Raw genomic sequence first — 70314 nt, forward strand, 5'->3', positions numbered from 1 at the left:
GGTTCATGTTCCACAAGGCAGAACCATGCAAGAAATCTTTTACACAGAAAGTAATCTAAAAAGTAACCACAATTAAAGAGTTGGCTACAGATAGAATTAGACACATTACTGGAATATAGACAAGCTTTTCACTCCCTGAAGCTCAAAGCATCTTCTGGATTGTTGAGATGTGTCTAAGTGATGAAAGAGGAAGGGCAGGGCAAATCTAGAGAGCAATCGCATGTGCTTCTGTTCAGATGTGCTGCTGGAAAGGTGACTCCAGACATGGTCTATTTTTTAGAGAGATGTGGAAATACGTGAAAGATGAGGGAGATTAAATGCACAGCCTGATCGAGAGAGTACTGACGATGCAAACAGAGTGGAAGGTCAATAGCTCTCCTCTTCCTATTAATGCACACCCTGAAAACCACTCATTTTGATCTCATCAGAAAACAATTACATGATATTTAAATTATTTCAGTTATTTTGTGTTAGTTGATGAGATTGTGCTCATACACGTGCCAAAATGTCTCAGTTCTTTAGGCAGAGCTCCGCAGTCTGACCATCAGTGCCCAGCGGTATCTCCAGAGGACGCAGTGTCTCTGAAGCACGTGCCGGGGACTGGCCGCTGTCACAGAGGACCTGCTGGAGAGCAGAGCCCCTCGGAAGCTGCAGCTGCAGCCTGGGCAGAGGGTCCCAGGGCACCCACATTGGCACCATGCGCCCGTGTCCCTCTAACTGCATCCCACCCCAATTTTATCATCTCTTGCCTTTGCAAACAAATGCATTACAAAAAAATCCCCCAGAGATCAGTATATTAAAACAAGAGAAATCCAAGCAAGGAGGATAACACCAACAAAATGTTAAGCTTCAAGTTGCAAGAGGACATCATCCCAAGCACAAACCAAGGCTGGGCAGAGAATGGCTCGAGAGCAGCCCAGAAAAGAACGGGTTGCCCACAGAAGTTTTGGAGGCTCCATCCCTGGAGGTGTTCAAGACCAGGTTGGATGGGGCTTTGAGCAGATGAAGAGTGACACCTACAAACGCCCATTTCTCATGGAGGGTGCTGCTGAGAGCACCACCGGTTATTATTTGATCATTGTCCGGCCAGAACTGAGCCATCTCCTTCCCGCTAACGCTACCAGGGGTGAAGGCGGTCAAGAAGAGAAGGGAGAGAATCTCAAAGTTCAAAAAGCTGCTGTGAAAACGAGGAATTTTTTACCCCTGGTATCCCAGGGGTGACTGTGGAAGAAAAGTGTTATAGAAACCTTTGTCCTGTGTCTCTGGGTTCATCTCCATGTCTCCCCAGGGGTTCCACCCCAGAACCATAGAATCATAGGATTGGAAGGGACCTCTGGAGATCGTCTAGTCCAACTCCCCTGCCAGAGCAGGGTCACCCAGAGCAGGGTCATCCAGAGCAGGGTCATCCAGAGCAGGTTGCACAGGAATGCGTCCAGGCAGGTTTGGAAGGTCTCCAGAAATGGAGACTCCACCACCTCTCTGGGCAGCGTGTCCCAGTGCTCTGCCACCCTCAAAGTCAAGAAGTTCCTCCTCGTGTTTAGGGGAACTTCCTATGCTCAATTTATGCCCATTACCTCTTGTCCTGCCGCTGGGCACCACTGAAAAGAGCCTGGCCCCATCCTCCTGACACCCACCAAGTATTTATAAGTGTTGATAAGGTCCCCCATCAGCCGTCTTTTTTCCAGACTGAAAAGACCAAAATCCTTCAGCCTTTCTTCATAAGAGAGGTGTTCCAGTCCCCTCAGCATCTTGGTAGCCCTTTGCTGCACCCTCTCCAGCAGTTCCCTGTCCTTCTTGAACCGGGGAGCCCAGAACTGGACACAGTGCTCCAGGTGCAGCCTCACCAAGGCAGAGTAGAGGGGGAGGATGACCTCCCGCCACCTTCTGGCCACACTCCTCTTGATGCACCCCAGGATGCTACTGGCCTTCTTGGCCACCAGGGCACATTGCTGGCTCATGGTCATCCTGTTGTTCCCCAGGACTCCCAGGTCTCTTTGCACCGAGCTGCTCTCCAGCAGGTCAGCCCCCAACCTGTCCTGGTGCATGGGGTTATTCCTCCCCAGGTGCAGCACCCTACACTTGCCCTGGTTGAATTTCATAAGGTTCCTCTTTGCCCAGATCTCCAGCCTGTCCAGGTCTCTTTGGATGGCGGCACAGCCTTCCAGTATGTCAGCCACCCCCACCAGCTTTGTGTCATCAGCAAACTCGCTGAGGGTGCACTCTATCCCCTCATCCAGGTCATTGATGAAGATATTGAAGAGGACTGGGCCCAGTACTGACCCCTGGGGAACACCACTCCTCACTGACCTCCAACTAGACCCTGTGCCCCTAATCACGACCCTCTGAGCTCTGTCTTTCAACCAGTTATCTATCCACCTTTCTGTCCATTCATCTAACCCACTCTTCTTAAGCTTCTCTATGAGGATGCTGTGGGAAACCATGTCGAATGCCTTGCAGAAGTCAAGGTAGACCACATCTGCCGCCCTCCCCTCATCTATCCATCCAGTCATGCCATCATAGAGGGCTATCAGATTAGCCAGATATGATCTCCCCTTGGTGAATCCATGTTGAGTACTTCTGATAGCTGTCCTGGAGGTTTGGCAGCTCCGCCTGAAAACGGCTGCCAATCTTGAGGCACCTGAAATTGTAAGGAAGAGGAGGTGAGGAAGGCAAGTTGGGAACAGATACAGCATGATCAGGAGACACCTAGGAAGAAGAGAAATGTGAGGAGCTGCACTAAATAAGTTACGTCTTTCCCAGCAAAGCATGACTAGCTCTCCTCTAACAACTGCCACAGTCCCTTCGAGCACCACCAGCATCACCGTGCTGCCCCAAGAGTTCTTTTGTGCCCCATTGGGCAAGAAAGTTTGTCCTTCTCTCAAAACCTGACCAAACTGGCGAGGTTCACTCCCAGAGCAGCAGCGAGCTGCAAGAGCTGCGCTACTAAGCAAAAAGTGCATCGGAATGTTGTGTAGAACATGGGAGGCCGGCAACGCTCTTTATGACATAAGCAGAGACAGTGCTTCGCTGGGCATTTTGTTGCGTTTCTGGCCAAAACGGGGGTATCCTCTGGCCAAAAGAAACCCACTGTTGACCTCAGCAGAATTGGCCAAGTGAGAGGGAGAAAGTCAATGCCAACTGCGAGGGGCCTGCACAGCCCAGTTGCTGCACCAGCCTCCCACTTACTCCCCATCTGTGGTTCCCTCATCCCCATTTTTCCCAGCATTTGCTCTTATTCTGACTGCTGGGCCACAACTCATGGCTGAATGCAGATTTTAGTGCTATCCTTCATCAGACAAAACCCAAAGTCCCCGGCCGTTCTGCCTGAAATATAGAAAAAAAAAATGCTCAAGATAACAATCATTCTGCTGACACTATCCTTTAGCCTTCCTTGCCATCCTCATTCTCGTACACTACTAACTACTCCCTTGGGATTTCCAGGCTCCCCAAAATCCCCTGGAGTTAGAGAATTTCTTCACGCACGAGAAATTCCCTATCCCAAGGGCTACCGGTCCCCTGGGCCCGACGCACGAGGCAGTAGCAACCCCTCAGGACAGGGCCCGACCTGTGGGAAAGCACAACATCAATGAACCCCAAACTTGGGAGATATTTAGTCCCCAAAGCAGCTGCAGCACATTGCTCAGTGAGGTGAGCTGCCATGACTGCCCTCAATGAAAATCTTTTGGGTGTGAGCTCCAGAGACCCATCTCTAACAGCGAGAAGTTCATTTGGGTGGACTCTTGGTCTCCCTTCCCTCCCACTGGCAACGGGACACCAATCATTTCCACTTGAGCGAGTGGTTCCCATTCTGCAGCTTTGGATTATTGCTGACCTGTGCACGAGCCCTGATATCCATCATCGAATTTAAAGTTAACCATGGCTCAGTAGGTAATCAAGCTTTACGTACTGTCTCTGTCACTAAGGATGGTTGTGGATAGTTGCTGAGTAGTTGTTAAGGAGAGAATCAAGGGGAATTGTTCAAAGGAACATCTGCAGCCTCATTATTTCTTATACCTGGCACACTAACAGCTTCAATGAACATCTAATCAAGATGTTTCTACAAACAATGCCAATTTGGCAGTGAAAAATAAAGTCCAGGTGTCCTTTGGGGATTCACAACCGCTGCAGAGCCGGAGGCGGATGGCCCTGCTGTCCCTGTCGCAGGACTCCAACTGACAGCAGTTACCAAGGCCCTTTGGGAAGACTGCACTGGGTGTCACCTTCTCTGAAGAGGACCTGCTGCTTCCCTCTGGCTGCCATTAGCAGCAGAGCCCTCTGGTTCTCCAGCCCACACTTTGCCCCCTTGGACACAGGAGGGACCGTTTTTCAGCTGCTGCCTTAACAGCTGCTTTTGCTGTGCTCCTTTTCTGTCTGTCTTCCTACCGCATCCGTCAGGATGGGCTTCTTCTCATTCCAGACGGAGCCCAAAGCCTCAGAGTACACTGCCACCCCTACTTACCCACCCTGGGATGTGTTGAAGAAATAACAATTAGCAAATAGGAACTCTACCCACAGTGCGTATCTGGCCAGCCTATAAAGCTGTAACAGCTCATCCTAAAGCTCCGAAGGCATAGACCAGCCATCACTTTGATCCCATATCTACCTCCTGTATGATCTGTCCTGAAGGTCAAATCATCATTACCTTTGGAAGAGGATGGGAGGTGAGGAGAAGTGGGCAGTAAACGATGAATGGTTGGGAAAAAGCAGCCAAGCAAGTGGCAAAGGCAGGAGCCGAGTTGTCCCAAGGCCAGCTCAGCCCAAGGAGCTTTGGCTGGCCCGCTCTTGAGGATGCCAAGCCCTGGCCAGGTGAGCTCACAAGCAGTGGCCAGGTGCCACATCACTGCCCCTTTGTGACAGGGGCCACCCCCAGACGCACAGGGACGCACTGTGGCCCCTCAGCCACCACAGCTGGAGCACCTCCTGCAGCCACCAGCCGGCAGCTGTTGGGCTGCCCCAGGCACTGCTGGCCAAGGGCTGCTCGTCTGCCCACAGAGCTCCCGCCTCTGCCTGGAGCCGCACCAGCCCCAGGCATAAAAACCTGCCCAGGGCTGTCAGCGAGCCCCTTCACAGCTTTGGCTGGCACAGTCGGGGGGCTGAGGACTTCTTTTCCACTCTTCCCAGGTACAGGACTGCATCCACGAGACTCCTGTAGCAAAGCACCTGGTGTCTGACAGGTTTGTTTCCAATGAATTTAATCTACCCCCAAGATACAGCCACAGGCTGACTCTGAACTAGTGCTACCAAAGAACCCCCTTGAGCAACTGCGCTGGGTGCACCTTGGGTGGCTGCCAGGCCCCCACCCAGCTGCTCTCCCACCCTCCAGATCCAAAAAACATTTGTGGGTGTCTTTTTAGCATCTGGTTTAACCCCACGACCTGCCTGGAGGGCAGTGAGTGTTGCCTCTGCCCCAAGAAGGCAGCTGGTTCTTATCCCTGCCCTCCTTGAGCTCACCAGTTGGGCCCCTGCACCTCCTGCGTCCTCCAGTTTTCCCCACTCTTGCTCGGGGCAGTGAGTTCCTCCTGCTCAGCTCAGGGCAGGGAGTTTTCCTCCTGCTCCACTTGGGGAGGCTTTCTTCTTTATATCCTTCCCTTGGGGCATCCAGTGTGGCCTCAGCCTTGCTTGGGTGGCTTCTTTTCATCGTGTCCCCCTCAGGACAGCTGGTTTTCCCCTCTCTTGCCTGGGGAGGCTCCTTTTGCCCCTGCCCTACACCAGGTGCCTGGATTTACTCCTGCCCTGCTCAAGGTGGCTCTTTGTGCCTCTGCTGAAATCGGGGTGACTCGCTTTGCTCCTGCCCCACTTGGGCCATTTAATTTTTTCCCTCTCCGGCTCAGGGCATCTCCTTCTGCCCCTGCCCCCGCCCCGCTCGCAGGGGCCATTAATGTCCCGGCCACAGCAGGACCACCGGGGCTCCAGCGCCATTCCCCTGGGACCAGCCCCTGGTCAAGTGCTGCCCTGAATTGTCACATCACAACCACGCTTTTGCTTCCCAGCCTCCTCTAGCACCGCTCCTCCAGCTGGCATCTGACACTGAAAAAAGAGCCTGAGCCCTGTGATCCCTCAGCTTTTATACTGAGCAAGATTCAGGTCGGATGGAGTACTCTGTTAGTCAGCTTTGGGTCACCTCTCCTGTGCGCTCATTCCCAAAGGTGCCATCCCTCTACGCTTCTCCCTTCCGACCCTCCGTGCCCTGCCATGTGTAACCCACCACAGTCATCCTTCCCAACTCTCCTGCTACCAACAGTGCTAACAGGGTGGGATTCCTCAAGGGCTCCCCCAGCTTGGCATCATCTACAAAGGAGGTGAAAGTGCATTGTCTGCCATCATACGGAGAGATAATAATGTTCCATAGTAGGTGTCAAGGGCTGGTCTTTGATGGATGCCACTAGTAAGTGGGTTCCAGAAGGACTTTGTACCACAGATGATGTCCCTCTGTCATTATTCAGGCAGCTTTCCACCAACCACATCGTCCACTTCTTCAGCCCGGCTGTCAAAAACCTGGCTATAAGGAGACTACAGAAGACCATGTTAAAGGCCTTGCTAAAGTCTGGGTACACAACAACCCCTTCTATTCCCTCCCACATGTCTTCTGCCATCCCTTTCTTGTCCTTCAAACGCCTGCAGATGGCTGCAGGAGGACTTGTCATATCCCTTCCCTGGTGAGGCTGACCAGTCTGTCATTGGCCCAATCCTCCTTCCTGCTTTTTTGAAAACTGGTTTCATTATTGCTTTTTCCAAGGCTCTCAGATGGCTCTGGCCTTTCCAAGGTGTTGGAGAGAGGTCTCACAATGGCACTGGCCAGCCTTCTCCATCTCCATGACACCAAAAGTCTTCTCACTATGACACGCTGCCAGAGGAGTGCCCAGGACACAATACTCGCTGTCCAGATCCTTGGGGGCCGCTTCAGAAGAAAACCAGAAGTGATTTCTTCCTACAAGCCCACGACTCCAACGGGATCTCTCGGCAGCCGACAGCTTTCCTAAGCTGTTTCTGTCAGTTCCTCCCAACCCCCATCCTTCCTCCTCCTCAGGCTGTAGATGAGAGGATCGAGCAGGGGTGAGGTGCGTGTTGAAACAGGGCTTTGTTAAACTCTCTCAGGAGGGCTGTTCTGGGCATCCCACTGACAGTGGTGGGGGTGCCGCAGAAAGGAGTGGCTCCAGGGAGGGCAGAGGAGCCGGTGGAGAAGGCCTTCTGCCTGCCCATGCTGGGCAGGAGAGCTGCCCCCAAGTGCAGCTCTGCTGCACACACAGGATTCCAGCATGAACAGGAAGGGGAAGAATGGGTCTAAAAAGAGGTTATGAAAACAAAGTCCATGATGAATGTAATGGTTTCACGTCAGGAGAGTTTCAGCATTGGTGCAAACAGCCCAGCCCACCTATTTCTGAAGACATTTGCTTCTCTGTCAGCTGCTTAAAAATATCGTGAAGGACGTTCAGAGAGGTGAAACATGGAGGGTGTGTGCCTCTCACTGCATTCCTACTCCCTAGACGTGCTCTGTGCTCTGTGAGAGGTGAGAAATGCCATCTTCTAGAGGGCAATGCCGCTCACGCCTGCAGAACCCTTTCGGACTGCACAGGGGAGATGCTCCACAGAGGTGCTTCTGTCACACCGTGTAATCAAAGGGCCAGGCCCTGAAGAGAGGGGAGGGTGAGGTAGCACACAGGTGTTCCTGGAGACACACACGGCACTGTCAGGGCTCTGGCAGGGCTGCTCAGAGACACGAGTCCTTCCCTGGCACGGGCAGAGGCCCTGCAGCAGACTCCATGGCCTCCTGTTGCCACTCCCAGAGGCCGGCAGCACCTCAGCCCCGCGCTGTGTCTCCCTGCTCGGCACCTCTCTGAGATGCCCCACGGCGTGAGGAATGGACACAGGGACCTGGGGTCAAGGAAGCCCATCCCAGTGCTGCATTCAGGGGGTTTCCCAGGGGACGTTACTCTCCAATGAAGGGACACGGCCTGTCCCACAGCACTTTCGGGCATTTCTAAGAACAGCTGCTGGTGTTTGTGCTCTCTCGGGTTCATGTCCCCACATGCACACGGTGTGCATGCCGAAATCTCCTCTGAACCATGCAAACAGGGACTTCTGACCTCGTTATTCGGTGTCTCTCCACAGGCAGACAAACATCCTCTCTGGGTTTGCGTAGGCGTCCAGTTCTGCAAATGGTGGTTTCAGGTGTCTGTTCTGTGACGATTGCCCTGGGACAGCTTCCCCGGGGTGTCCAGCAAACAAAGGCACAGACCAGACCCCGCTCTGCTGGTCCTTCAGTCCTGTCCCTGGAGGTGTGGCTGTGCAAGGACACTGTTGTGTGTGCCCTCACCCTGCACACGCACACTCTTTACCTCTTTACTGGGCATCCCTCACCAGGGCACGTTTGAAGGAACGCTCTTGACAGCAACTGTGGAAGAAGACCTAATCCTTCCTGCACTGCCCTGAGCAGATCCCCTTTCATGGTGGAAACTCTGTTATGCAGACGAGCTTTTTCTCAGAGGTGCCCATTGCTTCTCCGTGCCTGTGATCACAGAGCTGCTACACAGCAGCACCATGACCAAGCTGCCAGAGCACTCAGGCCTTAGATCAACACAAGGGCTCAGAAGGAGAGTGTGGAAGTGAAAATAGAGCAGCCCCGGAAAGAACAAGTGCTGGTGCTCTGCAAGTACTGGGATTCTTTCCCCTCCTCCTCGGCGCTCAGGCTCTACCCCTGCAGCTCTACCCGTGCAGAAAAGGCCTGAGAAGAAGGATTTTGGGCATGAGTCTGTGAGTCTCAGAAATTTGGATAGATAGGTAGTAAAAAAAAACATCTCAAATAATGACATTTATTTGAGGACAAAAGTATATAATTTAAAAAAAAAAAAAAGTAAGAAAAAGCCAAAACTCTCAACCAAACCTAACACACAGTTACCTAACCCCTAACCAAACCTACAGAAGACGGGCTTGGCGTATAATGAATTACATTATGAGTGATTTGCAGGAGACAGTTTATTGCTGCAGAAAATAACCTGGTCATTAATTTCCAGAGGGCATCCTTGAGCTCCTGGTTCCTCATGCTGTAGATGAGGGGGTTCACGGCTGGAGGCACCACCGAGTACAGCACAGCCACCACCACATCCAGGGATGGGGAGGAGATGGAGGGGGGCTTCAGGTAGGCAAACACGGCAGTGCTGACAAACAGGGAGACCACGGCCAGGTGAGGGAGGCACGTGGAAAAGGCTTTGTGCCGTCCCTGCTCAGAGGGGATCCTCAGCACGGCCCTGAAGATCTGCACGTAGGACAGCACGATGAAAACAAAGCACCCGAAGCCAAAACACACACTGACCACAAGAAGCCCAACTTCCCTGAGGTAGGAGTGTGAGCAGGAGAGCTTGAGGATCTGGGGGATTTCACAGAAGAACTGGTCCAGGGCATTGCCCTGGCAGAGGGGCAGGGAAAATGTATTGGCCGTGTGCAGGAGAGCATGGAGAAACCCACTGCCCCAGGCAGCTGCTGCCATGTGGACACAAGCTCTGCTGCCCAGGAGGGTCCCGTAGTGCAGGGGTTTGCAGATGGCCACGTAGCGGTCATAGGACATGACAGTGAGAAGATAAAACTCTGCTACAGTACAGAAAAAGAAAAAAAAGACCTGTGTAACACATCCTTTGTAGGAAATGGCCCTGGTACCCAAGAGGGAATTGGCCATGGATTTGGGAAGAGTAGCAGAGATGGAGCCCAGGTCGAGAACAGAGAGGTTGAGGAGGAAGAAGTACATGGGGGTGTGGAGGCGGTGGTCACAGGCGATGGCGGTGATGATGAGGCCGTTGCCCAGGAGGGCAGCCAGGTAGATGCCCAGGAAGAGCCCGAAGTGCAAGAGCTGCAGCTCCCGTGTGTCTGCGAATGCCAGGAGGAGGAACTGGGTGATGGAGCTGCTGTTGGACATTTGGTGCCTTTTGGTGTGGAGCACTGAACAAGGAGGAAAGCACAGTGACAAGTTAGGGGAGACTTCTGAGAAAAATCAACACCAGTTCTCATACCTCACACTCTGCACTGCTTTTCCATTTCTGTCAGATCTTCATTCAGCTCTGTGGCTGGAGCTCTGGTTGGTTCTGTCCAGGTGTGCCAGGAGGAGCGGGACCTCTGCCCGCCGGATGCCCAGGAGTCAGCCCTGCTCTGCAGCAGCAGATTCGTGGGAATGGGGTGGGCAGTCCTGGTGTCCCAATTTCTCAGATAAACCTCTCCTCGTGAAAAAAGGGCTTGTCAGTCTCTGCACTCCCATTGCCATGAAACCACAGTTGCAAGAGTGTTGGAGAGAGGTTCTTATACAGCTCTCTCCCGTCTCAGCAGGAGATTCTCTTGGATTTCAGAAACCCTCACCATTTCTGCTGCGTTCAGGGACAGCAAAGGGAGTCCTGCCAGGCCAGGGGATTGTCTGAGGGTTAGTGCAGAGCGAGGGGAGCTGGCCTGTCCCTCTGTCTTGTTCCCAGCTGCCCTCTGCTTGTGCCTTTCTGAGACAGAGGGGAATCACACTCACACGTAGACCTGAAAAGACACCAGGCGCTGCTGAGAGCAGAGAAACCCACTGCCGAGAGCTCAGCGTCTCACCTTTTCTCAAGGTCTCAGCACCCCACTTCTCGCCAAGGACACACATGGCTCGTTTCACAAACCCAGCAGCCTTTCCTTGGTCGTAGCGTCTCTGCGCTTCTCCACTGGGCATTCAGGTAACACCAGGATGCTCCAGGACAGACTGGCATCCTGGAGGGCAGCGCAGTGCTTGGAAGGACACCCCAAGGAGACACCCAAGTGTCCTAGTGATGGTATCTCAGAAGGGGAGAGTCAGCTCATTCCCCAGCCACATAGACTACTTTGCCCACAGCCCCACGGGTTAGAGGAGAGCTTGGACACTTCATTCCCATGGAGACACTTGCTCAGGGGAAGGGGTCTGCATTGGAGGGGATCATACAGAGTTTTCTGAATCCTTCCTCCCACAGCATTTCTGGTTTCTCTTTCCTCTCATTCCCTGATCATAGCTCTGCTGCCGGGAGATTTTCCTCCTGGGAGGTGTTTCCCTGTCCCATGTCTTTTCCCTGTCAGCTCTCACAGACCCCATCCCAACCCCTGTGCGCTCCCCTTGGCCCCACAGAAACCTGCCTGTTTGCCGGGCACTGGCCGGGTTCACGTTCCTGTTTGCAGGTGGAAAAGGGCAGGTCAGAACAACCCCGATGGGTCCAGCAGAGCTGATGCTGGTGCTGCCCATGGGCAGAGGAGTGGCTGAAGGCACTCCAGGAGGTTCCTGGCAGACCTACTGATCACTCAAAGCTACAGCTCAGGAGTCTCACTGACTTCTTCCCACTTGAGAGCTCCCTATACATGTATCCCTTGTTCTACCTCCCCACCCTCTCACTAGGAAAATAAAAACACAAACGCAGGAAAGCTCCTTATCTGTAACATAATTCCTGCCTTGAGCTTCCCCTCAAACAATCCCTTGGGAAATGTCCTGGGGGTGAACTGCAGCTGAGAGCAGCCCTGCCCCACGCAGCAGCCCCTTGACAGCAGGACACTCTCCTGCCAGGAGTTGCCTCTTCCCCCCACAGCTTCTCCCCACACTGCTGTTGGGAGCTCCTCAGGTAAACGGAGAGCTGATCCTGACAGGAGATAAGTCCCTGCCACGGCACAAAGCACCCTTGGGTGAAGGGACCCTGCTCTGAAGGACAGCCCTGGGCACCCCTGGCTGCACACCCACCTTCACACTGCAGCCATCCCCGGGTGAAGGCAGCTGATGTGCCCTGTCCCTTTGACAGAGCCACAGGGAAGCCCTGCTCCAAAGCAAGTCCTTTTCCTCTACGCTGGAGAAACTGTGAGAGACCTCCTGATAGATCCCAGAGGCTGTGGGATGTGCCAGCTTTGGGAGGTCATTCCAGGAACCGCAGCTGCATTGCCCTGCAGCCAGAGACTTACCCTGTTCAGGGCTGTGAAGATCTTTCTCCAAGCGAGCTCTCCTCTCTCCTCCCACCCCAGACTGCCTTTACACTCTCTGCCTCCCTCCTCTGCCCTCGCTGCCTGCAGGCAGTGCCCTCAGCCCTGCTGCGCTTGGCAGAGGAGCTGCTCCTGGGCAGAGCTGTCTCTCTGCAGCGCTGCCCGCTTGCCATCAGCTCCCTCCATGCCAGGAGCCCAGCCCAGCTCAGCAGCAGAGGACCAGCCCAAGGCAGCCCTTTCTCTGCCCCCTCGGGGCTCCCTCCAGGTGTCCCTGGGGCTCCAGGGGAACCTGCTGGGAAACAGGATGAAGTCACCACTGATGTTCCCTCCCTCAGCTGGGCAGAGACACTTCTTTCCAGAACTTTTAATTCTCCTCTCAAAGTTACATCGAAATATCACCTGTTTTGGTCTTATTATTAGATAACCGCAAGCTCTGCTGGAGCCGTTCATAGAGACAGGGCATCGTCTCAGGGATCATGAATGAGCCTGGTGGGAAAGCCCTTTGGCCAAGTGAAATGGCAGCATCCTCCAGATGCAGCAGTGGTGCATATCAAAACTGAACTGAAACTCAAATAGGAATTCCAGGGCACCGAGATGAGCTTTAGGTAATTCAGGAACAGTTAAACGAAGAAAAGGGAATAATGTAGGACCGCTGTCGAATTTAGTAGGAGTAGGACTAGACCTGAGATATTCAATGTCCTCTTTGCCTCAGTTACCAGCAGCGAGGTCTCCCAGGCCTTGGTGCTTTGAGGCAGGACTCTGATGGGGATCAAGCCAAGGGTTACTTGAGCAAACTACACCCTTATCAGTCCTTGGCTCTGAAGCAATCCCTTATGTTCCCTGCATCAGCTGGGCAGAGACACTTCTTTCCTACAGTTGCATTTCTCAATTAGACAGATATAGGTCCAAGAATACCTTTTTTCTTTCATTTTGTAATAGAACGCCCAGAGAATGCTAGGGAAGAATCTCATTTAACTGTTCTGAGAAAAGCGATTCATCTGAGTCAATGGAGGGTCCTCATCCTGGGCTTGTAGTCCTCGGGCGTAAAGGAGGAGTTAGCTCCATCCCATGCACACCACAGACCCCCAGGAGGTGGGATTCCTCTTTCCTCAGTTCAGAAGTGACCGAAATGGGCTCCTGCATGTCAGCTCCTTGCCTCAGCTCCCTTGCTAATGAATGGAGAGGGTGGGCTGGAGATGTTCCGGTATAGTCACGCGGTGATTTTGTGGTGATTTTGGTGCCCGAGGTGACCAAGATTCATACTGATAACTTCAAGCTCTAGCTCTAGTGGAGCAATTCATAGAGACAGAGCAGCGTGTGGGAGCATCTTCTTTGAGGGTAGTGAGGCTTTGGCCCACTCCAGGACAAGTGAACAAGGACATAAGGACTCTTCCTTATGACCAGGGCAGCCTAGAGAGGGATTCAGCTGACCAAATGGAGTCACGTGGCACAGGGAAAATGGAGTCCCTCTCTTTCTGATCTCCATCAGCTGTATTTTCTACATGTCTCACATACCCTTCATTGCCTAATCTAACTCGGGGCAGCTGAATCTTACTTTAATTGACCCATTCAGGCCTGTGGTGCTGTGGGAGGTGCCAGGGCTCTCCAGCACAACTGCACGCAGCTGACATGGACAGCACAGGTCCTGTACAGGAGCCCCGTCCCCATCCAGACTAGCTGTGGGACAGGCATCCCCCAGGGCATCTCAGAGAGAGACGCTGCCTTTGGGCCACTGACTGAATCCCACCACTGCAGTGACGCAAGGGCTGTCCCTTCTCTTTACGGTAGATGCCGGGCAGGGCATGAATACCAAGCACATCACACCAGGGTCTCCACACGTGTTCCTTCACTCTCACACTCTGCTGGTTCTTCTCTCCTCCAGAGTTTAACCATCCCCTTGATGATACAGTCATGGATCAGGCCAATGATTTTCACCGTGGACCTCAATCACAGGATTTCCACACTCAAGGACATTGTCAACATCATCTCTTCCTTCCTGAGATCAGCTTCCCCCCCAGCACAGGCCCTCAGGGCTGCAGAGACACAACAGAGAGCAAAGCCCTCTCCTGCTCAGACTGACTACTGAGCTCTGTTTCTCTCTGGCCCTTTGGAAAGCAGGGTTTGATCCCTTTGAGAGGACCTAATTTCTTCTTCACATGACTATCTGCCATCAACTCCAGCCTGGAAGCAAAGCCTTTGCGCACTTGAGGTCTTGGGGGCTTGGAAGCAGGTTTCCCTTTGGCAAATCTACTCTCACCCCAATTGTGCCACAGCTGAGGTGCCGCAGCCCAGACATGGAGAAACAGGAAAGTGATGGGGAAGCTCCATAGACAAAAGGAAACATGCAAGAGGTGGATGCAAGGATTAAAATAAAAAGGAGGAATTCAGAAATACAGTTGGAGTTAGAAAGGCAGAGCTCACGCAGAGCTAGAACACGTGCAAGGGAGTTCAAAGGCACAAGGATGAGCTGTTCCTCCTACAGGAACGGTTGAAGGAGAAACAAAGATATTGTGTCGCCACTGTTGAATTTGCTAAATGTAGATGGGGATAGGTGTGAGGTACTCTTGGCCTCAGTCTTCACCACCAAGGTGAAGAACACCATGTGAAATCCAGCAGTGATTGGTCAAAACTTGGTAGCCCATTGGACCTGACAGGATGAAGCCAAGGATGTTGAGAGACCAGGCTGATGTCAGAGCAGGGCTGCTCTGATCCGTTTTAGAAGGCCATCACGACTGGAGGAAGCCACAAGCACATCTTGCATACATCTCAAAAGAGACAAGGCCTGAAGGAGAAGTGATTTTCCTGCTCTGCTCAGCACCTTTTACAGCACACCCTGCCCAGTGACAGTGAGACAAGGGCAAACAGGAACCAGCTCACTGGAGGGACACTGAGGTGGTAACGCTTCCATTATCCCTCAAGGGTTTGTGTGAGTTCCCTAAGAATATCAGTTACTACTACAGCAACGGAAACATTCCTCTGCCGAAATATAAATGTCTGCACTGGAGCAGTCCACATCTGTGGTAGCCCCTCTAGCCAACGCCAATGACGTGAGTAATTGCAATATAGAGCATGGCACCCAAGTCCACAAGGACCTGAAGTGGTTCAAATGAAGGGTGGTCTTGCAAAGGTCATCCGTTGTGTCCCCAGGTGGCATGGACACTGCTGGTTTCCCTCTCTGGAGAGTGGCAGAGGTTGGATCCCCTTCTCAGGACAGGCTCCTCACCAGGAAGCCACAGGCAGGGGGGGAGCTCACCTGGTCCTTACTGACACTTCACTCGGCACCCGTTTGGATATATTTGGTGCTTTTCTGTTACTCCTCTTTCTGCACAGATGGTCATAAAAAGCCAACCATTCCCAAAGAGATGGTCAACAAGGCCCTGTTATATCCCGAAAAGCTCACCATGCGCTCTGGAGAACGTGAGGAACACCATAAAAAGCACCTGGAAGATCCAAAATGCTCAAGGCCTCTTCTGAAGACTGAGTGGCTGTGAGCAGCAGTGATTGGCCGTGTGGGAGAGAGAATTGGGGGATGTCAGTGAGAAACAAGGGGATAGCCGATGGCTGTAGCGAATCCTTAAAACCATGCCTAAAACCAGCAATGGAAAAGGGCTGATGTCCGTGTTTGGAGGATGAGGAAGAGGATTGTCCTAGGAAGATGGCAGGAAGGAAGGCCCCTCCTGTGCAAACCAGGGATGAGAACAGCTGTTTCCAGCTTGTGTGCATGCCTCAGCCTGGCAAATGGGGAATGCCCACGGCTTGGGGTAGCCGTGCCCAAGGAGCTGACCTTGCTTGCACAGGGAGAGAGCAGTGTAGGGGCAGCAGTGAGGGACTTAAAGGCAGAAAGAAGAAAGGAAATATCAGGGGGTGTCATGCAACAGTGAGCTAAGTTGAGTTTTGATCCTGAGGCAGAAGAAGAAGGGGGATGTGCTCTTTGGTGCTGGGATGTGGAGCGACATACGGGATTCCAGGAACTCTGGGGCTTGGAAATCTTGCGCAATAAGTGAGCATTAGCAAGGCTTTGGAAGAAACCGAATGGGTTGTGGGGAGCTCACAGGCACTGGCAAATCCTCAGAAACCCACAGCTTGGTGTTGGAAGCAAGGGAGCAGACCCAGGCACAGGAGAGTGTAGCTGTGTTTTGGGGATGGCCAAGGGCCTTGGTGGGGCTTTGACACCCCAAGAGAACGGAGACCCTTGTCTGCTCAGCTGTGGCTTCTGTCTCTTCCACTGAGCTCAATGAGAGGACACCAAGTCCTTACAGCTCCAGCGCCTTGTTGCCTCCTCACCCACCCTCCCCAGAGCCTGGGAGGTTCCTACTGCTGACCTGCACCTGGCACCTCATCACTGCCACATCACCCAAACAGAGCCCAGAGCATCTCAAGAGGCAATGGACATCCCTCCCCAGGGGATGGGAGTCCAGGCTTGGCCGTCCTGTTTGGTGAAGCACATCAAGGCCTTTCACAGTGATTTCCACATTTAAATTTCTTCCCGGCCCATGTGTCTCCGACTTCCTGCTTCACCACACCACAGGGACAGGAACTTTGTCTGCTCCTTCCCTGCATGGTCTGTGCAGTGAGGGACTTCAGCAGGGTCTGATAACACCCTCAGAAAGCTGGAGGTTTGCTGCTTTTACTTCTCAAGAGGACTAGTCAATCTTTCAGGATCTGCACTTCAGGAACTCGGCACCAGAGCGCTCCTTACCACAAAAAACACACGAAGGAGCCAAGTCTGGGCATAAGTTTCCTTTAGTCTTCAGCTCTTCTCTGGCTCATTAGAGAGATTTCAGGAGCGCAGTCAAAATGAAAAGATGTCCAAGCAAAGAAGCCAAGTCAATTTAACGCTTGATTTTGAAGAGCCAGTTCTGCATTGATCCCAACACATTTGGCTTACAGAAATGTCTTCGGGAAGAGTCTGCCCCGTCTAGACCCATGTGGATGGACTGGCACAGCCACCCCCAGCAGGCGGAATCCCCATCTCCTAGGCTGAGGCGCAGTCAAGATGCAAACCTCTGCAGTGCCCACTTGTTACAGGCCTCCAGGCGGAGTGTGACTCATTCCACATGACCCTCTGAGCCTCTGTCAGCTCATTGTGCTTCCTCTACCCATCCCTGCAACTCTCAAGCCTCTGGGAGCTTTGGCTTTGGCATCCTCCCGACATCCTGGGGCCAGGTTTCTAAATGCCTCCTCTGCAGCTTCCCCGCCTTCCACTTCTTGTGTGCTGCCTTTTTGCCCTGCAGCCCAGTCCGTTTATACCAGCAGCCTCCTGAGATGAGTGTTTCTCTTCATGGTATTCCAAGACATCATTCCTGTGCTTGGAGGAGGCCGTCCTGTAATGCCTATACGATTTCCCGAGCTCCTTCACCCTTCAAAGCTGCTTGCCATGGCACCGCTTGTATCAGTCCCCCGAGTACATCAAAGTCTTCTCCTCTGGAGCCACCCACGTGTGTTCCTCTGCTGGCCTTCCTCACTCCTCTTTGGCCTCTGGGACCCCGCTATTTCCTGGTCACTCCAGCAAGGCTGACACTAATTGTCACATCCCTGACCAGCGCTTCCTTGTTGGCCAGGACCAGGTCTAGGTGAGCATCGCCCTTCCTGGCCCAGCAGGCAGCTCTGCTAAGAAGTCGTCTCATGATGCTCCAGGCTGCTGGCACCTTGTTTCTCTGCCTGGCCAGTGAATGCCTGGGCAATTACTGTTCCCCATAGGAATCTCCTCATTTACCTGGAGACTTCTTCGTGTTCCTATTTAAGACTTGTTCTGCTTATTGTGCCTGATCAAGTAGTTTATAACTGCCAAGACAGTGTCACGCTTACTGGCTTCTCCTCCCATCCTCACTCACACAAACTACTCACCCTATTGCCCATCTCATAGAGGAGCTCCATAGATCTGAGCTGCTCCTTCACACAGGCGGCATCCCCCCATCCTCATCCTCCCTGCCGCTCCTTCCAGCAGAGCCCGTGTCCTTCCATTGCAGCACCACAGCTCAGCAAGCCGTGCCACCACACCTCATTGAATCCAAAATCATCACAGGGCTGGGACAAGACACGGGGATCCTCCTGGAAGGGCACAATTGGGCGGCAGCAGCTCAGCTGTGGCACCAGGGTGGAGCGCAGACTCCTCACAGGGAAACCTGAGCACCGATCCTGACCAGAACAACCATTGTCCATCGAGCAGTTTGTGCTGGGCTGGGCTGTGCTGCACGTACAGCGTGGCCTTCACACCCGTGCTGTGCTGCACAGGTCCCTTGGCTGCAGGACAACCTCAGCAGCATGTTGTCACACAGGAGCCTGCAGACAGGTCCCACTCTCTGCCGGACATTACGCCTCCTGCGAGGCCTTGCCTGTATGTGACCCTGCAGCAGGAGCTTCTCATGGAAACTTCCTTTCTGTTTGAGTGTAGAGATGGTGAATAGTGTTGTTCCCTGTAAGAAAATCCTACAGTAGCTTGAAAGAGAAAAACAGGAGACTGTCTTCTATGGATGGGGTCTGCATGGTGTCCTGCACTCAGTTCAAAGCCCATTTAATGCACACATCCTGGAGTCCCCACAATCTAAAATGTCATAGGATTGCCCCTGGGATACTCTCCGTACAGTGCTAGACCACATGAACAGCGTTTCAAAACATACATTATGAAGTCGGAGTGCCTTTCTTACTGGGATCATAACAGACCAACACTTCCTAGTGAAAAATCACTCTCTCAGCACCCCTGGATGCAAACCTCTGGACCCGTGGACTGGTAAGGGTGTAGTTTGCTCCAGTAACCCTTGACTTGATCCCCACCCACTGCTGGTTGCTCTCCTCCAGAGTCCTGCCTCAAAGCACCAAGGCCTGGGAGACCTCGCTGCTGGTAACTGAGGCAAAGAGGACATTGAATATCTCAGGTCTAGTCCTACTCCTACTAAATTCGACAGTGCTCCTACATTATTCCCTTTTCTTCGTTTAACTGTTCCTGAATTACCTAAAGCTCATCTCGGTGCCCTGGAATTCCTATTTGAGTTTCAGTTGAGTTTTGATATGGACCACTGCTGCATCTGGAGGATACTGACCTCTAAGGCAAGATGTATGCAGGCACACTGTGAAAATTATTGGTGTTTGCGTTGATTGTATCATCAGGGCAGTGAGTAAAGATCCCCGTGTGACGTGCTCCATGTCCATGCAATGCCTGCAGCTGTTGTGTGGAGAAGGGACAGCCCTCGCCTCTCTGATGACACCTGATGACTGATGCCTCTGACTGAAGGCACCAGTGAAGGGAACAGACACCCAGCTGCACTCTCTGCGATGCCATTAGAGGCACTGGAGATCTGGTAAATTGAGCTGATGGAAAAGAGAGAGACCAAGCTCTCCCTATGGCCCAGGACGGCAGTTGTACATAGGAATTCCTCTAAAAACTGCCATGAACACAAAGAGGAGAAGATTCTTATGGCCCTTGTTTAGGCATCAGCTGTCATTTCACTTGGCCAAAGGGCTTTCCCACCAGGCTCATTCATGATCCCTGAGACGATGCCCTGTCTCTATGAACGGCTCCAGCAGAGCTTGCGGTTATCTAATAATAAGAGCAAAAAAGGTGATATTTCGATGTAACTTTGAGAGGAGAATTAAAAGTTCTGGAAAGAAGTGTCTCTGCCCAGCTGAGGGAGGGAACATCAGTGGTGACTTCATCCTGTTTCCCAGCAGGTTCCCCTGGAGCCCCAGGGACACCTGGAGGGAGCCCCGAGGGGGCAGAGAAAGGGCTGCCTTGGGCTGGTCCTCTGCTGCTGAGCTGGGCTGGGCTCCTGGCATGGAGGGAGCTGATGGCAAGCGGGCAGCGCTGCAGAGAGACAGCTCTGCCCAGGAGCAGCTCCTCTGCCAAGCGCAGCAGGGCTGAGGGCACTGCCTGCAGGCAGCGAGGGCAGAGGAGGGAGGCAGAGAGTGTAAAGGCAGTCTGGGGTGGGAGGAGAGAGGAGAGCTCGCTTGGAGAAAGATCTTCACAGCCCTGAACAGGGTAAGTCTCTGGCTGCAGGGCAATGCAGCTGCGGTTCCTGGAATGATCTCCCAAAGCTGGCACATCCCACAGCCTCTGGGATCTATCAGGAGGTCTCTCACAGTTTCTCCAGCGTAGAGGAAAAGGACTTGCTTTGGAGCAGGGCTTCCCTGTGGCTCTGTCAAAGGGACAGGGCACATCAGCTGCCTTCACCCGGGGATGGCTGCAGTGTGAAGGTGGGTGTGCAGCCAGGGGTGCCCAGGGCTGTCCTTCAGAGCAGGGTCCCTTCACCCAAGGGTGCTTTGTGCCGTGGCAGGGACTTATCTCCTGTCAGGATCAGCTCTCCGTTTACCTGAGGAGCTCCCAACAGCAGTGCGGGGAGAAGCTGTGGGGGGAAGAGGCAACTCCTGGCAGGAGAGTGTCCTGCTGTCAAGGGGCTGCTGCGTGGGGCAGGGCTGCTCTCAGCTGCAGTTCACCCCCAGGACATTTCCCAGGGGATTGTTTGAGGGAAAGCTCAAGGCAGGAATTACGTTACAGATAAGGAGCTTTCCTGCGTTTGTGTTTTTATTTTCCTAGTGAGAGGGTGGGGAGGTAGAACAAGGGATACATGTATAGGGAGCTCTCAAGTGGGAAGAAGTCAGTGAGACTCCTGAGCTGTAGCTTTGAGTGATCAGTAGGTCTGCCAGGAACCTCCTGGAGTGCCTTCAGCCACTCCTCTGCCCATGGGCAGCACCAGCATCAGCTCTGCTGGACCCATCGGGGTTGTTCTGACCTGCCCTTTTCCACCTGCAAACAGGAACGTGAACCCGGCCAGTGCCCGGCAAACAGGCAGGTTTCTGTGGGGCCAAGGGGAGCGCACAGGGGTTGGGATGGGGTCTGTGAGAGCTGACAGGGAAAAGACATGGGACAGGGAAACACCTCCCAGGAGGAAAATCTCCCGGCAGCAGAGCTATGATCAGGGAATGAGAGGAAAGAGAAACCAGAAATGCTGTGGGAGGAAGGATTCAGAAAACTCTGTATGATCCCCTCCAATGCAGACCCCTTCCCCTGAGCAAGTGTCTCCATGGGAATGAAGTGTCCAAGCTCTCCTCTAACCCGTGGGGCTGTGGGCAAAGTAGTCTATGTGGCTGGGGAATGAGCTGACTCTCCCCTTCTGAGATACCATCACTAGGACACTTGGGTGTCTCCTTGGGGTGTCCTTCCAAGCACTGCGCTGCCCTCCAGGATGCCAGTCTGTCCTGGAGCATCCTGGTGTTACCTGAATGCCCAGTGGAGAAGCGCAGAGACGCTACGACCAAGGAAAGGCTGCTGGGTTTGTGAAACGAGCCATGTGTGTCCTTGGCGAGAAGTGGGGTGCTGAGACCTTGAGAAAAGGTGAGACGCTGAGCTCTCGGCAGTGGGTTTCTCTGCTCTCAGCAGCGCCTGGTGTCTTTTCAGGTCTACATGTGAGTGTGATTCCCCTCTGTCTCAGAAAGGCACAAGCAGAGGGCAGCTGGGAACAAGACAGAGGGACAGGCCAGCTCCCCTCGCTCTGCACTAACCCTCAGACAATCCCCTGGCCTGGCAGGACTCCCTTTGCTGTCCCTGAACGCAGCAGAAATGGTGAGGGTTTCTGAAATCCAAGAGAATCTCCTGCTGAGACGGGAGAGAGCTGTATAAGAACCTCTCTCCAACACTCTTGCAACTGTGGTTTCATGGCAATGGGAGTGCAGAGACTGACAAGCCCTTTTTTCACGAGGAGAGGTTTATCTGAGAAATTGGGACACCAGGACTGCCCACCCCATTCCCACGAATCTGCTGCTGCAGAGCAGGGCTGACTCCTGGGCATCCGGCGGGCAGAGGTCCCGCTCCTCCTGGCACACCTGGACAGAAACAACCAGAGCTCCAGCCACAGAGCTGAATGAAGATCTGACAGAAATGGAAAAGCAGAGCAGAGCGTGAGGTATGAGAACTGGTGTTGATTTTTCTCAGAAAAGTCTCCCCTAACTTGTCACTGTGCTTTCCTCCTTGTTCAGTGCTCCACACCAAAAGGCACCAAATGTCCAACAGCAGCTCCATCACCCAGTTCCTCCTCCTGGCATTCGCAGCCACACGGGAGCTGCAGCTCTTGCACTTCGGGCTCTTCCTGGGCATCTACCTGGCTGCCCTCCTGGGCAACGGCCTCATCATCACCACCATCGCCTGTGACAGCCGCCTCCACACCCCCATGTACTTCTTCCTCCTCAACCTCTCTGTTCTCGACCTGGGCTCCATCTCTGCTACTCTTCCCAAATCCGTGGCCAATTCCCTCTTGGGTACCAGGGCCATTTCCTACAAAGGATGTGTTACACAGGTCTTTTTTTTCTTTTTCTGTGCTGTAGCAGAGTATTGTCTTCTCACCATTATGGCCTATGACCGCTACGTTGCCATCTGCAAACCCCTGCACTACGGGACCCTCCTGGGCAGCAGAGCTTGTGTCCACATGGCAGCAGCTGCCTGGGGCAGTGGGTTTCTCAATGCTCTCCTGCACACGGCCAATACATTTTCCCTGCCCCTCTGCCAGGGCAATGCCCTGGACCAGTTCTTCTGTGAAATCCCCCAGATCCTCAAGCTCTCCTGCTCACACTCCTACCTCAGGGAAGTTGGGCTTCTTGTATTAGGGTGTTTTTTAGCTTTTGTGTGCTTTGTGTTCATCGTGCTGTCCTATGTGCAGATCTTCAGGGCCGTGCTGAGGATCCCCTCTGAGCAGGGACGGCACAAAGCCTTTTCCACGTGCCTCCCTCACCTGGCCGTGGTCTCCCTCTTTATCAGCACTGCCGTGTTTGCCTACCTGAAGCCCCCCTCCATCTCCTCCCCATCCCTGGATGTGGTGGTGGCTGTGCTGTACTCGGTGGTGCCTCCAGCCGTGAACCCCCTCATCTACAGCATGAGGAACCAGGAGCTCAAGGATGCCCTCTGGAAATTAATGACCAGGTTATTTTCTGCAGCAATAAACTGTCTCCCGCAAATCACTCATAATGTAATTCATTATACGCCAAGCCCGTCTTCTATAGGTTTGGTTAGGGGTTAGGTAACTGTGTGTTAGGTTTGGTTGAGGGTTTTGGCTTTTTCTTACTTTTTTTTTTTTTAAATTATATACTTTTGTCCTCAAATAAATGTCATTATTTGAGATTTTTTTTTTACTACCTATCTATCCAAATTTCTGAGACTCACAGACTCATGCCCAAAATCCTTCTTCTCAGGCCTTTTCTGCACGGGTAGAGCTGCAGGGGTAGAGCCTGAGCGCCGAGGAGGAGGGGAAAGAATCCCAGTACTTGCAGAGCACCAGCACTTGCTCTTTCCGGGGCTGCTCTATTTTCACTTCCACACTCGCCTTCTGAGCCCCTGTGTTGATCTAAGGCCTGAGTGCTCTGGCAGCTTGGTCATGGTGCTGCTGTGTAGCAGCTCTGTGATCACAGGCACGGAGAAGCAATGGGCACCTCTGAGAAAAAGCTCGTCTGCATAACAGAGTTTCCACCATGAAAGGGGATCTGCTCAGGGCAGTGCAGGAAGGATTAGGTCTTCTTCCACAGTTGCTGTCAAGAGCGTTCCTTCAAACGTGCCCTGGTGAGGGATGCCCAGTAAAGAGGTAAAGAGTGTGCGTGTGCAGGGTGAGGGCACACACAACAGTGTCCTTGCACAGCCACACCTCCAGGGACAGGACTGAAGGACCAGCAGAGCGGGGTCTGGTCTGTGCCTTTGTTTGCTGGACACCCCGGGGAAGCTGTCCCAGGGCAATCGTCACAGAACAGACACCTGAAACCACCATTTGCAGAACTGGACGCCTACGCAAACCCAGAGAGGATGTTTGTCTGCCTGTGGAGAGACACCGAATAACGAGGTCAGAAGTCCCTGTTTGCATGGTTCAGAGGAGATTTCGGCATGCACACCGTGTGCATGTGGGGACATGAACCCGAGAGAGCACAAACACCAGCAGCTGTTCTTAGAAATGCCCGAAAGTGCTGTGGGACAGGCCGTGTCCCTTCATTGGAGAGTAACGTCCCCTGGGAAACCCCCTGAATGCAGCACTGGGATGGGCTTCCTTGACCCCAGGTCCCTGTGTCCATTCCTCACGCCGTGGGGCATCTCAGAGAGGTGCCGAGCAGGGAGACACAGCGCGGGGCTGAGGTGCTGCCGCCCTCTGGGAGTGGCAACAGGAGGCCATGGAGTCTGCTGCAGGGCCTCTGCCCGTGCCAGGGAAGGACTCGTGTCTCTGAGCAGCCCTGCCAGAGCCCTGACAGTGCCGTGTGTGTCTCCAGGAACACCTGTGTGCTACCTCACCCTCCCCTCTCTTCATGGCCTGGCCCTTTGATTACACGGTGTGACAGAAGCACCTCTGTGGAGCATCTCCCCTGTGCAGTCCGAAAGGGTTCTGCAGGCGTGAGCGGCATTGCCCTCTAGAAGATGGCATTTCTCACCTCTCACAGAGCACAGAGCACGTCTAGGGAGTAGGAATGCAGTGAGAGGCGCACACCCTCCATGTTTCACCTCTCTGAACGTCCTTCACGATATTTTTAAGCAGCTGACAGAGAAGCAAATGTCTTCAGAAATAGGGGGGCTGGGCTGTTTGCACCAATGCTGAAACTCTCCTGATGTGAAACCATTACATTCATCATGGACTTTGTTTTCATAACCTCTTTTTAGACCCATTCTTCCCCTTCCTGTTCATGCTGGAATCCTGTGTGTGCAGCAGAGCTGCACTTGGGGGCAGCTCTCCTGCCCAGCATGGGCAGGCAGAAGGCCTTCTCCACCGGCTCCTCTGCCCTCCCTGGAGCCACTCCTTTCTGCGGCACCCCCACCACTGTCAGTGGGATGCCCAGAACAGCCCTCCTGAGAGAGTTTAACAAAGCCCTGTTTCAACACGCACCTCACCCCTGCTCGATCCTCTCATCTACAGCCTGAGGAGAAGGAAGGATGGGGGTTGGGAGGAACTGACAGAAACAGCTTAGGAAAGCTGTCGGCTGCAGAGAGATCCCGTTGGAGTCGTGGGCTTGTAGGAAGAAATCACTCTTCTGAAGTGGCCCTGAGGGCCTGGACAAGTTAAGTATTGTGTCCTGGGCACTCCTTGGAAAGTGACGCCTCTGGAAGTTTTCCACAGTGAGAAGGCTTTTGGTGTCAGGGAGATGGGGAAGGCTGGCCAGTGTCATTGTGACATCTCTCTCCAACACCTTGGAAAGGCCAGAGCCATGTGAGAGGTTCCTGGGGCCTTGGAAAAGGCAGACATGAACCCAGTGTTCCAAAAGGGCAGGAAGGAGGATTGGGACAATGACAGACTGGCCAGCCTCATCAGGGAAGGGGATATGACAAGTCCTCCTGCAGCCATCTGCAGGCGTTTGAAGGACAAGAAAGGGATGGCAGAAGACATGTGGGAGGGAAAAGAAGGGGTTGTTGTGTACCTGGACTTTAGCAAGGCCTTTGACATGGTCTTCTGTAGTCTCCTTATAGCCAGGTTGTTGACATATGGGCTGAAGAAGTGGATGATGTGGTTTGTGGAAAGCTGTCTGAATAATGAGAGAGGGACATCATCTGTGGTACAAAGTCCTTCTGGAACCCACTTACTAGTGGCATCCATCAAAGACCAGCCCTTGACACCTACTATGGAACATTATTATCTCTCCGTATGATGGCAGACAATGCACTTTCACCTCCTTTGTAGATGATGCCAAGCTGGGGGAGCCCTTGAGGAATCCCACCCTGTTAGCACTGTTGGTAGCAGGAGAGTTGTGAAGGATGACTGTGGTGGGTTAAACATGGCAGGGCACGGAGGGTCGGAAGGGAGAAGCGTAGAGGGATGGCACCTTTGGGAATGAGCGCACAGGAGAGGTGACCCAAAGCTGACTAACAGAGTACTCCATCCCACCTGCATCTTGCTCAGTATAAAAGCTGAGGGATCACAGGGCTCAGGCTCTTTTTTCAGTGTCAGATGCCAGCTGGAGGAGCGGTGCTAGAGGAGGCTGGGAAGCAAAAGCGTGGTTGTGATGTGACAATTCAGGCAGCACTTGACCAGGGGCTGATCCCAGGGAAATGGCGCTGGAGCCCCGGTGGTCCTGCTGTGGCCGGGACATTAATGGCCCCTCCGAGTGGGTTGGGGGCCTGGGCTGGGGCACAACGAGATGCCCTGAGCAGGACAGGGACAAAACTGAATGCCCCAAGTGGGGCAGGAGGCAAACTCCCTGTCCTGAGCTGAGCAGGAGGAACTCAGTGCCCCGAGCAAGAGTGGGGAAAACTAGACGATGCAGGAGGTGCAGGGGCCCAACTGGCAAGCTCAAGGAGGGCAGGGATAACAACCAGCTGCCTTCTTGGGGCAGAGGCAACACTCACTGCTCTCCAGGCAGGTCGTGGGGTAAAACGAGATGCTAAAAAGCCACCCACAAATGTTTTTTGGAGCTGCAGGGTGGGAGAGCAGCTGGGTGGGGGCCTGGCAGCCACCCAAGGTGCACCCAGCGCAGTTGCTCAAGGGGGTTCTTTGGTAGCACTAGTTCAGAGTCAGCCTGTGGCTGTATCTTGGGGGTAGATTAAATTCATTGGAAACAAACCTGTCAGACACCAGGTGCTTTGCTACAGGAGTCTCGTGGATGCAGTCCTGTACCTGGGAAGAGTGGAAAAGAAGTCCTCAGCCCCCCGACTGTGCCAGCCAAAGCTGTGAAGGGGCTCGCTGACAGCCCTGGGCAGGTTTTTATGCCTGGGGCTGGTGCGGCTCCAGGCAGAGGCGGGAGCTCTGTGGGCAGACGAGCAGCCCTTGGCCAGCAGTGCCTGGGGCAGCCCAACAGCTGCCGGCTGGTGGCTGCAGGAGGTGCTCCAGCTGTGGTGGCTGAGGGGCCACAGTGCGTCCCTGTGCGTCTGGGGGTGGCCCCTGTCACAAAGGGGCAGTGATGTGGCACCTGGCCACTGCTTGTGAGCTCACCTGGCCAGGGCTTGGCATCCTCAAGAGCGGGCCAGCCAAAGCTCCTTGGGCTGAGCTGGCCTTGGGACAACTCGGCTCCTGCCTTTGCCACTTGCTTGGCTGCTTTTTCCCAACCATTCATCGTTTACTGCCCACTTCTCCTCACCTCCCATCCTCTTCTGAAGGTAATGATGATTTGACCTTCAGGACAGATCATACAGGAGGTAGATATGATATCAAAGTGATGGCTGGTCTATGCCTTCGGAGCTTTAGGATGAGCTGTTACAGCTTTATAGGCTGGCCAGATACGCACTGTGGGTAGAGTTCCTATTTGCTCATTGTTATTTCTTCAACACATCCCAGGGTGGGTAAGTAGGGGGTGGCAGTGTACTCTGAGGCTTTGGGCTCCGTCTGGAATGAGAAGAAGCCCATCCTGACGGATGCGGTAGGAAGAAGCCTTGGGACCATTAGTGTGGATGTCCCACCACCTATGTTAGAGTCCAGAAAGTTTCCAAGATGAAGAGACCACACAGGCTCCAAACACAGCCACAAGCCTCATTTTGGCCTACAAAGGTATTCAGAAGGAAATGACTTCACAAACACAGACGCCAGTCATGAGCCTGCTGCTGGATAATCATGTGCCCAAGCAGCAGTGATCCCACAAGCGACCTCTAGCTGCTGGTGTGTTCCATACATGCTGGCGTGTCCCATACTGTGTGTTGCATTCATACGCATGCTGCTGGCATGTCCCATACTTGGGGCCTCACAAGAACCAAGCCTGGTCTTCAACCTGCTGGCCTAAGGGGTGCTCTGGAACACAGGGCTTCAAACACCCACGAGCTTGCTCATGGTCTCTCAGGTCCTCAGGCAGCAGCAGCCTCACAACTGGCATTCAGGCCATTTGCCTGCTGCGGGGCTATCAAGGACTCAGGCAGAAGTGACCTCCAAATCAATATCTGCCTGCTTCCGGCCTATCAGAGATTGTGGCAGCACTGACCTCATAACCAACATCCACACCACGTGCCTGCTGCTGGCCTGTCAGGTACTCATGGAGAAATGACCTCGTAGGCACCGAACCCAGCCTTGAGCCGGGGGTTGGCCTGCCACCAGGTTCCTGCCGTTATAGCAGCGGTGACCTCACAATCAACACGCCAGGCCTTGGCCTGCTGCTGGCCTGTTGGGTTCTCAGGCAGAAGGGACCTCACAAGCATCTACCCTAGATGTTGCTGGACTGCCATGTCCTCACAGAATCATGTAGATTGAAAGGGATCTTTGGAGATCGTCTAGTTCATTCCTGCTGCCCTAGAGGGAGTCAGCCAGAGCAGGTCACTTAAGAAGATGTCCAGGCTGGGTTTTAGTATCTCCACGACAGGACACTCCACAGCCTCTCAGGGCAGCCCGTGCCAGGGTTCTTGATGACAAAACCTGTTTTCTTGAGTTCAGTTGGAATTTCTTAGTTTTGAGGATTGGGGCTTAGCGCATAAGCCCTGTCTGGGGACGATGAGGGACATGGGCTTCTTCAACCTGGTGAACCTCCTCCAGCGAGGGTCACCAACCAAAAGGAATAACCTCACTCCAAGTATGGGAGAGATGGATGGGATATGACAGATATAAGCACATGGAAGGATTTGGCTGAAGAGATTATCAGCCTGCCGAAAGACCAGGGCATTCTTCCAACTGCCTGAAGCTCAAAGCAGCACCTGGGTACTTTAGAGGGATGTGACTGAGCGAGGAGTAAGGGGATGGGAAACTGGAGAGCAATGGGAAGGCGGGCCCTGCTGCCCCATTAACGGTCCAATGGCCCCACCGTGCTGGAACCACATGGGACAGGTGTGCTCAAGGGTGGGGAGACATCTCCCTGGCAAAGTACCCCGGCAGCCCTAAGGGCTCTGTCCCCCTCAGCCCTCCTGTTTTGGTGGCCTCCCCCAGTGCCAGGGCCACAGATGGTCTGTGTCCCCTCAGTGCCAGCCCCTCTCCCCAGGCCAGCACAAGAGTCCTACTCCAGGCACAGAGCAGCCTGCCCAGAGTGGGGGCCTGCAGGAAGAGGTTTCTCCTTCTCATGGATTCCTCCCTGCAGGCACAGAAATGCTCCCTTGCTCTTCTCCCTGGTCACCCTTTCTCCCCAGAAGGCCTTTCCCCAGGTGAGTGTGTCCAGGCTGGCCTGGCTGGACATTCCTGGTTCCCACCCCATGCTTCCTGCAGGGACCTGAGCTGGCGGTGCTGCTCTGCAGAGGGAGGGGGCTGCGGTGCCCTGGGGCCATGGGGTGACCCTGCACTCGCCATGCTGGTCAAGGTGGGGAGCAGCCCCAGCCAGAAAGGGATCACTGCTGCTAAGTCCCCTTCCATCTTCCCTGATTGCTCAGTAGACAAGGACGGGGCTTGGCAGGACAATGGGGTGTCTTTAGTGTCACAAAGGGCAGGGAAGGGCTGCCCTAGATCGGTCCCACAGGGTCTCCAGGACAGTGGGCTGAACCATTGTCTAGTCTTTTGTCCCTTTGGCCTGCTGGCTCCTGGCATTGCAGGGGCCTTGTTAGCCCATGGGCTCTTTAGGTTCACCTTTCCTTCAAGGACACTCCACCTTGGATGGTCACTCATTGGATGAGGTGCCACTCACTGCTCACCCAGACTCGCATACTTTTCCGGGAGATCCCATGAGCTCTCCTGGCAACTCCAAGTTCCTCTCCAGGATAGCAGTGGCCATCACCCATACCACAAGCGGGACAGTACCAGGAAGAAAAATCGAAGGCCATGTGCACTCTGCTTGGACATGTGCCACCAAGAAGGGAACTCTCTTCGTCCAGCCCTTGGTCCCTAACAGATCCCCCTGCAACTCTGACCCTGTCCCCCTGAGTCTGTGGAGAACCCCAGAACACCATGAGGACTTTTCATGGAACAGTTCCTTGGGTGTGCTCCTGATACCAGCTTTGGGAGAGGCATCCAGCCTTCTGGCCCTGCCTTTCACACCTTTCATCAGTAGATGACAACTCATTGTATGAGGGTGCCACCGGGGCATGAGCCACCTCCTCATGAGATGCTCCAAAATCTATGCCCTCTGGAAAGTCCGTAATCTCTTCAAGGGTTCCTGGAGGTTTGGTTTCCCTGGTCGAGCTCACTGTGTGATCAGCACTACCCGCTTAGTCCATGTAGCGTCAGTCGCGTGATGTGTGGAGGGGATATCCAGTGTAGCACAGGCAACTGTTGTGCCAGGAGGAGCCGTGCTTGCCCATCAACAACTTCTGAAGTGGCTCAAACTCCCTCATACGCTGTCAGGATCTCTTTTTCGGTTGGGGTGCTGAGGGCTTCCGATCCTCAATACCCTCATCTCCAAAGCCTAGAGGTTGACCTCAGGTTTCTCCCGATGATTTCTGCCAGAGGCTCCAGGTGAGACCACGTGCCCCAGCTGCACTGTAGAGACCATTACGCACGGCTGGTCCTGTCTGGACAGACCCAAGAGCTACCACACGAGCTATCTCCTGTTTGATCTGCTCAAAGGGTTGCTGTTGCTCAAGGCCGCACTCAGAATAGATCTTCTTTCAGGTTACTCCATAGAGAGGGCTCACAAGCTGATTACAACCTGGAATATGCATTCTCCAGCATCCCACAAGGCCTAAGAAAGCTTGTGCTTCCTTCTTCTTAGCTGGTGGAGACATGGTTGCAATCTTGTTGACCGCATCCATAGGGACATGATGGCATCCATCCTGCCATTTTATTCCCAAGAACTGAATCTTCTCTGCAAGTCCCTTGACCTTGCTTCTTTTATGGCAAAACCAGCTTTCAGAAGAATCTGAATTGCTCTTTTCCCCTTTTCAAACACTTCTGCTTTGTTGCCCCACATGATGAGATCATGGATGTATTGTACATGTTCAGGAGTATCACGCTGTTCCAGTGCAGTTTGGATTAGTCCATGGCAAACTGTAGGATAGTCGATTACAGAATCACAGAATGGTAGGGGTTGGAAGGGACCTCTGGAGATCACGTAGTTCAACCCCCCTGCCGGAGCAGGTTCATCTAGAGCACGTTGCACAGGAATGCGTCCAGGCGGGTTTTGAATGTCTCCAGAGAAGGAGAGTCCACCACGTCTCTGGGCAGCCTGTTCCAGTGCTCTGCCACCCTCAAAGTCAAGAAGTTCCTCCTCATGTTTGGATGGAACTTCTTATGTTCAAGTACCTCTTGTCCTGTCACTGGGGGCATTCCAGGTGCATTGGACACCACGTGAAAGCAAACTGTGGCCTGCACCCTGCTGCCAAAGGGATTGAAAAAGAAGAATGCATTGGCAATGTCAGATGTAGCACACCACTTGGCTGCCTTTGGCACCAGTTCATATTGGAACTTCCACCAGAAGGTTCAAGCAAGTCAGGGGGCTAAGGCATCTTCTGTGCGAGGGGAACATTATCAGGGCTTTGGAAGAAGGTGGGTGAACTGTTGGAATCTCACAGGCTCTGGCAAATCCCCAAGGGACAGGGGACAGGGCGTAGCTATCTCCATTGATGAAATGCATCAAAGGTTTTCAGAGCCACCTCCACATTTGATTTTCCACCTATAACCAGTGCTTCTGACTTTCTGCTTCACCGGTCCCCAGGGACAGGAATCTTGTCCGGTCGTTCCCTCCATGGTGTCTCCAGTGATGGGCATCAGTGGGGCCTGGTAACACCCTCACCATCTTGGGGTTTGCTGCTGAGTTTTACTTCTCTAGAGGCTTGCCCAGTGTTTGAGGGTCTACAGGATCTTGGCCGGAGAGGACTCATTTCCATACAAAATGCCATAACCAGCCAAGTCTCTGTGCATAGTCTTCCTGGATTCCTCAGTTCTTCTGTGCTTAATTAGAGAGTTCTCAGATGAATACATTTCAATACTAAACAACCATAAGAAAGGATTGCTTCCTTCTTATTTTGTTCTTTATTTTTTCTTCTTACACATGAAATGATGCCAGCAATCTCCAGTTCATATTGACCCCGAATTTCTGCTAATGGAGCCTCAAGACCCTTTAAGGCAAGACCCTTTATTGCAAACACTCCATGGACAGGCTTTGTCTCAATCTCACCATGTCTCTCACCTGGCAACCAGGACTTACAGCAGCCTGTTCAAACCTGAGCTTTCTCCACTCCAGTCCGTAGCTGCGTGTTTCCACTCCTTGGCACCGGTTCCCACCTGCTTTACCTTGAAAACGAGCTGACACAGAATGGTGTTTCCTAATGGCCAACAAAGGAAATCAAAGGCAGGCAGAGTTCAATACAGAGAAGACATTCCTCAGCTGTATGTCAAGTCCCCATTCCCTGCCCTGAAGTTCAGTTTCCATTCTGGATGGCCTTAGGCCAATAGAAAACACATTTTCCTGTCAAGCACAGATCCCAGACTGTGTTCCGAGGACAAGTTTATTTTAATATATTTCACATCTATATCTCCTATCTAAAAGAGGCTGGGATCAATGAAGGTTGGATACGTTGGATAGATCCTGCCTTTATCTCTTTGCAGTCAAGCAATGGTCCCACCTGCTAGCACTTCCCTCCTATCGTCCCTTTTTTTGAGATGGCCAAATCTTTATGGGGCGTACAATGGCATAACACCATGGCCCTCCAAGTGCCAAACCGTAACCGGTGTACATGTTCCCTGAGTTCATCCAGGCACCGTCTCCTTCAGGCACCCAGAAATGCAGTGCGAGAGAACATGCTTTGGGACATGTTCCTCATCTAAAGGGAAGCTAAGCAGCCTTTAGCTCCCCACCTCCTTCTCTGGACCCTTTTGAAAGATGCATGCAGCATTTACTTTTGGCCAGATGTCAGGGAGTCCCGCCAGCCTCCAGGACCTTTCCAAGATGAGGGAGAGTGGCCTCACTGTGACATTCTCTTACTTTCCAGCACCTCTGGATGTAACCCGTCCATTCCCATGTACTGGTAGTGGTTGAGTTTGCTCCAGTAGATCCTGATTTCATTCCTATCCGCCATTGGCTGTTCTTGTCCAGAGTCTTGCCTTGAGGCACAAAGCCCTGAGAGACCTTGCTGGGGAAGCCTGAGGCAAAAAAGACATAGAGTATCTCGGAACTCTCTCTCCCTACTCTAACTCAATACAGCAGTGTCCAACTAATATCTTTGTTTTCTTCTGTAAGAATTCCTGAAGTTGGAAATCTCGTTATGATTCCCCTGAATTTACTTTCAGGTTTCAAACTGAGTTTTGATACAGGCCAATGTTCTCCTTGGAGGATGCTGTCCTTGAAGACCAGCTGTACAGAGCTTTGCGCTACCTTCAGTGCTCCTGACCATTGGATCCCCACGAAAACTCCTCAGCGTAGGCCAAAGGCAAAAGGACCTCTGAGGTCCAGCGTCTGTAGTCTTCTGTTCTGCTTCCTCACTGCCCTGGAGTGCTGGGACCCCACTACTTCAGGGTCACGACAGCCAATCTTCACGTCTCTGACCAGCTCTTCCTGCATTGCAGGTATCACATCAAGGTTGGCGTTATTTTTGTTGGCCCATCTGGCAGCTGTGCTAAGACGTTGTCCTAAGACACTCCAGAAACCACCTGGACTGTACGTGCTGCTGTGCTCCTCTTTCAGAAGCTGCCAGTATCATGGCAGTCCCCAGCGAGACCCAGGCTCGTACAGCCAGACGCTTCCCTGGGATCCTTCAGAAAGACTATACCCTCTTCCTCATCCTGACTGTGGGTTCCTTATCTCCCACCATGACAGGACACTTCTACTGGCCTCTCCTCTCACCCTCCCCCACAAAGGCTCACCAAACTCTTCACCTGCCCCAAGGAGTTGCGCCATACATCCAGTTAACGGCTTCACTTTCAGGAAACCCCACTCCTGATCCTTCCAGCCTGTCTCTCCTGAAAAGCCTGTAGCCATCCATTGCAGCACCCCAAGCTGTGTGCCTTGTCCCACCACGCCTTGGCAGTTCCTCTGTCAAAGTCAAAAAGCACAGGCTCTCTCTCAACTTGTCTCTTCCCCTGGCTGAGAGTTTTGGTGCACATCTGGGCTGTGGCACCTCAGGTGTAGCTCCAGGCCAAGCTCGGACGTCTCTTAAAGGAAACCTGGTACCAAGCATTGAAGACCTTCTGTGTGCAAAGGCTTTGCTTCACGGCAGAGACACGGTCAAGTGGACGGCACCTGGAAGCTTAAAGCTGAAATTGGATGTTGATGGTGAGCAAAGCCTGCTGTCTGCAAGAACAGAGAGAAACAGGGCTGGGAAGGGCGGCCCTGGCAAGAAAGAGGGTTTTTGTCAGTGGTGTCTCTGCAGCCCTCAAGGGCCTTTGACAAAGGTGAAGGTGATCTCCATGAATGACAAGGTGCTGCTGACAGGTCCCCCATGAGATTTTTTGGCCTGTTCCTTGACTGTATTATGAAGAGGGCGAGTAAATGTTGGGCAAGAGAAAAAACAGCACTTTGAGAGTGCAACACATGAGTGGAGACCCTGGTGTGACGTGTCTTGTGTTCTAAACTGCCTCACATCTACTGCATGGAGAAGGGAGAGACCTTGCCCCACTGCAGTGGCAATCAGTCACTTGTGTTATGAAAATTTGCAAGTGGCCCGTGCTGACCGAGCAGAGAGGCTAGGACACAAAGTACAGAGGTGCAAGTGTAAATATTTAGTCATGTGCATGAGGTGTCCGAGCTCAATTGGGGTACCTCAAATGCGGTTAAACACAGGGTTCTTATGCCATTCAAGCATTCAGGTACCTTATTATTTGACTAATGACTAACTAACACAGACACGGAGTACCAATTCCTAATCACAGTAAAACTGCACAAAGTAGCTATATCTCTGCAGCTCCATCAGCCATCAGCCTTCTCGCGGCTTGTCTATTGATCCAGACGTCCCCGGAGTTGGTCTATTGCTAATTACTTGTCTGTGATGCTGGACACTGGGAGAGTTTCAAAGGTGTGTAAGAGGGACGAGGATACTGGCATTATCTCGGTTCTCCAGGGGTATCTTTTATCCTTCATGGACAGCTGAATGATTCTGAGAAGTCCTTATTTTGAGGGCAGGGCTGTTCTTCTGCTCCTTGTGATGAGCTGACCTCCTTTAACTCACTTACGCAAGCATGATAAATCAGTACACAATGGGAGCTAGCTAGATATATATCTTAAGAAAGTCAATTCATTTTCATACGATAAAGACTGATGGGCATAACAGTTAGGGAGGTAGATTTTGATACCCTTGGATCAGAGGATGTCTGTCGCCAGATGAGTCCTGCAGGGAGCTTTTTGGTGGTCAAGGATCACCTCTTCGTCATCCAGAATGGTCCATGCCAACATGCAGGAAGTCATGCCAAGGTGGCAGGAGGCTGGCATGCATGAGAAAAGAGCTCTGAGTAACATCAAGCCTGAAGAGGAAGCACAGAGAAGGTGGAAGCTGGCTGCCTTCCAGCCTCCAGGGTTCCGTGGTTCTGTGCTGGAGAGGGCCATTTGTTTGTGTGTGTGTGTGCTTGTCTGTGCATGGGGGAACTGGAGGGATGAGGGAATCCCGAGGCCAGCTTCTAGAGAGATGGAGGGTCTGAGACCAGCTCCTGGAGGGTTCCGTGCTGTCTGTGTATCTATAGAGGTACACATCTAACACTAACGCTAACTAGCATGCAAACAGCCCCATCCTCATTGCCCTTTCTCCACAGACTGTGGATTGTCTTGGTCTGGAGTCTTCCCAAGGTCCCTTCCAGGATGAGAGACTGTGCATTTCTTTCCACCACGGGTCTTCCCTTCATGATGAGGGGGAGAGCGCTCACGTTGCCCATGACCACAGAAGTAAGCAGACATAACGTTGGTCCACTCCGCTGTGGGTTTTTTGTCCCACTCAAGGCATTGACTCAATGCTGCTCATCGGGTATCTCCAAACCGCTTTCATCATATCCTGAGTTGAACTTTTGGTTTTCCTTTTTCCTCTTTCCCCTTCCCAAGTTCTTTTCTTTAACCATTGTCGTAGATTCCTCTACAAACAGCCCAGCTTCTCTTTCCCCACAGGCCCTACATTTGCTTGCTTTGTGCCCTCTCTACGGGGCACAAAGATGTTTCTAACATAGCTGTTGTGACAATTCCTCTGCTGGACAGTACAAAATTAGGAATGTCTTTAATTCCCTGTAGTGCCCTGCAACTCCTTGTACTGTTATCTTGTGCTGATGCATCACCACAACCATGGTGAGTTGTCTGCACGCAAACATGAAGAACGAACAAAATGGATCTTCAGTCCAGGGGGACCTTGGGAAATTCTGGGAGTCAGCCAGAAGAAACTGCTGAAGTTTTACAAAGAGAAGTGGCCAGTCCTGCATCAGGGGGAAGAAAAACACCGTATTACAGTGCCAGGTGGGACGTGACAGGATGAGCAGTGACCTTGAGGAGAAGGGCCCACGCATTATGAGGGACACCACGTGAGCCAGTGGCGCATGCTGACCATGAACGAGGCCAGCTGCACACAGGGATGGATTAGGAGGAGAGGGCTACCCAGACAGCTTGACTTTTCATGCCCTTTCAGTGAGCCGTGGTGTGGCCACACCTGGACGTGTCTGTCCCTCTGTGGGAATTCCTGCTGTAGACAGGTGGGGAGGAACGGGAGAGTGCCCAGAGGAGGTCTGCACATGGCCTCTGCTTGAGGCCCCAGACCCCATCCTTCTGACCTCCGCCATCCCAGCACAACCCCAGGAACATGCTGTCCCTGGAGAAACACCAGCCTCTCCAGACAGCTCCAGATTCCCCTCCCACAGGATGGGTGGCCTTTATGTCATCTGTGTGAAGGGCTGGGGTACGTCCCTCAGTTAAACCCACGATCTTACCTCTCACCAGACACCGACTGGTGACTCCTAAATCCAGTCCAATATCTCTAAAATGTTACAAACGGACAGTCAGCTTTTTATTCCTGGACACATGGAGGAGGAAGAAGACCTTCAGGGGTGAATTTCCTCAGGCATGTTTGGAGAAAGACCCCAGCATTAAAGCACTGCACCAGGGAGATCTTGCTTTGTTAACAGAGACTCTGTGAAAGAGGCCAGCTCTGAGCCACTGTGAAATACATTTTTAGAAGGGAACCAGGTGAAACTAAGACGTAAATGTCTCAGGTGTAGTGACACAAGTGAAACCTTTGTGTAGGAGCATAAAAACCATAAATGACAATATCAACAGCAATGATGAGAAATGTAATCATTAAAAACACAAAGCCAATAACAAAACACACAAAAAAGCAGATGGAATCAAATAGTGCGGGAGTCATTTGTGGAGAGAGGTGGAACATTTCTCCCTCTTGAAAAAAATCCATGAAATCAGATACCTAATGGCCTCCTTGAGCTCCTGGTTCCTCATGCTGTAGATGAGGGGGTTCAGTGCTGGAGGCACCATGGAGTACAGCACAGCCACCACCAGGTCGAGAACTGGGGAGGAGATGGAGGGGGGCTTCAGGTAGGCAAACATGGCAGTGCTGACAAGCAGGGAGACGATGGCCAGGTGAGGGAGGCACGTGGAAAAGGCTTTGTGCCGTCCCTGCTCAGAGGGGATCCTCAGAACGGCCCTGAAGATCTGCATGTAGGACAGCACGATGAACACAAAACAACCAAAGCCTAAACAGGCACTGACCACAAGAAGCCCAACTTCCCTGAGGTAGGAGTGTGAGCAGGAGAGCTTGAGGATCTGGGGGATTTCACAGAAGAACTGGTCCAGGGCATTGCCCTGGCAGAGGGGCAGGGAAAATGTATTGGCCGTGTGCAGGAGAGCATTGAGAAACCCACTGCCCCAGGCAGCTGCTGCCATGTGGACACAAGCTCTGCTGCCCAGGAGGGTCCCGTAGTGCAGGGGTTTGCAGATGGCAACGTAGCGGTCATAGGCCATAATGGTGAGAAGACAATACTCTGCTGTGAGAAAGAAGACGAAGAACAAGAGCTGTGCAGCACATCCTGTATAGGAGATGTCCCTGGTGTCCCAGAGGGAATTGGCCATGGATTTGGGAAGAGTGGTGGAGATGGAGCCCAGGTCGAGGAGGGAGAGGTTGAGGAGGAAGAAGTACATGGGGGTGTGGAGGCGGTGGTCACAGGCGATGGTGGTGATGATGAGGCCATTGGCCAGGAGGGCAGCCAGGTAGATGCCCAGGAAGGTCCAGAACTGGAAGAGCTGCAGCTCCCGCGTGTCTGGAAATGCCAGGAGGAGGAACTGGGTGATGGAGCTGCCATTCGACATTTTCTTCCCCTGGGCTTGGAGACCTGTTAATGGAAAGAAAAGCAGTGAGAAGTTGGGGAAGATTTCTCTCAAACTAAAGTATTCAATTGGTCTTAGAAACCCACCAAACTGGCTCTCGCCTTTCAGGAAGACCTTTTGCACGTCCTTTTTGTACACTCTGGTTGGTGCTGGCTGATAGTCCACCAGAGAGCTGAGATCTCTGCAGGATTCAGTCCTGCCCTACAGCCATGGGTAAAAAGGAACACGGGGTGATCTCAGATTAAATCCGCTCCTGGCATCAAAGGGCTTTTCAGCATTGTCACCCGACTGCAGGGCAGAGCTCAGGGCACCTTGTTGTTGGTGTTGTTCTGTTGTAGTTTCCCCACCACACCTGAGGAGTGTTTTTAAGGCAGAAATCCCTGGCATTTCTGCTGTGCTGCAAGTGAAACCTTGTGGGTCCTGCGAGCCAAGGGGACTGTCCCTCAGTGCAGAGCGAGGACAGCGAGTTTGTCCATCGGAATTGCTCTCAGCTGCCCTGTGCTGCTGCCCCTTTGAGCTGGAGGATGATCCCAAGCAGACATTCCCCTGAGAAGAACCTGGACACTGCTGAGAGCAGAGGAGTCCCATTTACAAGCGCAGTTCTCCCAGCCCCTCACCTGAGCTCACTGGACCCGAGGAGGATCTCAGCTCTCCCCTCCCAGCCAGGGACACAGGGGGCTCATTGCAGCTGCCTACATTCAGCCCTCCAGCTGGATTTACGTGGCCTTGGCACTGACATGTCTACTCCGTGGGGCTGCTAGACGACACAGGGATGCCACGGGAGAGCTGAGCCCTTCTGGAGGGCAGCGTGCAGCCAAGCAGGACACTCCTGGGAAAGAGCCAACTAGCCTAAAGATGGGGTGGCTTACTCTTGGCCCCACACACTGCAGTCCCCAGAGCCCAAAATATTAAAGGCATTTGGATGCTTTTCCTCCCTGGGTACACCTGCATGACAGGACGTGCAGCGTCAGTGTCTGAGCTGCACCTGAATCCTCAGCCCCCACCACAGTGGAAGAAGGGAAGGAGCAAGGACAGCAGGGGTGAGAGGGGAACAGGTGAAAATTCTTCTTCAAAAAGAGTCAGGACAGGGAGACACTTGAACATTTCTCCTCCAGGATGTGGGAGAGGAGACCAGGGAGTGTCTCCAGGGAATGTATGTGTGGTGGTGGGGAGGTGCCATCCTAAATGGAAAAGGAAATTCCTTTCTCCCACTCCCCATGCATCCCACTAAAGGTGGAAAATTCAAAACATGGGCTCCACTTCTTTCAGGTAAATGCTGCCTTGAAGTCCTTCTCCAAAAGGATCCTCTGCAAATGTCCTGGGGGTGATCTGGAGCTGGGAGGAAACACGACCCATGCAGCACCCTCACGACTGCACAAGGACCCTGCCATGACACGACTGGGGTCACTCCTTCCACCCACAGCTTCTCCCCGCAGCGCCATGGGGAGCTCCCCGGGCAGGCTGAGAGCTGACCCTGGCAGGCAGCAGAGTCCCTGGCCCAGCACACAGTTCCCTGGGACACGGGGACCCTGCTCTGAAGGACAGCCCTGAGCACCCCTGCACGCACACCCACCTTCACAGCCCGGCAGCCGTCCCTGGGAGAAGGCAGCCGACATGCCCTGTGCCTTTGGTGATGTGGTAGGGGTGCCCTGCTCTCGAGCACATCCTTCTCAACACCGACGGAGCCTTGAGAGCCTTCCTGACAGATCACATTAGCCATGGGCTATGCCAGCTTTAGGAGACTGCTCCAGGGAGCCTCTCTGCATTATACTGCAGCAGAGACACAGCATGCCCTGTCCCTCTGACGGTGCAGCAGGGAAGCCCTGCTCCACACGTTGTCCTTCTCCTCGAAACTAGAGAAACTGTGAGAGTTGTACTTGCAGATCCCGTAGGCTGGGGGATGTTCCAGCTTCTGGAGATGCCTCCAGCAGCTGCAGATTCAATGCCCTGCAGCCAGAGACTGTGCAAAGGCTGTGAGGATTTCTCCCAGTGAGCTCTCAGCACTCTCCCACCCCAGGCTGCCTTTAAGATCCGCTGGCCTCACACGTCTCCCCTCGTTACCTGCAGGCAGTGCCCTCAGCCCTGCTGCCCTTTGCAGAGGAGCTGCTCCTGGGCAGAGCCGTCTCTCTGCAGCGCTGCCCGCTTGCCACGAGCTCCCTCCATCCCAGGAGCCCAGCCCAGCTCAGACGCAGAGGACCAGCCCGAGACGTCACTTTCTCTGCCTCCTCGGGGCTCCCTGGAGGTGTCCCTGTGCCTCCAGGGGAACCTGCTGGGAAAGAGACTGAAGTAATACTGTGTGGTCTCTCTTGCACCTCTGGAGAGACGCTTCTTTCCAGCCGGGTAATTTCTGCTATCAGAGAGTGCTGCGCACGAGAAAGGTCTTGTTCCTTCTGGTATGAGACAGGAAACCTGGACAGTGCCAGATCTCCTTTGCCCCTGCTGAGCGAAGGCAGTCGGCTTCGTCAACTGAGGCATCTCCTCCTTGGTTTGTAGTCCTGGGTGTGAAGTGGACTCAGCTCTCACTTAGGGCTGCCACAATCCCACAGGAGGGGGGATTCCTCTTGCCTCTCTTCAGGTGGGCACAAAATAGGCACCTGCTGCATGGGAGCTGCTGGTCTCAGCTCCCAGCGTCATTCCTGGAGATGGAGGCCAGCAGTGAGCTCTTCAGACTCAAACACCTACTGACATTTCAGGTCTCAGACGTGGTCCAAGATACGTGCCGGTAACTGCAAGATCTAACGGAGCAGTTCATGGAGACAGGGCAGTATCTGGTGCCACCATCTTTGAGATTCACGAGGAATTCCTTTGGCCACCAGCACGTGCCCACATTTCGGACAACTGAACTTTTCCCTACTCTTTCAACCCAGGGCAGCCTTCTGAGGTAGACAGGGGACCAGATGTACTCATTGCCATTGACCTCATCCATCTTCTCCATCAGCCGTGTATACTAGATCCCCACTGACTGTAACGGCAGATGTCTCATGGACATCCCCACATCACCTAACCTAATTCAGGGCAGCTACTCAATGGCCATGGACAGGCCTGTTGTGCTACAGGAGGTGCCGGGGCTCTCCAGCACAACTGCAGGTGGCCGGCAGGGACTGCACAGGACCTACGGGAAAGGCATCGCCTTCAGAGTGGGTGCGAGACACACACTCCAGATGCCATGTCTCATAGATTCAGTTTCTGTTGGCCGGCAACTGAATCCCACGAGGGCAATGAGGCAGGGTCTGACCCACCTCCATCCAGTCGATGCAGAGCAGTTCAGGAACAGGAAGCACATCACACTGGGATCTCCACTCATTTGCCTATTTAAGCAACACAAGGAAGTCTCCAGAATAATGACCCCAGGTCTTATTGGAGACATTAATGACCCTGACACCACTGGAAGGGGAACACAGCAGCATGCATACTGTCCAGCAGGTTTCTGTGTCTCTTGGGACAACATCTTTGCACAGGCGCAAGGTAGGCCAACAAAGGTGTTGCTGAGTCCAGTCAATTCAGAGGGAATTCTGATCAGGGGTGTGAAAATGTCAGCCTGGGCTGTAGCGACCATGCAATAGTGGGGTCTCAGCTCCCAAGGGGAGTGAGAAAAGACCGCAGCAGACTACAGATGCTGGGTCTCTAGAGGAGAAATGGGGATGGCTTTAGGTAAGCTAGAGCTTCCCAAGTGTAGACCCTTGCAAGGCAAGGGTTCGAGGGCACCAAGAGGAGAGGCCGCTGCTTCAGGAACAGTTAAAGAAGAAACAAAGAGAATGAGTGGCCACTGCTGGAATTTAGTAACAGCGGGTGTAGATGAATCTGAGATTCTCTGTGTCCTTCTTGCCTTGGTCTCCTCCAGCAAGCTCTCCCAGGCCTTTGTGCCTTGAGGCAGGACTCTGGAGGGAAAAAAAACTGTGGTGAATTTGGATAGAGTCAGGAGTTACTTGAGCAAACACAATGCTTACCAGCCTATGGGACTGGAGGGGTGGCATCCGAGGGAGCTGAGAGGGCAGGACGATGCCACAGTAAAGCCACTCTCCATCATCATTGAAAGGATCTGGAGTTTGCGGGAACTCCCTAACAACTGGCAGCACCCAAATGCTGCAGGCACTTTCTGCTGTGACCCTGCTTTGCGTAGAATGTTGGTCTATAGAAATCTTGCAAGGTCACTTCCAGCCTGAACGGAAAGTTCCCAGAACAGGCCAATGTCTGCCACCCTGAGACCTGGAATCTGCACTCTGCTCTTCGTCCTCACTCCCTCGGGAGCTGAGACTCCACTCTTTCTTTGCTACTAGAGCCAAGGCTGACAAGGATGACACAGGTTTTCTGATCCAGGTGAGCATCGCCTTGGTTGGCCCATCTGGCAGCTGTGCTAAAAAGCTGAGGCAAAGAGCCTCCAGACACCTAAAGGAGCATTTGCACCGTGCTCTCCTGGGAATGTCAGGGGGTGCTGGGCTGACTTTTGGCTGCCAGGTGCCCACCCAGCTTCACTCCCGCTCCCCCTCCTTCTCCACTCGCCTTGCTGTCTGCAGGGCTGTTTCTCTCCATGTGTCTCACTCCTCTCTCTTACAGTGACTGCACACTGCTGTTTAGCCTTGCTTCAATATGCTATCACAGAGGTGCCACGAGAATTGCTTACTGGCTCAGTTTGGGCAGTGGCATGTCCCCTTTGGAGCCAGCTGAAAGTGGCTGTCTCTCACATGGAGTCACCTCTTGATCCCTTTTCTCCTAAGCCACCTCTGCAGCCCCCTCACCCCTACCAAAACCTAGACATGTCAATGCAATACACAGGGTCATTGATGTCCCCGGTAAGACGTTAAGTCGTTGGTGAGCCCAAGACTTCCTCAGGTTGGTTAAATAAGAGTTGGTCCCCTTCCTCTCCTTCATTATAGGTTCTTTGTGTCAGAGCAGAGGTGTGCTGGACCTCAGTCGTGGCACCAGGGCCAAGCTCAGGCGTGCAACAAAGCCAGCTGTTACCAAGTGCCCAAGTACCGTGCAGGCAAAAGGTTTGCGTCAGAGCATGCTGGGGGGGATGGCAGATGGCAATGTAAAGGGGAAACGAGGAGATCAATCCCTGCTCTCCTCAGGACGAGAGAGAAGCAGGGCTGGACTCTGCAGCCCCGGCACGAGAGGGCTTTGCTGTCTGCGGGGTCTCTGCAGCCCCAGAGGGCCTGTGGTGCAGGTGAAACTGATCTCCAGGAAGGACAAGGGGCTTTTGCAAGTGTCCTTGGCTATGGGTATCCTGAGATCCAGGAACACTGTGAAAATCATTGCTCTGTTCCTTGACTGCATCATCAAAGGGATGACTGAGGGATGTGGGAGAAGCACTCCCTGCATCTACTGGATTGAGATGGGACAGCACTTGCCTCACTGCAGTTGCTTGAAGGAAAGCACTGAACGCCTCAGAAGGTCTCTTGGGGTCTCTTACACGGCTGCTCTGAATGGGGATGATGTTCGCGCAAGTCCTGTGCTGTCCCTGCCGGCTGCACGCAGTTGTGCTGGAGAGCCCTGGCACCTCAGGCAGCTCCACAGGATGGAGTCAACCTTGAAATTGGGCAGCTGCCCTGAATTAGGTTGGGCATTGTAGGGGTGCCAGTGAGAACCCAGCCCTAACTGCCAATGGAGATCTGGTAACGACGGCTGGTGGAGAAGAGAGAGAGACGTAGCTCTTCAGATGGCAATGACTCCATTTGCTCAGAGGAATAGCTCTACAGGCTGCCCTGTACATAGTGAGCAGGAACAGGCTTCATTGTCCTAAACGTGGTCATCTGCTGTCACTTCAGCTGCCCAAAGCAATGCCCCAAGAGCCTCCAAAATGATGGCCCCAGACGCTGCCCTGTCCCTCTGAACTGCTCCATCAAAGTTTAGAGATACCTGCACATGTCTCGGGCCACCTCTGGCACTTCAAATGTGCACTGTGGTTTGCAGGGGTACAGGAGATTCCTCCCTTTCATTGTCTGGGTGTCCCGTCTCATAGGTGGAAAAGAAAAGGTCATTCTGGGACCTAACTCTGCCTCTGATAGGGGAAATGATACTGCCAGAAAGGAATGTCCCCCCCCAACAGCTGAGGGAGGAAACATCAGTCATGACTTCAGCTTGTTTCACAGCAGGTTCCCCTCGAGCCTCAGGGACATCTTTGATGGAGCCACAGATCCAGATACGTTTGCTGGCCCTGATGTACTAGACCACTTTTGTGATTTTGCCCCAAGGCTGGAGCTCTCCTGCAGTGAAACCATGACGCTCATGCTCTCAGCTTTGGAAATGTGCTGTTTAGATCCAGTCTTCCCCTTCCTGGTCACACCGGCATCTTGTGTGTGCATCAGAGCTTCCATGGCCACCGAATTAATTCGCATCAGGTGCAGGAATGCTTTACATGTGCCCTTATACAGCCCTGACCATATCAAGAATCCTTCAGTACTCCTTCAGGAGTTTGTTTGATTTCCCAAGGAGTATCAGTACCTATTAAAAAAAATATAAACATACATATGTCCAATGCAGCAGTCTGCATCTCTGTTAGAAGCCTTGAAGCAGTGTCCGGGGGAGCAGGGCTTGAGGTGTGAGCATCCCATGAGTTGACGGATCCCCTTTCCCAGCAGATGGGGTCAGGGCTTGGCTGTCCTGCTTGGTGACACACATCAAGGGCTTTCACAACCACGTTCCACGTTTGATTTTCCACCTCGAAGCAGCACCTCTGACTTCCTGCTTCACCAGCCTCCAAGGACTCTCGGAAGCTCTTGGAGGTTTGCTGCTGACTTTTACTTGTCTTGAGGCTTGTTCAGTCTTTCAGGATCTGCAGTTCAGGCACTTGGCACCAGAGGGCTCATTAACATGCAAAACGCCCTAACAAGTCAAGTCTCTCTGGGCATATTTTTCCTTAAAGTCTTCAATTCTCATGTGCTTAATTAGAGAAGTTGCAGGAATGTAATCAAAGTGAAATAATATGATTACTAAACAACAAGAAGAAAGGGTTTCTTTTTTCTTTTTCCTACTTTATTTTTCTGCTTATACATGAATGGAAATCAGCAGTCTCTACATGATACTGATCCTGAGCGTCTGCTAATGCAGTCTGAACAGATATGAAAATCAAGACCCTTTGTGTTCCACAACCTATGGCCAGTCTTCATCCTGCCCCCAACCCAGCATTTCTCTCATCAGCCCCCTGGGACTTACAGCAGCCCTGTTCCAATCTGAGCTTCCTCCACTGAAGCTGCGCGGTTCAGCCCATTGGCACCGGTTCCCACCTGGGTTACTTGGAGAACGAGCAGCACACGGACACAGAAGGGTGTTTGTCACTTGCCAACAAATGGAAACAAAGGAATGCATAGTTCAATAAAAAAACGAGACATTCCTCAGCTATGTGTAAAGTCCACATTACCCCCACCGAAATCTGCTTCCTACAGCGGCTAACCTTAGACCAACGGAAAACATAATTTTTGTTAAATCACAGATCCCAAGACTTCCCAAAAGATTCCCTGTCCTGGACTTTCTTTCTTTGTCCATAATTGTTCTTTGCACGCAGTGAGGCTTACACTCACGTCACGAGCTCCCTCGATTCGCAGAGAGAAGCAAAGAGACAAAGAAAATCAAATGGTCTTTTGAATACACAAATCTGCCTAAAGGGGGCCCTGAGCAACAACAAGCTTTTGGACAAATCATGGAATTGGCCACTTGCTCTCGCTTGGAACACTCAAGATGTGGCTTGGACTCTAAAAATGACTGGCTGGATCCTAAAAATGCTTGTTTAGAGCTTGACAATGGGTCTTTGAATCTTAAAATGGGCTTTGGAACTTGTAAATGAGGGTTTGTACCTAAAAATGAGGCTTTGGGTTCAAATGCATGATAATTTGGTCCCTAAAAGAGGAGTCTGGACCATAAAAATTAGGGTTTTGACATCCAAGATGCATCTTGGACCCTAAAACTGACTGGCTTAATCTTAAAAATGCCTTTTTGGAGCCTGAAATAGAAGCTTTGGAAACAAAAAATGCGTTTTTGTGCTCTTGAAAGGAGACTTTACAAAACACAGCTGCGCCTGGGGTCCCCTCCCCAGCCCCCAGTGGGCTCGCTAGTGTCCCCTGGTCTCACTGTGACACGGAGGTGGGCAAAACTGATGCTGCCATGGAACCAGCCCAGCAGGCGGCCGCTGTCCCCACAGCCCTGGGCATAGGGCACCTGTGGGGACAGGGAGGGGGACAAGAGACCTGGAGGGACAGAGACAGGGCTGGGGACAGTGGTGTGGCCAGGACACCTGTGGGGACAGCGATGTGGACATGGCACCTACAGGGATGACACTGGGGTCAGGGATAGGGTCAGCTGCAGGTTGTACACCTGCCCCTCCTCTGCGCTCCCACACGGGGAAGTCAGGGGGCTGAATCTGGCACGTGTGTCCCCCTCCCCGCAGTGTCCCCACACCCCAAGGTGCTCTCCCCATCTCCTCAGTGTCCTCCCCAAACCTGTGAGCAGCAGAAGGGTCCACGTCACCTCCGTGCTGGTGACGACCGCCTGTCTGACGCGGATGGAGGAGGGGAAGCTGATGCAGAAGATGTGCTGGACGTTGGCTGGGTCGAACACCTCCAGGGTGTCGCTCTGCTTCTGCTCCGTCAGCATGCAGGCGTGGGGGGGCTCCCCACGGGGATCCACTGTCACTGTGGGGAGGAGGGGACGGTCACCCAGCATGGCGGTGGCAGGGGGGGAAGGGCGAGTGAGGGGTCGGCATACATCCCTGACGCCGTGGGAGAGGGCCTGGCAGGAGCAGGCGTGACGGCCAGAGTCACGGAGCAAGAGGTGGGTCCTGCTGTAACCCAGGAGGAAGAGGTGCTGCTGGGCAAGCGCCAGCTTGTGGTAGCCATGAGAGGGGGGAGACAGGATGGAGGCCATCAGTGCTCGCTGCCAGCCGCGGCCCAGGCTCTGCAGGTACGGCCCCTTGGTGTCTGGAGGGGGGGGACGCCGGGACGTTGTTACTGGCTGTGGGACAAAGGGCCACCACCCCCACGCCCCCGTGGCAACGGCCGACTCCCAGTTGAGGATGGCGGCCCTCTTGCAGGGCCAGGCACTGGCTGGGGAGAGGGGTGCGGAGGGGAGGCAGCGGCACGTCGGGTCCAGGCTCAGCAGGTCGGGCAGCGTCAGGAAGGAGATGATGAGCAGCAGCTGTGGGGAGAGGGGGGCGGAGAGCATCAACCCTGGGCACCCCCGGCTTTGAGGGGGAGGCCCCAGCACCGCCATCTCCCCCTGCTCAACGCACCGTCTCGGGGACGTGTCCCCCCCTCCTCACAAGCCTTCAGGCTGCCACAGGGTCAGTTGGACTGGCGGGAGGGGAGTGGGTGAGGTGATGGCGGGCGGCCCCACAGCCAGCATCCCCCTCCCCCATCCCGGCCCAGCCCACCGCCCTCCTCCTGGGTGCTCAGGCTGCACAGCAGCAGCACCCGCCCTTCCCCTGAGGTGATGCTGCCTCCGATTGGTCCCCTCGGCTGTCACTCTGCCCTGGCTTGGGGCCTGCCCTGCCTGGAGGCGGCTCCTGATTGGCTCCCAGGTGCTCAGGCTGCCCAGGCGCAGGTCACCTGAGGTGGTGCACTCTCTGATTGGCTGTCTGGGCTGTCACTCTGCCCAGGATGTTTCCTCTCATTGGCTGCCTGGCAGTTCCCCCTTGCTTCTCCCATCAACTGATGGGTCAGACGCTTATCAATCATCTGTGTGCTGCTCGAACTCCAGCTGTGATTGGTGGAGCCCACATGCCCCGCCCCCACAGGGTGCCAAGGGTTGTTTTTGACTCCTGCCACCTTCCCTGCACGCCTTGAAGATTGATTGGTTGTTTACACATCAATCGTGTGCCTTGCTCCCGCCTCCTCAAAGGCGATTGGCTCTTTCAGGCAGATAGGCGGGACACAGAGGGGAGGGCGGACGTTGCCAGGCGACAAGCTGCGCCTTTGGGTTCAGACCCTCAGGTTGGAACTGTGGGCCCTGAAGAAATGTTCTGCTTCAGAAAAGATGGTTTTAAGTCCCAAAACTGAGGATTTCAGCCTTAAACATGGGGCGTTGGAAATGAAATGGAAGCTTTGAACCCTGAAATCAGGTTTTGTGCCCTCAAATGACGTTTTTCTACAAAACCTGAGGCTTTACACCCTAAAAATGGGGCTTGGGAGGCTCAAAATGAGGTTTTCGGCCTTCCAAATTGTGGACTGAATCCTAAAAAGGGAGCTTTCCTCCCTGAAAATGAGGTATTGGAAGCTAAAAATGAGGATTTGGTCCTGGAAATGAAGTTTGGACTTTGAAAATGAGGCTTTGGCCCTCCAAAATCAGACTTTGAGCCTTAAAAATGGTGCTCTGGGCCCTTCATATGAGTCATTGGACCTAAAAGTGGGGCTTGGAAAGTATAAATGAGGTCTTGGACCCTAAAAGTGAGGATTTGGACCCAAAAAAGGAGCCTTTCAGCCCTAGAATGAAGCTGTTGGAACTCTAAAAATGAGGCTTTTGAGCCTAAAAAGTGTGGCTTTGATCTTTAAAGGAGGGTTTTGGCCCATAAAGATGAGGGTTTAGACACTTACAGTGCAACCTGGACCCTAAAAACGACTGGCTGGATCGTCAAGACCATGCTTTGGAGCCTGAAAATGAGGCTTTGGACACTTAAGATGCAGCTTTGGACTCTGAAAAGGAGCTTTTGCAAACTGAAACGGAGCCTTTGGACCATGAAAATGGTGCTTTAGAGCCTACCATGAGGCTTTGGAAGCCCAAACTAAGACTTTGGAAAATAAAAATGAGGCTTTGGACACTGTAACTGTAACTATGGACCGTACAGCAAGGCTTCATGCCTGAGAAAATGAGGGTTTACACCCTGAAAATGAAACTGGTGGCTCTAAAAAAAAGCTATGGTCATTAAAGACGGGTTGTAACCCTCAAAATGAGGGTTTTGACCCTATACCAAGGGCTCGGGGTGGGCATCGAGAGGCAGCCAGAGGGCTCTGGGCTGCAGCAAAGGGCACATCTAGAGCCCAGGGCCGCACCAAGGGGCAAGCAGAGGGCCTTAGGAAGCACGCAAAGAGAAATGGAGGTCCTTGGGAGGCACCCAAAGGCCATTTGTTGGCCCCTCAGCTGCCCCGAAAGGCCCACACACTGGTCCGGGGGGGACAGGGGAAGGAAACAGGCCTTGAGAAGACAAGAGGAGGGGTCCCGTGGCAAAGACAACAAGCTGAAGCCCATCCATTGGCAGGACACCAAAAGGCCCAGCGAGGGCCCTGGGTGGGAACCCAAAGGCCCATCAGGGCTCTTGAGGGGACCAGAGGATAAAGGCACAGAAGAAGGCGCAGCCTTCAGCAGCACCTGCAGATGGGACTCGCCTACGGCATGAGTAGAGCTTTGCAGGGCTGGACCAGCCCCTCAGAGAGCCCAGCCGCAAAGCTTCCTACACAAGGCTAAAACCTTGGCTGCTTTTCTCTTCCCTACTTCACATTCCCTGTAAAACTGGGTCTTAGCCTGACCAGGGCTGTAGGAGGGAGGAAGACGAGGGAAAACGTTGCAGGGAAAATGCCCAGACACGGTGTGGCCTGGCGTGACTCCTGTAGGTACAAGCAAGCCCTTGGGAGCGTCCTGGTTTGAGGTAAAGCAGAACCAATTTTGTGTTCAGTAATTTTACTCTGCAGCTAAGCCTCTTCTAACCAACTGAACTCTCTGACATTAACAGCGTATTGTCCAGACGCTGTTCGCTCCCAGAGTGATAAGACCTGGTTGTTTCTAATTTATGCCAAGGAACGGTGTGCAGAGAGGCTCCTGCTCATCCTTATTGCTGTCACAGCCAAGCTCAGCTCACTGTGTTATTGCCCCGTTGGAGGGGGGGAAGCGGAGAAGTGTAGAGGGGCGGCACCTGCGGGGAGGAGGGGACAGGACGGGGGATCCCAAACTGACCCACGGGGTATTCCATCCCACCTGCCCCACGCTCAGTATAAAAGCTGAGGGATCACATGGGGCAGTCTCTTCTTTCGACGGCCGACGTCCCAGGAGGACTCTGTCAGTTCACCTGACTTTAATCCTGAACCGTGCATTCCCAAACCCAGATCGGGAATCCAGCTCCCGTCCATCGCTGAGTCCAGTCTGGGACTTTCCCAGTGCCTGCCGGTGACGTGATCGTCATCCTGGGAGTCTGATACAGTTTTGTGCATATCGTATAGATTTCAATAGTTTCTTTTTATTTTATTATTCATATTTTATTAAAGTAGTTAGTTGCTTCTGTGACTCCAGAGGTGTAATGCCGGGACTGCTGAAGGCCTTCTGTTGGCTGGGGAGCATCTCGCTCAGTGCCTCAGGGGAGGGGTGGGAGGAGAGTCCGTGAGCTCTCCTCTTTGATTTCTCCTGCTTCCTCTGAAGGTGGGGCTGTTGGAGGGAGGCTGAGAGGTGGCAAGACCTTCCTTGGTTGAAGCTTCTCTGAATTCTGCTCTGACATCCTTTCTTCCTCTGACTTCTTCTTCAAGGTTTCCAGAACTTCAGGGTCAATGGTTTTGGCATACCCGACCGATTCTGCACGCAGCTGCTGAATTCTGGAGATGGATTTTTGCGTGCTCTCCTTGGCAGTCTCACGACTCACTCGGGAGATATCAACAGCCTTTTGCAGTGGCTGCAAGATGAGCAGCTTTGCCCAAGAAGAAGAAGTGTCCAAAGGATCTGCCCCTCTGGCACTGGCAACCGAGCTTCCGCTGACCTCATCGGGAGCCCTCCTTAAGACATGGACGGACTGGTCCAGCGCCTTCACCTGCTCCAGCACTTCCTCGACCATGGTCTCGGCCTTCTCTTCAACCTCCTGGTCTTCGTCCAGCGTAGCCTGCAGCAGCGTAGGCTGGATGCTTTTAGGCACTTCTTCTTTGGCCTTCTTCTTCGGCACACTTTGGAGACTAGAATGTTGCAGGTTGTTGCAGGGGATGGAAGGCCGGCAGCATTTACTGGGCCCCCTGCTAATGAGAACTGGGCTAATCAAAGACTGCCTTGAAGAGAAAACCAACCCACGAATGGCCAAGCACCGGCACTGTCAGGTTCAGGGACGCTGCATCTTTGGATGCAGAAGTCTTTGGATGAAAACCAGAGGTTTTCAACCAGACGCGAAACCAGCACCATGAACCATGCGGCCATTTAGTGCAGCTCACAGGTTCGTGCTAAATGTGCGAGTCCACGCGCAGAAGTGGCCACTGAGAGTGCCCAGGCACACTTTTGTGTCAGAAGGGGCTAGTGCCTCCTGTCCGAGATACACGGGAAGGAAAGCGCCCACTTCTTGGTCTCTGACAGCCACCTTCAAACGACAACAGGACACACACCAGCCAGGCACCACTTCCTCAGCAACCAAGCACGGCTCACAAGCCCCGAGGAGCTGCATCTGTGTGTGTGGCAGCACCCTCTCCCAAGGCCCGGGTACCAAGGCACTAGCGCACAGCGGAGGCGGCCCCCAGACCGACCCCCACCTCTGTACACCCTCCTTTCAGGGAGTTGCAGAGAGCGAGAAGGTCTCCCCTCAGCCTCCTTGTCTCCAGGCTAAACAGCCCCAGCTCCCTCAGCTGCTCCTCATCAGACTTGTTCTCCAGACTCCTCACCAGCTTCATTGCTCTTCTCTGGACCTGCTCCAGCCCCTCAGTGTCTTTTTTGTGGTGAGGGGCGCAAAACTGGACACAGCACTCGAGCTGGGGCCTCACCAGTGCCCAGTACAGGGGGACGGTCACTTCTCTAGTCCTGCTGGCCACACTGTTCCTGATACAGGTCAGAACGCTGTTAGTCCAACCTGGCCTTGCGTCCCGGGATTCTGGGTTTGTTGGGTTGGAGTTTGGGGTGGATTTGGGGTTTTTTGATTTGGCTTTTGGATTGGATGTTGAGTTTCCTGGACTGGATTCTTTTTGTTGGACATTTCCTGTTGGATTTTTGGGGTTGTTTTTTTTATTTATTTAAGTTGTTTTTTGGGGTTCACGTTTTGGGGTTGGATTTTGGGTTTAATTATGGGTTGGTCGGTTGGAATTTTGGGGTTTGATTTTTACCCCTGTGCGGGCGTGTCAGGCAGCCATTGTGACATGAGGGCAGCAGGCCAGCGCTGAGTGTCTGGCGGTGGTGGCATGGCAACCGCTGATGTGCTGCCCGCAGTGGTGGGGCTGCCATCGGCAGGGACATGTTCAAGCAGGTCAGGTTCCTCCAATGCCATCCAAGCTGGCCTTGAGCCCTGGGATTTTGGGTCGTTTAGGTTGGATTTGGCGTTTTTTGCGGGTTTTTTTAGGGTTGGATTTTTTATGTTGGATTTTTTGGTTGAGTTTTCCATTGAGTATTTGGGTTTTTTGGGGTTGGATTTTTTAGATTGGATTTTGTATGGTTTTTTTGTTGTTGTTGTTGTATTTGGGGTTGGATTTGGGGTTTTTCGGGTTGGATTTTTAAGGTTAGATTTTTTCTGTTAACCGAGCTGAATTTTGGGTTGGATTTTGGGTTGGGTTTTTCATTTTTTTCGGGTTGGATTTTTCGGGGTAGAAATTTTGGGTTGGATTTTTTCGGATTGGATTTTTTGGGGTGGATTGTTGTTTTTTTTCAGTTAGATGTTGGGTCATATTTTGGGTTTTTTGGGTTTGATTTTTCGGGTTAGAAATTTCAAGTGGGTTGGGTTGAATTTAATGTTGGGTTTTTTGGGGTTGGATTTTTCTGGGTTCAGGTTTTGGATTTTTTTGGGTTTGAATTTTTGCGTTGGATTTTGGGTTGGATTTTTGGGGTTAGATTTTCACCCCTGCACGGGCGTGTCAGGCAGCCATTGTGACATGAGGGCGGCAGGGCCAGCGCTGATTGTCTGGTGGTGGCATGGCAACTGCTGATGTGCTGCCCGCAGTGGTGGGGCTGCCATCGGCAGGGACATGTTCAAGCAGGTCAGGTTCCTCCAACGCCGTCCAAGCTGGCCTTGAGCCCTGGGATTTTGGGTGGGTTGGGTTGGATGTTGGGGTGGATTTTGTTTTGTTGGGTTGAATTTTGGATTGGATTTTGGATTTTTTTGGGTTGGATGTTTGGGCTTGGGTTTTTTGGGCTTGGATTTTTTGGGGTGGATTTGGGTTTTTTTCAGTTAGATTTTGGGTTGGATTTTGGGTTTTGGGGTTGGATTTTTGGGGTTGGACTTTTTGGATTGGATTTTTGCAGTTGGTTGGGTTGAATTTTGGGTTGGGTTTTTTGGGGATTGGGTTGTTTGGAGTTGGGTTTTGGACTTTTTTGGGTTTGATTTTTTGGGTTGGATTTTGGGGTTGGGTTTTTTGGGTTTGATTTTTACCCCTGCATGGGTGTGTCAGGCAGCCATTGTGACATGACAGTGACAGGGCCAGCGCTGAGTGTCTGGCGGTGGTGGCATGGCAACCGCTGATGTGCTGCCCGCAGTGGTGGGTCTGCCATCGGCAGGGACATGTTCAAGCAGGTCAGGTTCCTCCAACGCCGTCCAAGCTGGCCTTGAGCCCTGGGATTTTGGGTCGGTTGGGTTTGAAGTTGGAGTGGGTTTTTTTTTAATGGTTGGATTTTGGCTTGGATTTTGGAATTTTTGGGCTTTACCTTTTTTGGCTTGGATTTTTTGGGCTTGGATTTTTTGGGGTGGATTTTATGTTTTTTGAGTGATATTTTGGGTTGCATTTTGGGTTTTTCAGGTTGGATTTTTGGGGTTTGGTTTTTCAGGTTGGATTTTTCGGGTTGGATTTTTCGGGTTGTTTGGGTTGAATTTTGGGTTGGGTTTTTTTGTTTGGGTTTTTTGGGATTGGGTTTTTGGGGGTTCGGTTTATGGTTTTTTGATTAGATTTTGGGTTTTGGGGACTCAATTTTTGGGGTTGGGCTTTTTGAACCCTGGGATTTTTAGTTGTTTGGAGTGGATTTTGGGGTGGGTTTGGTTGGGTTTTTTTGGGTTGGGGGTGTTTGGGTTGGGTTTTTCTTTTTGGGCTAGATTTGTTGGGGTTGGATTTTTGGACTGGGCTGTCCCCAGGGCCCTCCATCCCCCATGCGTTTAAACTTGGCTGTCTGATACCAACCAAATCCCTTTGATTTGGCTGAAAATAAAAGTATTCCAGTGCTTGACAAACCTTTCAGTGAAGAAATGTTTTTCCTACTATCCAATCTAAATCTTCCCTGGCACAACTCCTGGCCATTTCCTCTTGTCATGTAACTCGTTACTTGGGAGAAGACACCAGCAGCCACCTCACCACTTCCAAGCCTGTAGTGCTGCATTGGGTTTTCGTGACCCAAGTGTAGGACCCGGCACTTGGCTGTGTTGAACCTCAGGCCACTGGCCTCTGCCCATCGATCCAGCCTGTCCAGATCCCTCTGCAAAGCCTTTCTACCCTCAAGCAGGTCGACACTGCCAACCAACTTGGTGTCGTCTGCAACCTTATTGAGGGTGCACTCGATCCCCTCATCCAGATCATTGATAAAGACATTAAAAGGAACTGGCCCCAGTTGTAGGCCCTGGGGAAAACCACTTGTGACCAGCTGCCACCTGCATTAAACTTTGTTCACCACCACTTTGGCCACTCTTTGGCTCAGCCATACAGCCAGGTTTTCACCTGGCATAGAGTACTCCCGTCCAAGCCACGGGCAGCCAGTTTCTCAGGGAGAATGCTTTGGGAAATGCTGTCAAAGGCGTTTCTAAAGTCCAGGTAAAGAACATCCACAGCCTTTCCCTCATCCACTAAGTGGGTCACCTTCTCATAGAAGGAGATCAGGTTTGTCAAGCAGGACCTGACTTTCATGAACCCATGCTGACTGGGCCTGATCACCTGGTTGTCCTCCTGTGCCACATGATGGCACTCAGGATGATCTGTTCCATGATCTTCCCCACACCGAGGTCAGACTGACAGGGCGGTAGTTCCCAGGATCCTCCTTCTGGCCGTTTATGTTGATGGGTGTCACCTTTACTAACCTCCACTTAACTGGCACCTCCCCGCTTTGCCAGGACTGCTGAAAAATGATGGAAAGCGGCTTGGTGAGCATCTCCGACAGCTCCCTCAGTACCTGTGGGTGGAACCCATCTGGCCCCATAGATTTGTGTATGTCTAAGTGCTGTAGCAGGTCCCTCACTATTCCCTTTGGATTATGGGGGCTTCATGCTGCTCCCCATCCCTGTCTTCCCGCTCAGGGGCTGAGTACCCAGAGAACTGCTGGTCTTACTACTAAAGACGGAGGCAAAGAAGGTATTAAGTACCTCAGCCTCTTCCTCATCCATTTTCACTATGTTTTCCGCCATATCCAATAAAGGATGGGGATTCTCCTTAGCTCTCTTTGTGTTTCTAATGTAATCATAGAAACATGTTTTAGTGTCTGTTATGACATTAGCCAGACAAAGACCTAGTTGGGCATTGGCCTTTCTAATTTTTTCCCTGCATAACCTCACAATATCCTTGTAGTTCTCCTGAGTTGCCTCCCCCTTCTTCAAAATGTCATAATCTCCTTTTTTCCCCTGAGTTTGAGACAAAGCTCTCTGTTCGGCCAGGCCAGTCTTCTTTGTCAGCTTGTGTTTAGGCACATGGGGATGGCCTGATCCTGCGCCTTTAAAAGTTCCTTCTTGAAAAACGTCCTGCCTTCCTGGACTTCTTTTGCCCTTCAGGACTGCCTCCCAGGGGACTCTGTCAACCAGGCCTCTCAAAAGGGCAAACTAAGATAACCAGGTCCGAAGCCCAGAGAGTTATTGCCATTAGGCACCTCCTGATGGTGGAGGGAGGGGAAGCCCAAAAGAAGGAACTCCGTGACACTGGTATGGTTCAATAGTTTGCATCCAAGCTGCAGTGTTCAAGGGCAGATGGTCAGTGGAGGAAACAATGCTTCAGGAGGTTAAAAGATGATGAGACAGAGCGAAAGAACGTAGAAGGACGAGAAAAGAGGTTCATGGGGACATTCGGGCACAGGCTGGAAGGAAAACAGAAGATAGGAGAGGAGAATCATCTGAGAGCAAGAAGACATCTTTTGATGTATAGAGAACAATCTTGCTAAGTGAGTCAGAGTAGGACTGCACTATAAAATGTATGCCAGTTATTGGATTCGAGCTCTTTACCCAAGAGCCTCTTTACAGTCGATGGAGAAAAAAATTGGTGTTTCTCAGTCGTTCTTACTCTAGTCTATTTAAATATATCTTTTAGGATGGGCTAAAAGGAATTCTACTGAAAGATAAAACACCTCAGCAAAGTAGCTTTAACCTTTGTCTCCTAACCTTAGGAGAGAAACAGAGAAAGCAGCGTGGAGATGGTGACAAATGAGGAGAGATGTGGGAAGTAAAGGTAAGCAGGACAGCCAGAGAAAAGGGGAAGGTTTGGTTTTCAGGGAAAACCAGAGCCAAAGAGGGCAAAGAGGAAAAGCCTGTGTTAAAACTATTCTCTTTTCAGGACTGTCTTTCCATCCATGCTTGAACTTTGCCAGGTAGAACAGAAAGCTTTGTAAACAGACTCCTCCTCAGTCACTGACCACTTTCTCGCTGAAAACCAGTTTTGGTAAATCATTCTGGCAGTGAGGGGGAAAAACAAAAGACGATTTCAAAAGCAACACAAAAGAGGGGAAGAACCAAAAGTGATGGCAGGGAGGAAGGCCCCTCCTGTGCAAACCAGGGATGAGAACAGCTGTTTCCAGCTTGTGTGCATGCCTCAGCCTGGCAAATGGGGAATGCCCACGGCTTGGGGTAGCCGTGCCCAAGGAGCTGACCTTGCTTGCACAGGGAGAGAGCAGTGTAGGGGCAGCAGTGAGGGACTTAAAGGCAGAAAGAAGAAAGGAAATATCAGGGGGTGTCATGCAACAGTGGGCTAAGTTGAGTTTTGATCCTGAGGCAGAAGAAGAAGGGGGATGTGCTGTTTGGTGCTGGGATGTGGAGCGACATACGGGATTCCAGGAACTCTGGGGCTTGGAAATCTTGCGCAATAAGTGAGCATTAGCAAGGCTTTGGAAGAAACCGAATGGGTTGTGGGGAGCTCACAGGCACTGGCAAATCCTCAGAAACCCACAGCTTGGTGTTGGAAGCAAGGGAGCAGACCCAGGCACAGGAGAGTGTAGCTGTGTTTTGGGGATGGCCAAGGGCCTTGGTGGGGCTTTGACACCCCAAGAGAACGGAGACCCTTGTCTGCTCAGCTGTGGCTTTTGTCTCTTCCACTGAGCTCAATGAGAGGACACCAAGTCCTTACAGCTCCAGCGCCTTGTTGCCTCCTCACCCACCCTCCCCAGAGCCTGGGAGGTTCCTACTGCTGACCTGCACCTGGCACCTCATCACTGCCACATCACCCAAACAGAGCCCAGAGCATCTCAAGAGGCAATGGACATCCCTCCCCAGGGGATGGGAGTCCAGGCTTGGCCGTCCTGTTTGGTGAAGCACATCAAGGCCTTTCACAGTGATTTCCACATTTAAATTTCTTCCCGGCCCATGTGTCTCCGACTTCCTGCTTCACCACACCACAGGGACAGGAACTTTGTCTGCTCCTTCCCTGCATGGTCTGTGCAGTGAGGGACTTCAGCAGGGTCTGATAACACCCTCAGAAAGCTGGAGGTTTGCTGCTTTTACTTCTCAAGAGGACTAGTCAATCTTTCAGGATCTGCACTTCAGGAACTCGGCACCAGAGCGCTCCTTACCACAAAAGACACATGAAGGCGCCAAGTCTGGGCATAAGTTTCCTTTAGTCTTCAGCTCTTCTCTGGCTCATTAGAGAGATTTCAGGAGTGCAGTCAAAATGAAAAGATGTCCAAGCAAAGAGGCCAAGTCAATTTAACGCTTGATTTTGAAGAGCCAGTTCTGCATTAATCCCAACACATTTGGCTTACAGAAATGTCTTCGGGAAGAGTCTGCCCCATCTAGACCCATGTGGATGGACTGGCACAGCCACCCCCAGCAGGCGGAATCCCCATCTCCTAGGCTGAGGCACGCAGTCAAGATGCAAACCTCTGCAGTGCCCACTTGTTACAGGCCTCCAGGCGGAGTGTGACTCATTCCACATGACCCTCTGAGCCTCTGTCAGCTCATTGTGCTTCCTCCACCCATCCCTGCAACTCTCAAGCCTCTGGGAGCTTTGGCTTTGGCATCCTCCCGACATCCTGGGGCCAGGTTTCTAAATGCCTCCTCTGCAGCTTCCCCGCCTTCCACCTCCTGTGTGCTGCCTTTTTGCCCTGCAGCCCAGTCCGTTTATACCAGCAGCCTCCTGAGAGAAGTGTTTCTCTTCATGGTATTCCAAGACATCATTCCTGTGCTTGGAGGAGGCTGTGCTGTAATGCCTATACGATTTCCCGAGCTCCTTCACCCTTCAAAGCTGCTTGCCATGGCACCGCTTGTATCAGTCCCCCGAGTACATCAAAGTCTTCTCCTCTGGAGCCACCCACGTGTGTTCCTCTGCTGGCCTTCCTCACTCCTCTTTGGCATCTGGGACCCCGCTATTTCCTGGTCACTCCAGCAAGGCTGACACTAATTGTCACATCCCTGACCAGTGCTTCCTTGTTGGCCAGGACCAGGTCTAGGTGAGCATCGTCCTTCCTGGCCCAGCAGGCAGCTCTGCTAAGAAGTCGTCTCATGATGCTCCAGGCTGGTGGCACCTTGTTTCTCTGCCTGGCCAGTGAATGCCTGGGCAATTACTGTTCCCCATAGGAATCTCCTCATTTACCTGGAGACTTCTTCGTGTTCCTATTTAAGACTTGCTCTACCAAGGCCTGGGAGACCTCACTGGTGGTAACTGAGGCAAAGAGGACATTGAATATCTCGGATCTACCTACACCTACTCCTACTAAATTCAGCACTGCTCCTACATTATTCCCTTTTCTTCGTTTAACTGTTCCCGAATTACCAAAGATCCTCTTGGTGCCCTGGAATTCCTATTTGAGATTCAGTTGAGTTTCGATATGCACCACTGCTGGATCTGGAAGATGCTGCCCTGGAGGACAAGATGTATCCAGGCACACTGTGAAATCTATTGGTCTTTTCATTGATTGTATCATCAGGGCAGTGAGTAAAGATCCCCGTGTGATGTCCTCCATGTCCATGCAATGCCTGCAGCTGTTGTGTGGAGAAGGGACAGACCTCGCCTCTCTGATGACTGATGACTGAATGCATCAGTCAACGGCACAAAAGCACCAAATAGAACGCTCTAGCATGCCATGTGGGGCATCTGTGATGCATCCGCACTGAAAGGGAATTGATTTCCTGTAGGTCCTGTGTGGTCCATGCCAGCCCTGGCACCTCATGTAGCTCTGTGGGCCTGGATTTGAACGTTATATTGAGTTGCTGCCCTGAATTCTGTTAGGCAAAGTGGGGCTGAACATGGCACAAATGCCATTAGAGTCACTGGAGATCTGGAAAATTGAGCTGATGGAAGAGAGAGAGACCAAGCTCTCCCTGTGTCCCAGGACTGCGGTTGTTCATATGAATACCCCTAAAGACTGCCATGAACATACAAGTAGGAGAAGATTCTTTTGGCCTTTATTTGGGCCTCAGCTGTCATTTCACTTGGCCAAAGGAATTTCCCACAAGGCTCATTCAGGGTCCCTGAGACATTGCCCTGTCTCTATGAACAGCTCCAGTAGAGCCTGCAGTTATCAGCACACACCTTTGACCATCCCTGAAACCTTCAATGTCACCAGGCATTGCGTCCTGCTCTCCATCTCCATTGATGAGCACAGGAGCTGAGACAAGGAGTTCACGTGCATGTGCGTATTTTATGCACACCTGAACACCTACGGCAAGAGGAATCCCACCTCCTGTGGGTTTGTGGCAGGCATGGAAGGCAGTTGTGTCTCCTTCAAATGCCAGGAATTGAAACGCAGGATGAGATGAACCACAGATTCAGCTGAATCCCTTCCCTCAGCAGGGGTAAGGCAGATGACTGCCTGTCACTGTCTGGGAACACTTTCTAATAATAAGAGCAAAAAAGGCGATATTTCGATGTAACTTTGAGAGGAGAATTAAAAGTTCTGGAAAGAAGTGTCTCTGCCCAGCTGAGGGAGGGAACATCAGTGGTGACTTCATCCTGTTTCCCAGCAGGTTCCCCTGGAGCCCCAGGGACACCTGGAGGGAGCCCCGAGGGGGCAGAGAAAGGGCTGCCTTGGGCTGGTCCTCTGCTGCTGAGCTGGGCTGGGCTCCTGGCATGGAGGGAGCTGATGGCAAGCGGGCAGCGCTGCAGAGAGACAGCTCTGCCCAGGAGCAGCTCCTCTGCCAAGCGCAGCAGGGCTGAGGGCACTGCCTGCAGGCACCCGAGAGGAGCCAGGCACAGAGAGGATAAAGGCAGCTGGGAGTGGGAGGAGAGTTCTGAGCTCGTTCTCTCCTGGCTTCTCTGGTGTGGAGAAGGAGGCCGTGCTTCCGAGCAGGGATGCCCTGCTGCACCATGGCAGCGACAATGAAGGAGGGCTGCCTTCTGCGAGGGACTGTGGCAGGGTTTTGAAGACAGGTGGGTGTGCAGGCAGGGGTGCCCAGGGCTGTCCTTGAGAGCAGGGTCCCTGCAGCCCAGGGCTCTGTGTGCCGGGGCAGGGACTCTGCTGCTTGCCAGGGTCAGCTCTCAGCCTGCCCAAGGAGTTCCCCCCCGAGCGTCTGTGGGGAGAAGCTGTGGGGAAAAGGAGAGACTCCCCTCAGGGCAGGGTCCTTTGGCTCTTTTTCGAGTGTGTGCTGTGTGGGTCAGGGCTGCCCACAGCTGCAGATCTCCCCCAGAGCACTGGCAGAGGCAGCATTTACAGAGGAAAGGCAAGGCAGGGGCTGCCTGGAAGATGAAGACATTGCAGGGTCTGTGCTCTCAGCTGTCTCCTGAGGGAAAGGAGCTGTCACTGTTCCACTGAGGGATCAGCAGATCTGCCAGAAAGCTCACAAAGTGCCTTCAGCCCCTCCTCTCCCTACACACAGCACCAGCAGCACCTTTGCTTCCAGCATCAGGCTTTCTCTCCTCTCCTCCTGAGGAGCCACAAAGAGGGAGATGGCCCTGGGCAGTGCCCTGCTGCCAGGAGGGGTCTGCAGGGCAGAGCTGAGCCCCCAGCGGGTGGGATGGGCTGTGGGAGCAGGGACAGGGAGGAGACGTGGGCACAGAGCAGCAGCTCCTGGCAGGGGCAGCTCCAGGCAGCAGAGACATGGGCAAGGGCTGGGGGAAACTGCCAGCACGCACTGGGGAGGGGGGGCTCAGGCATCTCTCTGTTGGTCCTTCACTGGAGACGTCTTCTGGGCATTCTCTGCTGGGCAATGAGCTGACTCTCTCCTCAGAACATCTCATTTCTTGGACCCCAGACTCTCTGCTTTGCCTGTCCTGCTGGGCTTGCCAGCTGCCCCCAGAAAGGCAGAGCTCTCCTGTGGGATCCTAGGGAGGGCTGAGCCTTTCCCTGGGGGTCGGGCACTCTCCTCGCAGAGTCCTTTGATTGTCTCTGTGAGGGGTTGTGTCCTGCTCTCTCCATCACAGCTTTAACTCTGGTTTGGGAAAGAGAAGAATTTGTGTATTTGTCCTTTCAAACAGTGCTCTGCTGTTCCCTCATGAGTTCAGTTATTTCTGGGTTTTTTTAAGAGGGATTTGTGTGTGAAGTCATCTTCAAGGCAGCACAAGCAGAAGCACAGGGCAGATGGAGAAAAGACTGATGGACACTGCAGCTCTCCTGGCTTTGCACTAAACCACAGAGATTAGAACCCTGTGTTCTGTCCTTTCTCAAGACTCCGCATTTTCAGTCATAAAAATGAGGATTTCTTCCCCTAAAAAGAACAGTTACCAGATGTGATGGTAGAAAATCAAAACCACACAGAAAAGGAGACCGTCTTTGCTATAAGGCGTCTGTCCTAATTTTTTCCTGTTGTTTTTTTCCTTTGGACAAGGCCCCCATGCCAAGAAAGAGCAAATGTCCAACAGCAGCTCCATCACCCAGTTCCTCCTCCTGGCATTCGCAGACACACGGGAGCTGCAGCTCTTGCACTTCGGGCTCTTCCTGGGCATCTACCTGGCTGCCCTCCTGGCCAACGGCCTGATCATCACCACCATCGCCTGTGACCACCGCCTCCACACCCCCATGTACTTCTTCCTCCTCAGCCTCTCTGTTCTTGACCTGGGCTCCATCTCCACCACTGTTCCCAAATCCATGGCCAATTCCCTGTGGGACACCAGGGCCATCTCCTACTGGGGATGTGCTGCACAGGTTTTTTCTTTCTTATTCAGTGCTGCAGCAGAGTTTTCCCTTCTCACTGTCATGGCCTATGACCGCTATGTGGCCATCTGCAAACCCCTGCACTACGGGACCCTCCTGGGCAGCAGAGCTTGTGTCCACATGGCAGCAGCTGCCTGGGGCAGTGGGTTTCTCTATGCTCTCCTGCACACGGCCAATACATTTTCCCTGCCCCTCTGCCAGGGCAATGCCCTGGACCAGTTCTTCTGTGAAATCCCCCAGATCCTCAAGCTCTCCTGCTCACACTCAGACTCCCTCAGGGAAGTTGGGCTTATTGTTGTTAGTGTCTGTTTAGCATTTGGTTGTTTTGTGTTCATCGTGCTGTCCTACATGCAGATCTTCAGGGCCGTGCTGAGGATCCCCTCTGAGCAGGGACGGCACAAAGCCTTTTCCACGTGCCTCCCTCACCTGGCCGTGGTCTCCCTCTTTATCAGCACTGGCATTTTTGCCTACCTGAAGCCCCCCTCCATCTCTTCCCATGTTCTAGACCTCGTGATGGCTGTGCTGTACTCAGTGGTGCCTCCAGCAGTGAACCCCCTCATCTACAGCATGAGGAACCAGGAGCTCAAGGATGCCCTGTGGAAACTGATGACCAGATGATTTTCAGAAGCAATAAACTTCTTCAGTCTTCTTTTGGAAACCACTCAGAATGTAACTTGTTACAGGGGAAGCCCATCTTCTGTAGCTTGTGTTAATTTTGGTTTGAGTTTGTGATTTTGGCATTGGTTTTCTTTGTATAATGCTGTCCACAAAGAAGTGTCATCATTTTTGCTGTTTGTAATTATGCATCTACCTTAATTTGTGAATCCCACAGACATTGTAAAAGAGGACCAGTGCTCTCTGTGTCTTTAAACAAAAGAAAGAATCTTCTAGCGACTTGTTTGCCCAAGATCCTTCCTTTGGGACCTGCTCTGGAGCTGCAGGGCTGTGCCTGTGAGCAGAGGTGGAGGGGAAAGGGTCTCAGCACAGCAGCACTGTCAGGGAGCACCAGCCTTGCTCTTTTCAGACTTATTCTCTTTCTGTTTCCACACTCTCCTGCTGAGCGCAGGTGTTGCTGTAAGGACTGAGTGCTCTGGCAGCTCATACTCCTGCTGTGTGCAGTCCTGTCCCCACAGGCAGGGACAGGCACTGGGCGCTTCTCCGGCAGAGCTGGCCTCCCCAACAGCTCCTCCGTCACACCGTGGCATTGCCGCAGGGCGGTGCCTGAAGGCTCAGGCCTTCTTCCAAAGTTGCTCTCAAGGAAATGCCCAGGAAAGCGCCCCACAATCGAAAACACCTGTGTGTAGCTTAACTGTGTGAGTGTGCAGGCTGGGACAAGCAGCAGGTCCCTCACCCAGCCAGGGCTCCTGGGAAAGACAGGAAGGGCCAGCAGAGCAGGTTCTTCTCTGTCCCTGGCTGTGATGGACACTAGGGGTAAGATGCCCTACGGTAATGCTTACAACTTATCCAGTAACAACCACCACTGGCCTCTCGCCCCAGCTTGGGGAGGTTGGTTGGTCTTCTGAAGAAGTCCATGTTTGTATTGTAGGAACCAGATGCAAGCATGCACATCGTGTGCGTGGGGTGAGATGAACCCGAGTAAGCCCAAACACCATCAGCTATTCCCAGGGGTTCAATGAAGGCCTGTGGGGCAGACAGTGTCTGGAGGTGACTTCACTTGGAGAGTAACGTCCCCTGGGAAACCCCCTGAATGCAGCACTGGGATGGGCTTCCTTGACCCCAGGTCCCTGTGTCCATTCCTCACGCCGTGGGGCATCTCAGAGAGGTGCCGAGCAGGGAGACACAGCACGGGGCTGAGGTGCTGCCGGCCTCTGGGAGTGGCAACAGGAGGCCATGGAGTCTGCTGCAGGCCTTCATGCAGTGCGAGCACTGCTCAGCGATAGCCAAAACATTCTCTCAATCGCGGCAGAATATCCCATTGGTCAATTCAGTAAAGCTGTCCCATCTATGGCCCATCCCAACCACTTGCCCACCCCGAGTGTACTACCTTTAGAGGAGGTTGGAGGGACAGCCTTCATGCAGTGCGAGCACTGCTCAGCGATAGCCAAAACACTGGTGCGGGATCAACACCATTCTAGGCACGAGTAGGAAGCACAGCAGGGTATGGCTGCTATGGGGAAAGTTAACTCCATCCCAGCCAGACCCGGTACAAGGGTGTTCAGGGGTCTCTTCCAACCTGAACCATTCTAGGGTTCAATGGATCTCTCCTTGGAGAGCTCTTTGAAGACAGAATAGAGAGAGGAAGAAGAAGAAACAGAGCGGCAGAAGTAGAGATGCAAAATGCACCATTCTAAATATAGAAGTTCCTCTGAGGAACATTTCTCCCCTCAAAATATTGGTAGGAAATCTGTGAGATAAAGTTGATGAAAGAAGCTCCCTTTTTTCTGCTCAGGGACTGGGCCACAAGGAGGGTGATGGGTGGGTATGGACTCATAGAATCACAGACTCATAGAAAGATAGAATGTATTGGGTTGGAAAGGACCTTGAAAGGTTATCTAGTCCAAGCCCCCTGCAGTGAGCAGGGACATCTTCAACTAGATCAGGTTCCTTAGAGCCTCATCAAGCCTGGCCTTGAATGTCTCCAGGGATGGGGCCTCCACCCCCTCTCTGGGCAACCTGGGCCAGTGTCTCACCACCCTCAGTGGAAAGAACTTCTTCCTAATGTCTAATCTAAACCTGCCCTGCTCTAGTTTAAAACCATTGCCCCTCATCCTATGGCTACATGCCCTTGCAAATGTCGAGCCATTGACCACTACCCTCTGGATGCCATCATCCAACCAATTCCACATCCACTGAACAGTCCATCCATTCAATCCATATCTCTCCAATTTAGAGAGAAGGATGTTGTGGGGGACCGTTTCAAAGGCCCTACGAAGCCCCGATATACAACATCTGTAGCTCTTCCGCTGTCGACTGATGTGGTCACTCCATTGTAGAAGGCCACTAGATTGGTCAGGCAGGGCTTGCCCTTGGTGACGCCATGCTGGCTGTCTCGAATCGCCTTGCTGTCCTCCATGTGCCTTAGCATAGCCTCTAGGAGGATCTGTTCCATGATCTTGCCAGGCACAGAGGTGAGGCTGACAGGGCCGTAGTTCGCAGGGTCCTCCTTTCTACCCTTTTTAAAAATGGATCTCATGGTAACAGCATCAGAAAAAAAAAATCCAATCAAAACAAAACAGAAAAAAAAACCACCACAAATTTGAACATCGTGGGAGCACAACTGGGATGGACAGACTAGCACACTGATATCACCCTCAGGGACTGAGTAGCTGCCTTCTGCTTCCTCATCATCTGGAGGCACTACAGTGTGTCACCCAAGTCAGACCCTTGGGTCAGATGAACCATTTTTCAGTTCTGATAGACTATACTCATTATTTCTCCATCGACTCTGACAAGAGCCGAGTTACCCAGATATCCAGGCTGTGGATGGCATATTTCTCATGCAGTGACCGCTTGGAGTAGCTCTACTGACCTCTCTCCATATTTGCCATTCTACAGCTTTGAGAGGAGGAAATCACCCTGCAGCGCCTGGCCCTGGCCATGGCTACTCCAAGCCATAGCACTGATTCCTCACAGCCTTTCTGACTTTGGTCTTTCGGTCCTGGTGCGAGATGATATTATTGTCTTAATCCTGAATTTGTTGGGTAACCCAAAAGGGCAGACTGGAGGCTGTTGGGTTATATGTAGGGCTTCAGAGAAATCAGGGAGTGCATTAACCTCATGCAAGGGCAGGAGATACTTCCCGCTGGAAGGGGTTATTTGTGCTATTGGCCACACAGCCACCCAAGGCAGCTGGGGTAAGAATCACTCAACCAGGTTTTAGGCATTGGGGTGAAATGAATCTGCACAAATACAGAGATTTGCAGTGTAGTGACACGACGCCGTCCTTTTTTCCTTCTCATGCACGCAGCTCAAATACAAGCTTTGTCTCCAGGCCCCTTCTGGATGTGAACCATCATGCAGACAGAACAAACAGTGTGAGCTCAGCCTCTCGGGGCAAACTTTGTCTAACATGGGGATAACGTGGGGCACAGGCACAGATTTGAACGCAGAGAAGTGGAGGTGCGGAGAAGCCTTTTCTGTTGCTGCGCCGTTGAGGTAAACCCAGATTGAACAGGTTTCTTTTCTTCTTCCCTGGGTTTTTGGGGTTTGTTTTTTATTCCCCTTCCATGAGTTTAGCAGTTTCCCTTTGAGCAGCTAAATCTCATTTTTCAGTTTCTCCACTTTTTAAAGACATAGCTGAGTCATGACTGACATCTCATGATGGATGAGGGAAATGTCTCAGCCTGCAACTGGAAATAGGTGAAGTTGTGAGGAGATAAATGTGTTGCTTCAGACAACAACTGGTATGAATACAGCAAAAAAAGAGAGTGAAGGTGAATAAGCAGGAAAAAAAGGAAACCTGCCCAGCCCATAGAGCTCTGCAGAAGGGGGCTGGAGCTGTACATAACATGAGGTGATACAAGTGGGATCACAACTCAGAAAAAATTTTTCAGCAAGGCTGTGTGAGAGAGGACCCTGACTTCACCCAGTAAACAAGACACTCCACAGTGTGCAGAAGTGATGGGAAGAAAGGTCTTGGGGTAAAAGCATGAGAAACAAAGGGAGAGATTTGGGTTGCAGAGATTTGAAGTAGTCCTGTCCAGGTCTGAGAAGGCTGAGTTTCAGAGACAAGGGAAAATAGAGAAACTCTCAAGAATGTTTTGGAATTTGTGGTACTATCACTAACAACAGAGAGGACGTTGCTGCAAGGCAACTCTTATTCTTCATGATGATGCACTAAAGCTCTTTTATTTCCTTCCTGACAGTTACTGTTACTTGTCAAAGTAGCTGTAATTTTCGGTAATTAGCCTGTGGCACGAAGTTCTCAGGACAGTGGTTTTGCTCTCGCTGCTATCTCTTTGTCAACATTTAAAGATGACACCTCGTAGACAGAATTGCCCTGAATTCATGCCCGCTTCGTGTATTTTCTCCCTGGTTCCAGTAAGAGGTGGAGGGTGGGAATAGGGAAGTTGGTCCAGGCCAAGGTACAGATCCCAGATTTCTGGAAAGGCACAAAGGCAGGCAAATTTTTCATGTGGTGGTGTGACCGGCATCCACTGCTCCTGACCCCTGGAGTACCCTGACACAACACCGTGACCTGCATTTCCAGTCTGCTGAGTCCGAACTGTGCAGCAGAGACCCTAGAAGCTCTGAACTGCCTTCGTCTGCCCTGCGTTTCAGCACGTCAAATGAAAGTAACTGAGTCAAAGAGTTGGTTTTGAGCTTCTTCACAGCCTAAAGCACCGCTTGGATAAGGAGGCTGGCCAGGAAATGTAAATAATCAAAGGTAGGATGAGACACCTACAGAGCACAAGACAATGCCAACCTGAATTGTCCCAGGAGCTGAAGAAAACCTCGCCTGTAGCTGACTCTCTTCTCCTGGGGCACACTGCAAGGCACAGGCTCATGGAAGGGTTTTTGGGAAAGGGGTTGATGGGGAAGCCTCTGGTCCAGCCTCTCACCCAAAGGTAGGGTTGTCAATCCCCGGGTCAGGTTGGGTGACATTCTGGGGAGCTGAAAACCTCCAAAGATGGAGATAACAGAGAGTCGATGGGTGTCCTGCTGCAGGGCAATGTCCGCCTAGTCCGTGTTTCCTAATGCTCAGTATAAATCTCCATGGAGGATGCTTGCCGCTGTTGTCTCTGCCAAACATCCTGGAGGTGGATTGTCTCCACCTTCATCTCTCCAGGAAGATGGCACCTGCTCTTAGACTGCCCTGTGCCTCCCCTTCAGCAGACTGAAGAGGCCCAGTTGTCTCAGCCTCTCCACACAGCTCATGTGCTTCAGGCCCCTAACCCCATCCTCACAGACTTCCTCTGGACTTTCTCCAGTTTCTCCATCCTCCTTTCACAATGGGATCCATATATGGCATCCACCATAACTCCCACACCCTTCTCCCCAGGACACTCCTCAGCCCGTCGGGTCACAGCCTGTCCCAGTGCACGGGCTTTGTTCTGCCCCCAGTGCACACCTTGCCCCCTTTGCCTTATGAAACTTCACTTCAGGAGGTTTCGTTTGGCCAAGTCCCCAAGTGCGTCGAGGTCCCTCTGGACTGAAAGGCCAAATCATCAGCATTTAAGGTTTGATGGACAGTGCCTCAAACCAGATAAGCATATGGGGAATTGCAGGATGCTACAGGTCATGAAAGAGAATGATTTGCTTTCTGGATTTGCCACCCAAGTTTGAAAATCAGCACACCAACCATCTCAGATATACCCCAAGGTTGTAACAAAATGAAAAGCGTGGCCAAGGGGGAATGGATGGACAGGGAAACCGTTCATTTTGGAGGGTAGTTGGATAAAAAAAGAGAAGCAATTGTCGTTTCAAGGAATGAAAAGGTCAGGACTGTTTGGGGGCACCTCTGAAGCACCCTGGCACCTGATGTGAATTACTTCTGTGGTCAGAGACAACCTAAGAGCTTTCCCTAATTTGAAGAAATGAAGGGGAAGAAAGGACAGTCATATTTAGGCTGGAAGGGACGTTGGGAGGTGTCTCAAGCAGCCTCCTGCAGGGCCAGATGAGATTACCGAGGGCTTTCTCCAAACACATCCTGGTCACTTGCTAGAAGAGATCCAGTGCACGCTCCCTGGGAAACAGCTTCCAGCACTTGACTATCCTTATGCTGGAGAAGTTTCTCCCTGTATCTGCCCTGACCCTCTTGTTTGTCATCCCATTGCCTCTTGTCTTTGTGTCTTGTACCATGGACATGAGGCTGACTCAGTCTTCAGAATGAAAAGTCTGGGAAGATCATGGAACAGATCCTCCTAGAAGCTATGCTGCGGCATATGGAAGACATGGAGGTGATTTGAGACAGCCAGCATGGCTTCACCAGGCTCATGTCCTGCCTGACCAACCTAGTGGCTTTCTACAACGGCGTGACTGCATGAGTGGACAAGGGGGGAGCTATGGATATCATCTCTCTGGACTTCTGCAAGGCCTTTGACACGGTCCCACACAACATCCTTCTCTCTAAGTTGGAGAGATATGGATTTGATGGGTGGACTGTTCGGTGGATAAGGAACTGGCTGGATGGTCGCATCCAGAGGGTAGAGTGGTCAATGGCTCGATGTCCAGATGGAGAGGGGTGGCAAGCAGTGTCCCTCAGGGATCCGTACTGGGACCGGTGCTGTTCAACATCTTCATCAATGGCATAGACAGTGGGATCAAATGCACCCTCAGCAGGTTTGCTGATGACACCAAGCTGAGTGGTGCGGTTGGCATGCCAGAGGGACAGGATATCATCCAGAGGGACCTGGCGAGCTAGAGAGGTGGGCCTGAGCAAACTTACGAAGTTCAACAAGGCCAAGTGCAAAGTCCTGCATTTGGGTCGGGACAACCCTCGTTATCAATACAGGCTGGGGGATGACTTGATAGAGAGCAGCCCTGTGGAAAAGGACTTGGGGGTCCTGGTGGATGAAAAGCTGGACATGAGCCAACAATGTGCGCTTGCAGCCCAGAAGGCCAATCGTGTCTTGGGCTGCATCAAAAGAAGCATGGCCAGCAGATCCAGAGAGGGGATTCTCCCCCTCTACTCTGCTCTCATGAGACCCCACCTGGAGTACTGTGTCCAGCTCTGGAGCCCCCAGCACAAGAGGGACATGGACTTGTTGGAGCAGGTCCAGAGAAAGGCCACGAAGATGATCCGAGGGCTGGAGCACCTCTCCTACGAAGAGAGGCTGAGAGAGTTGGGGTTGTTCAGCCTGGAGAAGAGAAGGCTCCGGGGAGACCTTATAGCAGCTTTCCAGAACCTGAAGGGGGCCTATCAGAAAGCTGGGGAGGGGCTGTTTGCAAGGGCATGTAGCGATAGGATGAGGGGCAATGGGTTAAACTAGAGCAGGGTAGGTTTAGATTAGACATTAGGAAGAAGTTCTTTCCACTGAGGGTGGTGAGACACTGGCACAGGTTGCCCAGAGAGGGGGTGGAGGCCCCATCCCTGGAGATATTCAAGGCCTAGGCTTGATGAGGCTCTAAGCAACCTGCTCTGGTTGAAGATATCCCTGCTTACTGCAAGGGGGTTGGACTGGATAACCTTTCAAGGTCCCTTCCAACCTAACAGATTCTATGATTCTATCATTCTAAGAGCTGGACATGGATGTGAAAACCATCAGCAACCAGCCCTAGCTATTGTGATCATGACCTTGTTAGGTCACCTCCCAAAGGGAAGGAGAAAGTTTATTCTCCTGCCAGATGCCAGACCTCACAGGACCAGACTTTGGCCTAGTCTTGCGACTTTTT

The 70314-nt window shown here is 52.5% G+C and overlaps 4 protein-coding genes across 4 annotated transcripts; 2 read left to right on the plus strand and 2 right to left on the minus strand.

The window, feature by feature from the left end:
* Positions 1 to 8998: 8998 nt before the first annotated feature.
* On the minus strand, positions 8999 to 9907 carry LOC128903351 (olfactory receptor 14J1-like; the record flags this gene model as incomplete). The annotated part of the gene is made up of 1 exon (XM_054187369.1): positions 8999 to 9907. A coding segment is annotated over exon 1 (909 nt), but the record flags the coding sequence as incomplete, so codon positions are not given.
* A 12025-nt stretch (positions 9908 to 21932) lies between these two features.
* Positions 21933 to 32040, plus strand: LOC128903332 (olfactory receptor 14J1-like; the record flags this gene model as incomplete). The annotated part of the gene is made up of 2 exons (XM_054187348.1): positions 21933 to 22846; positions 32031 to 32040. Coding segments are annotated over exons 1-2 (924 nt in total), but the record flags the coding sequence as incomplete, so codon positions are not given.
* Positions 32041 to 37098: 5058 nt separating this feature from the next.
* On the minus strand, positions 37099 to 37560 carry LOC128903359 (olfactory receptor 14J1-like; the record flags this gene model as incomplete). The annotated part of the gene is made up of 1 exon (XM_054187376.1): positions 37099 to 37560. A coding segment is annotated over one exon (462 nt), but the record flags the coding sequence as incomplete, so codon positions are not given.
* Positions 37561 to 61716: 24156 nt separating this feature from the next.
* On the plus strand, positions 61717 to 62607 carry LOC128903385 (olfactory receptor 14A16-like; the record flags this gene model as incomplete). The annotated part of the gene is made up of 1 exon (XM_054187402.1): positions 61717 to 62607. A coding segment is annotated over exon 1 (891 nt), but the record flags the coding sequence as incomplete, so codon positions are not given.
* Between the last annotated feature and the right edge of the window lie 7707 nt (positions 62608 to 70314).

This window comes from Rissa tridactyla, unplaced genomic scaffold (genome assembly GCF_028500815.1).
Source record: "Rissa tridactyla isolate bRisTri1 unplaced genomic scaffold, bRisTri1.patW.cur.20221130 scaffold_29, whole genome shotgun sequence".
In the NCBI taxonomy this organism is placed as follows: Eukaryota; Metazoa; Chordata; class Aves; order Charadriiformes; family Laridae; genus Rissa; species Rissa tridactyla.